The sequence below is a fragment of the Lampetra fluviatilis genome, chromosome 6, assembly GCF_964198595.1.
Source record: "Lampetra fluviatilis chromosome 6, kcLamFluv1.1, whole genome shotgun sequence".
Lineage (NCBI taxonomy): Eukaryota > Metazoa > Chordata > Hyperoartia > Petromyzontiformes > Petromyzontidae > Lampetra > Lampetra fluviatilis.
In genome coordinates, this window is record NC_136280.1 from 17,429,052 (window position 1) to 17,501,140 (window position 72,089).

At 48.3% G+C, this 72,089-nt stretch overlaps 2 long non-coding RNA genes across 2 annotated transcripts; both read right to left on the minus strand.

Annotated features, from left to right (window-relative positions):
- Positions 1–2,205: 2,205 nt before the first annotated feature.
- Positions 2,206–18,497, minus strand: LOC144932933 (uncharacterized). The gene is made up of 5 exons (XR_013636963.1): positions 18,326–18,497; positions 13,901–14,039; positions 11,386–11,428; positions 3,460–3,555; positions 2,206–2,515 (listed from the first exon to the last, which is right to left on the minus strand). It is a non-coding gene; the product is annotated as an uncharacterized LOC144932933 (long non-coding RNA).
- Positions 18,498–18,515: 18 nt separating this feature from the next.
- Positions 18,516–25,353, minus strand: LOC144932934 (uncharacterized). The gene is made up of 3 exons (XR_013636964.1): positions 25,282–25,353; positions 21,848–21,996; positions 18,516–18,560 (listed from the first exon to the last, which is right to left on the minus strand). It is a non-coding gene; the product is annotated as an uncharacterized LOC144932934 (long non-coding RNA).
- Positions 25,354–72,089: the final 46,736 nt, after the last annotated feature.

A 72,089-nucleotide genomic window follows, 5' to 3' on the forward strand; every position in this document is an offset into this window, starting at 1 on the left:
GATGTAAAATGTTAAAACTTAAATATCTTGGGAATAGTAGCCAATCAGTTGTTTTAATTGTTATATTTGAATTCAGAACATCAAAACCATAATAAACAGCACATTTCATCTCTGTAGCAGACGAAGTCTAAAAAATTGTAGACCAGTGTAATGTGGGAGCCAGATGACATCCCTGTTCCACCCTAAGGTGAACAAGGAATGGGGTTGTTTTTACCGGACAACACCAACACCACCATCACCAGCACAGCCACTACTATCACCATCAACAATAACAGCAATACAAACAACAGCCGTCATTCAAAACTAAGTGACAGTGATATCACCATGGTGCTTGTGCCAGGCCAGGTGCACTTTGAGGCTACGTAAAGTATCGAAGGCTCGCTGACAGGTCACAGGACAGACCGAGTTGCCATCGGTTGACTGACTGATATGATTGGCAGATGAAACAGCTGTGCCCCGTACTTTGTAAATTTGCTGTATTGTCACTCGTTGTTGTGAGCATCGCCCTCCGTTGTTGTTGGATATTTTGTCGTGAAAGAATCCAGAATACTAAGTAGATTTCAAAGAGGAAAAAAAACTCCAACATTGAAATGCATAACAAACTCTACGTAATGCACACGCAAAATTTTGGATCGATCGAAGGCATCCCGGCTCGCTTCCCTACCACGGTAGGGGTACCAATTGGGAGCAGTGCATTTATGAAGGAGATAATGGAAGAATGGAAGAAAGAAGAGGGGGGTGGGGGAGGACTGACCAGTACATTTTAATTGACAACTTGACTGGTATCTCGGTCAAGATTAACGTAATAGCTTTCGAACAAAACATTATGCAAATTTATATTTGTAAACCCCGCTTCATCCATAGATCCCAATGCACCGTGTTTGTAAAGCGGGAAACAAACTATCGAAAGCTCTTCATGCAGTAGCTTCCCATTACAGAGGGTGTTTGCCTCTACTCTAAAATAATATAGAATTTCCAGGTCACGGGAACCTACCAGCAACCCTTATGCTTGGAAACAGGAGCCACACTCGTGACCAAAAACTCACCACAGTCTCTCTACCCACCACCACCAAATTGATTCACATCTGATTACCTCATCCCAAGCTGTTCGAGATCCACCACACGAGTCCGAGGCCAGAATATTCCGCTTCTTTATCACCAAGAAATATTATTTGTTATGTATCTGACAGCTCTATAACACTGTAGATAGACACCTAAGCTGTGTTTCCTGGGCTGTCTGACAGTGGATGCTTCATAATTGATTTACAAAAAGGACTTTAAAGTCACGGATATAAATGCTCTGGCGACATGTGTCCCGTTATTTATATAACATGACTTCATTGATTTTATATAGCACGAAAGTGGAATGATTCAATAATGTCAATGCCTCTTTTCATTGAAGAGGCTTCGTACTAAGAATTTACAACTCAGAGATAAATCCCAGGCATATATATACAAGATTTGTATTTCTAGATTATATTTTCCTTTAAAATGTTCATGACAAAAACATTGATTTGAAGCTTTCGTGACTGCAGGAATCCATACTCTTTGGTTCTTTCGGAACCGTCACCAATATTACTGTATCAAGTGAGTAATTTTGCTGTGACGGTTCCACCTGAAGACGGAGGCTTGTGTTGCCTCCGAAATGTCGTGATTTAATTTATTTGTTTTCTTTTTTAACCTACGTGACTTTACCGAAAAAAACCAAAGAGTATGTATCCTTGCAGTTACGAAAGCCTCAAATCTAGAATCAGATTGTACATGTTGTGGCTTGGCTCTCCCACACACCGGTGTGCTGTACTAGTGACGAATTGGCATGTTCTGTTTACGTGACAACCCTTACTAGTTGGCTGTGTCGGGTGGTCGCGGGTTTTAAAGACACATTTATATATTTACGCGATCTAACACAAAAAACCTCTATTTTGAATAATTCTGTTCTTGAATGGCAGGAGCTAAATGGCATTGTCGAGGTCTGCGAGCCACAAGAGGCCTTCAATAGAGAGTTCGTGCAGCTTTGGTTTTCTTGAATTGAATGAGCGCAGACTAAAGTGGTGTTTACTGTATGGTCTATACTCTATAGTTTGCGTTGCATGCCCACAGTCGCCCTCTTGTGGCTTGTCTCTAAGTTTCCACTTATGACGCAAATGCGTGCATCGGTCTGTTAATTCTATCATGTGGTTGATGGTTACATCAGTTTAATCGAGGAATGTCAAAGCCAGGAGGTGTGATATTTGGTGCTTGACAACAATAATAAACAATTTTGCAAATGTCCAACGTACAGGGGTAGCGGAGAAGAATATGTGCCTACCACCAAGTAAAGTATTACTAAGGGGGCTTCTACAGATTAATGATGGGGGTCTCGAAGTTGGATTTAATCCCAGAATCTCTGTGGTGCCAGTTCATTGCCTCTGACATTGACAATTAATTCCCTCCTCCTGCCAGTAGATGCTTGTATCGTATTCTTGTCTTCCCGTTTCTAGGTTTCATTGTCATAGATACATGCTTCCTGAAAGTTCTGAAAGAAGTAGCAGAGAACAAAATTAATGCAGTCCAGATAATATTTTTTCACAAACTATACTAAACCTAAACAATTTTTCTTATTTTATCAAGGCCCACTGAGCTTTTTTTCAAAAGTGATCAAGCCACAAAGGAGAGCCCAATGAAGTGGTTTATCATGTGGACATTTATAGCAGACAAATACTCGAAAACGTATGTTTCAAACATCCCTTTTCCTTTCTGAGGGTTCAAATATCTTTGGCGGGCACCCCACACATTGACACATAATCTCAGTCAATTTTGGTCTGAAAGGAAATTGCTAAAGTTCCTGATGAGGGTGATTAGTTTAGAAACGCAGTTTGGAATGGCATTTGTAAAATACAGTTTATAATCTCCACATGCACTTCTGTGGCCGTCTGGAACGCTCTTCCTTTCGTTATTAGTAAGTTGCTGCAGCTTTGCACTTTTAAATAATCTAAATTGTAAAGCTATTTATTTAGGACTGTGTTTTGTGCTTGGTGTGTGGTCCTTCTCTCGCACCTCTGATTAGCACGGTTGGCTATGTATAGTGCCAAAGAAGTTCAAGACATATACATACTTATAAGAGGTAAAGATGCAGGCCCTGCAATTACTTGCTAGTTCCACTGCTAACATATTAGCGTGCATTGGTAGCCCTAGAGACTCCTTTAGAGGGTGTTTAAGAAAACTCTACCACACAAATAGTCTCCGTGTATGTGTTTTGTCTCTCTCTCAAATTTAGTTCTACCTGATGACGATTGTTGCAATCGAAACATCGCATTCTATTATTTAATTTATTTTCTTTCTATGTGACTTAACCGAAAAAAACAAAGAATAAGTCCTGCAGTCACGAAAGCTTCAAATCAAGTTTCTTACCATTACACTTCTTTTTTTTGCAGTGTGTACTTTATAACGTGTACGTGTGTGTGCTTGTTTTCGTCTGACCTGCTCGTCTGTCCGAATGACCACTGATTTGCTGGACTGCTGCGCAGATGCCATTCCAATTGTGCTTAATGAAGGTCGTCCATTGGTTGCACGCGGCTGAGATGAAAAATAAAGTTAAGTATTTTCATGAGAAGAAAATGCACACAGACACACGGAGACACACATATACACACAGGTACACAAAAAACACAAAACAAACAGAGACACATACGCATATAGACAACAACACCAACATACACAAATCGCCATCTCTGAAGCACCTTTTGAGGGCATATGAGTGGTGAGGGCTCGTTGGCGGGAGGGTGCAGGCAAGCCCAGGTTCTTCTTTTTCTTTTTGCATGGACATTATTTGAGTAGGAATTTTAATTCAATGTGCAAATTTGACGTTAATTTGATCACTTCAAGAGATAAAAAGTGCACACTAATGGTATCTTGCGATTGGCCAGCAGATTCAAATTTATAAAAGGTGGGGAGGATTTTAAACTGATAAGATAAAATATAAAAATTTCTGGATTGGGTGGTGTGGGGCCATTGAGGTTGTGAACACTTTCCATTTCCAAGACATCTGCAAGTCTCATGGTGTGGTGTCCCATTCACCGCTGAATCTTGCAACGTGCAAGTGGTTCACATTAATTTTATTTTAAGAGGAGTGGTAACGCAGTCATTGTAAAGACATTATTACTTTTGATTTGAAGCTTTCGATACTGCAGGAATCCATACTCTTTGGTTCTTTCGTTAAAGTCACGTAGGTAGAAACATTAGAATAGATCACGATGTTTCGATCGCAACACAAGCAACCGTCTTCAGGTGCACCGCATAGAACGGTAGGGACATGACCGTTGCATTATATGATAGCTAGCGCCAAACTGTGCCACAATGCCACGCGTGCTGTTATTTTATTTTAGTTTTTCTTCCAATTCCACTCCGATGACGTACGTGTACGGCATTCCAATGATGTACACATACGTCATCACAATGAGAAAGGGTGAAAGGGATGTGCAATGTGAGCTTGCAGGCCTTTTGTTCTGTCTTCGTGCGTGTGGCACGCGGCGTTCGCTGCATTCCTTCACTACGCCTCTTTAAAAGGACCTCAACTTGTAGAGTGCCAACCAGGTCCGGTGTGTGTCCAAGAATACCCCGATTCACGTCTCTCCCTTTTACGTCGTTTCGCAAAGACGTCGTCAATTTATTAATAGCGCAATCCGATTTGAGTCGCCTCAACCCATGCTCTTACATCGCTGACATCATTGTCCATACCTTTTCTCGTATCCGTCACCTCTCAGACTTCCCCTGCATATACTCACCTACCTACCCACCTACCCAGCTACCTACCCATCCACCAACTAACCACTTACATTCTCACCCACTCACCTACCCACATACCTATCTACCAACCTACCCACATACCCACCTACCTACCAACGAACCCAACTATCTACCAACTTAATTTTAGAACTTTCGTGACTGCAGGAATTATTATTTGTTTCTTTCGGTTAAGTCACGTCTAAAGGTAAAATAATAAATTAAATTAAATAATAGAATACGACGTTTCGATTGCAACACAAGCAATCATCATCAGGTATAATGAAATAGCGACATAAAATCTAACCAGAAAACTATAGACAGACATATTAGCAGATGATTGCTTGTGTTGCAATCGAAACGTCGTATTCTATTATTTTATTTAATTTATTATTTTATCTTTAGATGTGACTTAACCGAAAGAAACAAATAATAATTCCTGCAGTCACGAAAGTTCTAAAATTAAGATTGAACCACTTCTACGGGGAAGTTTTAAACTTATCTTCTTTTTTCTCTCTCTCTGACTACTTGTTCTCTCTGCCTGTGTCCTCTCTTTGGAATGTTCACACTTAAATTCTAACTTAGCAATCTTTGAAATACGTAATCAACCAGGCTATGCGTTAATTGTGTGTTGACCGACCCTCTGTGTTGTATTACATTACATTTCGATATTTTACTAGGTTATTTAATTTTAGTGTGTCCTCCTGATTTTCAGGCTTGCTTGCCGTGTCATCGCACTTGCAGCACCACGTTTTGTTGTCCACTCATTGATATGCTAATTTTTTCTCTAACCCCCCTCCCTCTCTCTGCGTCCGCCCTCCTCTGTCTATTTAAGGCCACCCCACAGAGACGACCACCTCTCTCTGTTACCTGTGTTGCTCTCTCTATGTATCTTGGTGATATCTGTCTGCTAATATGTCTGTCTATAGTTTTCTGGTTAGATTTTATGTCGCTATTTCATTATACCTGATGATGATTGCTTGTGTTGCAATCGAAACGTCGTATTCTATTATTTAATTTAATTTATTATTTTATCTTTAGACGTGACTTAACCGAAAGAAACAAATAATATCTACCAACTTACCCACCTACCTACATAGTCACTTACCTTACCACCCACCTACCCAACTACCTACCCACCAACCCACCTACCTACATACTTACCCAACTACCCAGCTACCTACCCACCTACCCACCTAATTACCAACCTCCCCACCTACCCATCTATGTCCAACTACCTACCCATAGATCAACCAACCAACCCACCAACCTACCCACCTACCTACCTAACCTCCTACCCACCTACCTACTCACTGACCCAACTAACCCAAATACCTACCCACCTACCCAACGACCTACTCATCCACCTACCCACTTACCCACCCACGTATCCACCCACCTACCTACCCAGCTACATAACCACCTAAATATGTACCCATCTCATCACCTACCCAAATACCTAACTACGTACCTCATCTACCTACTCACTAACCTACCCACCTACTCAACTACTTACCAACCTATGTATGCACCCACCTACCTATCCACCCCCCCCATATATTTACCTACCCACCCACCTACCCACGCACCAACTCACCCACCTACCAAACTACCCACCCACTTAACTTACCCACCGACCTACCCATCTATCTACCCACTTATCTACCTATATAAACAACTACTTATCCACCTACTTACCCATCTACTTATCCACCTACTTACCCACCTACTTACTTACCGACCGACTCACCCACGGACCTACCCACCTACCTACCAACTAAATTACCCACCCACGTACCAAACCACACACCCACTTAATCACCTACCCATCTACCTATCTACTTACATCCCCACCTAGCCACCAACCTACCTACCCAACTACCTACTCACCCACCTATCTATCTTCTCAACCACCTACCTACCCACCTACCTATTTACAAATCTACCCACATACCCACCTACCTACCAACCTACCCAGCTATCTAACTTCTTACCCACCAACCTACCTAGTCACCTACCTAACCACCACACCTACCTACCCACCTACCTACATACCCAAATATTCGGCTAACGACCCACCTACCTACACACCTACCTACATACCCATCTCCCCATCTACTCACCCACCTACCTATTCACATACCTACCTACCACCCTAACCACTTAACTACCCGCCTACCCAACTATCTACCTTCTTACCTACCCACCTACCCAACTACCCACCTACCTACTTTCACACCTCCCCACCTACCCGCCTACCTACCCTCCAATTACCTACACATCGATCTACCCACCTACCTAACCTTATACCCACCGACCTACCCACCTACCCAACTAATCCAGCTACCTACCCATTTATCCAACGACCTACTCATCCACCTACCCACCGACGTATCCACACAAACAGCTAACCACCTACCCACCTGCTTAACCACCTACATACTTACCCATCTCCTCACTGACCCAACTACCTACTTCATCTATCTACCTACCCACCCACCGACCTACTCAACTACTTACCAACCTACCTATGCACCCACAGTCCTCTGCACCCACCTACCCACCTATTTACTTACCTACCTACCCACCCACAAAGCCACCTAACAAACTACCCACCCACCTAACTTACACATCCACTGATCTACCCACCATCTATCTACTCACTTATCTACCTATCTCAACACCTACATACCCACCTACATACATACCCACCTACTTACCTACCTAACTACCTACCCACCTAACTTACCCACCCACGTCCCACCGAAACACACACGTACATATATCTACTTACCTCCTAGCTGCCAACCTACCCACCTACTTTCTCACCCACCCACCTACCTATTTATAAACCGACCCACGTATCCCACCTACCTACTAACCTACCCAAATATCTACCTACTTACCCACCCAGCTACCTAGTCACCTACATAACCATCAACCTACCTATCTACCTACCTACCTACCTACCCACCAACCCACCTATCTACATACCCACCTACCCACCTACATAACTTCTAACTACCAACTCATCAATCTACCCACCCACCTACGCTAATACCCAACTACCTACCCAACCTAACCACCTAGCCAACTACCCCAGTACCAACCCAACGACCTACTCACCCACCTACCAACGTATCCACCCACCTACCTACCCACCCACCTAGCCACATGATTAACCATCTACATATTTACCCATCTCTTCACATACCGAACTACCTACTCATCTACCTACTCACTCATCTACCTACTCACCCACTGACCTACCCACCTACCCTATGCACCCATCTACCTATGCACCCACCTACCGACTTACCTACCCACCCAACTACCCACCTACTCACCCACCTACCCACCCCTTCTCCACCTACCAACCCACCTAACTTACCCACCCACTGACCTACCCATCTACCTACCCACCTAACTATCCACCCACGTACCCACTCACACACCCACCTACAAACCCACCAACCCACATACCTATCTACTTACCTACCCACCTACACACCTAGCCACCAACCTATCTACTCACCTACCTATCCACCTATGTACCTACCCTCATACCCACCGTTTTACTTAACTACCCACCTACCCAAATACTGAACTACCTACACACGCACCTACCCACCTACTCACCCACCTACCCACCCACCTACCCACCTAAAAACCCACCCACATACCCAACGACCTACCTAGTCACCCATCTACCTACGTATCTACCCACCCATCAACCCACCTACCAACCTACACACCTACCTACCCATCTACTTACCTACCCATCTACTTACCTGCCCACCTACCTATCAACCTACCTACCCACCAACCTACCCACTTATTTACCTACCCACCTACTTACTTACCCACCTACCCAAATACCCAACAACCCACCTACCTACCCAATTACCCACCAAACTATCCATCTAGCTACCCACCAACATGTCTAACCACGCACCCTCATCCCTACCTACCCACCTACTTACCTATCTACCCATCCAACTTCCTATCTACCCACCTAACTTACCCACCCACTGACCTACACATTTACCTAGTGACCAAACTACCCACCCACGGACCCACCTACACACCCACCTACCTACCCACCTACGTATCTACTTACCTAACTACCTAGCCACCAACCTACCTACCCATCTATCTATCTATTTACTTACCCACCAACCAACCTACTTACCTACCCACCTACACAAATATCGACTCACCCACCTACCCAAGTACCTACTACCGACCCACATACTCAACGACCTAGCCACCTAGCCACCCATCTACCTACGAATCCACCCACCTATCGACCCACCTACCTACCCACCTATAAATCTACACACCTACCTACACACCTTTCCATCTAATTACCTAACCACCTACCTACCCATCTACCCATCAACCTATCTACCCACAAATCTACCCACTTATTTACCTACCGACCTACCTACCCATCTACTTACCTACCCACCTACCAAAATACAAACCGACCCATCTACCCAATTACCCACCAACCTACTCACCGAGCTACGCACCAACATACCTACCCACCCACCTCCCGACTCACCTACTTACAGTACCTAGCTACATACCTAATCAATTACCCACCTACCAACCCATGTATCCACCCACCTACTACCCACCCACCGACCAACCTATTTATTCACCTACCTATTTATCCATCTCCTCACCTACCCAACTACCTACTCAACTACTTACCCACCCACCGACCTACTCACCTACTTACCCACCGACCTACACACCCACCCACCTACCCACCTAACTTACCCACCCACCGACTTACTGACATAACTACCCACCAACGTACCCACCTACACACCCAACTACCCACCTACCTATATACTTACCTACCCATCTACACACCTAGCCACAAACCTACCTACAAACCATATCTATCTATTAACCTACCCACCTATTTACCTACCCACCTACGTACCTACCCTCCTACTCATCCACCTACCTATCCACCTACCTACCCACCTGCCTACCCTACCACAGACCCAACGAGTTACCCACCTAGCCACCTATCTACCTAGATATGCATCCACCCATCGACCCACCTACCTACCAACCTGCACACCTAACTACCAACCTACCTACTCATCTACTTACCTACCCACCTACCTACCAACCTACCCACGTATTTACCTACCTACCCACCTACCTACCTACTCACCGACCTAACCACCTACTTAACTATTTACCCACCTACCTACACACCAACACACCTACTCACCCACCTACTAACCCACTTACTTACCTAGCCACCAACATACCTACCCACCTACTTATCTACCTATGTACCTACCCACCTAATTACCTACCCACCTACGTATCTACCCAAATACCGACCTACCTACCCACTCACCTACTTACCTAGCTAACCACCTACCTATCCACCTACTTACCTACCCACCTCCCCAAATACCCACATACCTACCCACCTACCGAACTACTTAACCACCTACCTATTTATCCATCTCCTCACCTACCCAACTACCTACTCATCTACACCTACCCACCCACCGACCTACCCATCTACTCAATTACTTACCCACCTACCTATACACCCACCCACATACTCAATCACCTACCGACCCACATACCTAACCACCTACCCACCGAACTTACCCACCCACCGACCGACTCATCTAAATACCTACCCACCTACCCACATAGCCACCAACCTAACGACAAACCTCCATATCTACCTATTTACCTACCCACCTACTTACCTACCCACCTACCGACCTACCCACCTACCTACCCACCTACATACCCAACGACCTACCCACCTAACTACCTCCGTATCCACCATCCATCGACCCACCTACATACCCACCTTGCTTGTGTGTCTGTCTATATGTCTCCGTGTCCGTGTTTTGTCTCTCTCAAATTTAGCAATCTTTAGAATAACGTAATCAACCAGGTAGGGTGTTGACTGTTATGTTAGCCGACTCTCTGGGTTGTATTGCATTATATTTCTAAGTTTACTCTGTTTGTTTTCTCGTTCATTCTTACCTGATGATGGTTGCTTGTGTTGCAATCGAAACGTCGTATTCTATTATTATTAATTGTTATTTTACCAGGTAAGAGACACTGAGTTATATAGCTCTATTTCGGAAGCAACCGGCTGTTTCAAATGATAGCTCGACGAAGTAGCTTATCATGTGGAAATGAATAGCAGCCAAATACTCTTAAACACATCCTTCTAAATGTAGAGGGAAAAACCGGAGGACCCAGAGAAAAATCCGCTCAAGCTGTACCTAGCCTGGCACAAGCGCCGTGGTGACATCACCGCCACTTAAGAGTGAATTGCGGTTGTTGTTGGACCTAGTGGCATTGCAATAACCTCATGGCAAATTGGAGATGTTGTGCATCGGATATGTCTCTGTATGTTTCAATGTGTCAATTTTAATGTTTATCAGTGTGTGAATCTATTATGTGTGTCAGTGCTGGGTCTGTCTCGTGACCTCCTGCCAGAGGAGAGCCTTCGACACTTCACATGGCGTCAGAGTGCACCTTGACTGGCACAAGCGCCGTGCTGATGTCACCGCCACTTCGTGGCGAATGGTGGTTATTGCTGTTTTTGTGGAAACATACCTTGCTTGGTTGAAAATTTTCGTAGGGCCCCGTTGTTTGAACACTGCGCAAAATAAAACACAAAATTAGTGTTGGTAGTTGTGGTGGTAGTAATGGCAGTTAGCGCATTGCACTACAAACCCGGTGACCCGAGTTTGATTCCCACTCAAGGCCACCAACACCAGTGACGATTATCTGAACCGGTGCAGGGCATCCCCTAGGTCAAATCAGCCTCAAATGAGTACCTTATGCGGCATGTAAACGTCACCCAAAAGTCTGTTTGTCGTGATTACAATGATGATACAGTCGACCAAATCACCTCGACTCTGTCACATCTTGTCTGGTGACGAAAGCTAAGGCAGTGCCAAACCTATGGTTAGAGCTCGGATGGGAGACTGCCTGGGAATATTGACTGCATTTCAAAGTAGTTGTCCCTGAGCATGTGCACATTTGATTATCTGGTCCACAGGAGAAAGATGCTCTCTCCCACCCACGCCCCTTCTGACAGTAATTTTCATCGCATTACAGTTAAATCAATAGTAAATGTGCTAAATAAAGTGGAGAGCCAAATATAATTTGATGGGACATTTCAATCTGTTAATCACCAGGCTGAGCCCATTAAAGTCAGCTCTCTGAACTCTTGATCCACTTGGACGCATTAGCAAGCCTCATCTCAGTTCCCTGTAATAGCCTATTGCTAGACACAAAGCCATCGCTATCGATGCAACAAGCTTCCGCAAAGAGTACATTACATACTACACTATACTATACAATACTACTAAAGGGTGCCTTACATCATATTAAACTAAACTATTGAACTCTTTTTTTATTTTACCAGGTAAGGCCCACTGAGCTATGTAGTTATTTTTCAGAAGCAATCTGGCAACAAATGAAAGCTAAAAAAAGTGGCTTATCACGTGCAAAATTATTGCAGCAGCCAAATACTCGAAACGCATGTTTTTTAATGTGGAGGGAGAAACGGGAGGACCTGCAGAAAAATCTACGCGACCACGGGGAGGACATGTAAACTCCAAATATTTGCATCAGGATCGGGATCGAATCCACGACGTCCTGCATACCAGGTGAGGTAGTTAATATCACGCCACCGTGGCAGCCATTCCAACTTGATGCAGCGGCTGAGGCAAGAGGACGTCCCAGTGGCAACTACTTCATGTTTCTTTTCATGTTTAGTTTGTTGCCCTTTCCCGAACCTGGCTATGTACGGTGCGAACGAGGTTCAGCATACACACACACATTGATGATGCCTTGCAATAGGTGCATATTTGTTTTTTGAACATCTTATCAGCTCACCTTTTTTTCTTCAAGATGTACAATAACAATGATTACACTTTGGTTCTTTCGGTAAAGTCACGTATAAAGATAAAATAATAAATTAAATACTAGCATACGACGTTTCGATTGCAACACAAGCAATCATCATCAGGTATAAATGAAATAGAAACACAAATCTAGTATACTTAGAAATGTAATGTAACACAACAGAGAGTCGGATAACATAACAGTCAACACCCTACCTGGTTGATTACGTTCTTCCTGAGAATGCTAAATTTGAGAGAGAGATAAAACACAGAACCAGAGACATATAGACAGACATATAAGCAGACATATATCACAGAGATATATAGAGAGAGGACAAACATAGGCACACAGAGAAACCACGCCTCTGTGTCGTGGCCTTAAATAGAAAGCGGGGGCAGAGAGAGAGGGAGGGGTTAGAGAAATTAGCATGTCAATGAGTAGCACGGTGAGTGGTACGATGCGAAAGCTTGAAAAAATTAGGAGACAGGGAGAGAGACACACTAAATTAAATAACCTAGCAAAATTTCGAAATGTAATGTAATGCAACACAGAGAGTTGGTCAACACACAATTAACGCATAGCCTGGTTGATTACGTTTTTCAAAGATTGCTAAGTTAGAAGTTAAGTGTGAAAATGTAGTGTGTCTCTCTCCCTGTCTCCTAATTTTTTCAAGCTTTCGCACCGTACCACTCAACGTGCTACTCATTGACATGCTAACTTCTCTAACCCCTCCCTCTCTCTCTGCCCCCGCCCCCTCTCTCTATTTAAGGCCACGACACAGAGGCGTGGTTTCTCTGTGTGCCTATGTTTGTTCTCTCTCTCTATGTATCTCTGTGATATCTGTCTGCTTATATGTCTATCTATATGTCTCTGGTTCTGTGTTTTATCTCTCTCTCAAATTTAGCATTCTCAGGAAGAACGTAATCAACCAGGTAGGGTGTTGACTGTTATGTTATCCGACTCTCTGTTGTATTACATTACATTTCTAAGTATACTAGATTTGTGTTTCTATTTCATTTATACCTGATGATAATTGCTTGTGTTGCAATCGAAACGTCGTATGCTAGTATTTATTTTATTATTTTATCTTTATACGTGACTTTACTGAAAGAACCAAAGAGTAATTCCTGCAGTCACGAAAGCTCCAAATTAAGTTTGAACAATGATTACACTCGAGCAATATTACTGAGCTGCCCATTATGTGTGCGTGGTCCACCTCGCTCTGTTGATGAAGCGCTCCATTATCCGCTGCTGGTTCCTGTGGTAGCCCCACGCGGCGAGGACTACGAGGATGACAAAGAGGACCACGCTGCCAGCGATAAATGCCGCCATCTCCACCCATTCCAGCTGCGGGACTGTCATCACAAATACAGCAGAGACCGCTGTTAAACAGAACAAAGATCAACAAATCGATAAAAACATTCGTGTTTGGTGCTGCTGCCGTCAAGGAGCATGAACCATCATCAGGCGAACTCTGCTCATCCTCGCAGCAGTGACTTTTGGCTAACCATCGAACAAAGACGATGATGACAATGATGATGTAGATGATGACAACGATGATGATGGTGATTACTATGGCAATGATGTCAATCAGAATGATGATGAAGCTGATGACGATAGTAACGTGAATGATGGCAATGACATCGATAACGATAATGACGATAGCGATGATGACGTCGGTGATGACAATATGTCGATGGCATCGATAATGATGATGCCGATGATAACGTCGATAACGATAGTGAGAGTGGATGTTGTAGCTGCTGGTCTTTGCTTAGATTACGGCCAAACTTCATCCCATTTTGCAATCTCACTGAAAAAGCCTCTACACATGCGCGCACAGAGACAAACATCCCCCATGTAGCCTTAAGAGACTGTTTGGGTCAAGTGGTGTTCGCGAGATCTTATGAAGGCAAGTATGGCACATGAAGGGGTGGGTGGCCAGCACCATGCCCGGCCGCCTTTGTCTCTCCAGTGGTCATGTTTACACACAACCACAGCTACTCATTTGAGGCTGAGCTGACCTGGGGAAGGCCCAGGACCGGTTCAGATAATCGTCACCAGTGTTGGTGGCCGTGAGTGGGAACCGAAATCAGGTCGCCGGGACAACATCAACAACCACCATTTGACACTAAGTGGTGGTGACGTCACCACGAAGCTTGTGCCAGGCTTTGTGCACCTTGAGACCACATGTAGTGTCGAACGCCCGCTGGCAGGTCACGGGGCAGACCCAGATACCACAGGTCGACTGACTGAGACGACTGGCTGATGCACCACGTGTGCCCCCTACTGTGCCAACTTGCTGTGATTTACTCACCCGGCGCTCCGCTCGTTGTTGTGAGCGTCGCTCCTCCGCCCTCCGTTGTTGTTTGAGGGAGACTGCCTCCAACTGCCCAGTAGCGTCCTTCACGAGCCTCCTCCACAGAGGCCGATCTTGACACCGCTGGTACAAGTCATCGGCAAGTAAACTCAGCTCCACATCCTCCTATCCCACATCACTCTATCTCTTCTCTAGCCCGTGCCGCGCACGTTTAGCCCCCTCGTTCCGGCCGAACAAAAGCTGTTTAGGCATGTGGTGGCTGGGCATGCGGGCTACATGGCACAGCCAACGCAGCCTTGCCTGCCATCAGAGCTCACCGATGGGACCTTGTCCAGATCTTTTAAGGATTTGTGAGCTCCTCACACAAACCAGCCTGGTTAAACCCAGGAGGGATTGTAGGCAGGCCAGCCTAAATATTTCTAACCGGCGAAGATGTTTCATTACGGGCGTTTACGTTTCGCAAGCATAGAGAAGGGAGGGAATGACTGTGGCCGAGAAGACCTGAAGCTTCGTGCGGAGTAACAGACCAGGTAGCTTCCACACAGCATTATGCAACCGATGAAAATATAATGGCGCTCGACTGATTCGAAGTGAGACCTCTGCTCTTAAACCGGAGCCGGTCATGAGCACACTGCCCAGGTATTATAAACTCTCCACTCTCTCTACTACTGCCCTATCACCAATTGGGAGTTGTGGGGGTCGAGTGCCCGATGGTACAAAATACCCAGGCAGGTGCTTCGTTTTTGTGGGGCTGATGGTAAGGCCCCATCTCTTAGTGGCAAGCTCCAGCTTCAGCAGCAGCACCTCCAACTCCTCCTCTGAGTGAGCAGCTATTACCAGATCATCGGCATACATAACATGGTTGAACAAAGGGAGCCATCCCTTGACTGCACCCGGACATCGATCAGCCTCCCATTGTGTCTGTACCAGATGGAAATTATTCCGGTACAGCGATTGAAGGCTTCTCGAACTACGTGGTCGAAATAAATGTTAAGTAATGTGGGAGCCAGATGACATCCCTGTCGCACCCCAAGGTGTACAGGGAATGGCTCTGACTCCCGGCCACGTAGTTTTACCCAGGCCCGCTCACCATCATGAAGGTCCTTAATGATCGTGAGCAGAGGGTCAGGGACTCGGAAAGCACGAAGAACAACCCAGAGCCCAGGCCTACTGATGGTATCATAGGCCTTGACCAGGTCAATAAAGCAGAGATGTAGGTTTTGTTGGAATTCTCTACACCTCTGCTGTAGCAGACAGACAGAAAACATGGCATCTGTGCAGGACCGCCCATTTCTGAAACCGCATTGGGGCTCCGCAAGCCTCTCCTCAGCCTGCCTAGCAAGGTAATGTTGAATAATCCTTGCCAGGACCTTTCCCAGCACACTGAGGAGTGAGATGCCCCTGTAGTTGTTACAGTATATGCAGTCCCCCTTCTTAAAGAGGGGCACCACCACGAAATCCTTCCAATCCTGCGGAACCCGTCAAGTGGTCCAGACTGTTGTTATGATGTCATGTAGGGCAGTCTGTGCACAAACCCCACCCCTCCCTCAGCATTTCGCTTGGGAGATCATCTCTGCCCGGTGCCTTTCATGGTCTCTGACCCTGGATCGCCTTCAGTACTTCCTCAACAGATGGCACCTCAGCCAGCCACTCACAGGGGTTGACTTCTACAATATTCGAGGCACGGCAACCTTTTCAGGGTCATCCCCACTTTGTCCCACGTTGTTTTCCTGGCAGAGGGATTTCCCCTCCCCCAGGACCTCACAGAAATGCTCAGCAAATCAGCAAACCTCTTCCTGGGGGTCGAAGATTTTATCACCGTTCTTTCCCCGAATGATGGTAATAGGTGTGGCGCTGCAGGTTACTTTTTTGATGGAATTAAAAAGCAATTTGTGATCACGGGCCATTGAGGCGACTCCATCTCATCAGCAACTTATGACCACCACCCATCCTTGCAGCACCTCATGGCTCTCCGAACCTCTGAGCGAAGGCTGCGGTAAGCCTCCTCATTCTCCGACGTGGGATGCTGTAGCCGATGAGAGTGGGCCTGTCACTTTTTCTCAGCCAGCTTGAACACCTCCTCTGTCAGCCAGGGTCTCTGAGGAGGTCTGGACCGTGTACCCAAAGCAGCCATTGCAGCTGCATGAGCCACAGTCCTAAACCTCGCCCATTTCCCCTCGACATCAGGAGGAATGGGGAACGATGCCAACCCCTGCCGCAAGTGATGATGAAATTCTCGCTTGCAACTTTCGTCAGCTAACTGAGACCATGCCACTAAGGGTTTGAATGGGGTCCTGGGTGTACACCCACCACCGGAGTGGAAAAATGGCAGGCGCATCTTACAGATGACAAGTCGATGGTCAGTGGGCAGATCAGCTCCACGGTAGGTCCTGGGGTCAAGGACATGGGGCCGCATGTGCTGTACCGTTGTTATGTAGTCCAGCAGATGTTCTTGCCTGGATCCGGCATGCATCCATGATGTAGCGTGGATGCGCCGATGCCAGAACAGCATGTTGGTCATTACAGCCCATGGGCTGCACAAAAATCTAGCAGCCTCCTGCCATTGTTATTGAGCTTATCTGGCCCATGCCTTCCAATTACTCCAGACCAGGTGCCAGCATCCTGACCAACTCGGGCATTGAAGTCACCCAACAAGATGACTCTATCCCAAGGGGCTACTTGAGCTAGCACCTGTGACAGGAGGTCATAGAAGGCATTTTACTCATTGGCCTTGCCTGCATCCCTCCACGGATGTCCGTCTTGAGTGGGGGCATACATAACCACGACCACCACTCCTCGCCTCTGGTTGATGGGAAAGCGAGCCCAAAGTAGCCTGGGGCTTACAGCTTCCCACACCTCACCACCACGCTCCCACGCCCTTTTCATTATTTTATTCAGAAGAAGAGCCACACCCTGTTGTTTGGCAGTCTCCTACCCCGAGTAGAGGACTGTCCACCCCTCATAGTGGCAGAAAACCAAAGCCGGTCCAATGGACCTCCTGAATACCACAGAGATCCAGGCGGTGCCGGTCCAGCTCCCAACAGAGGAGTGGCAGCCTCTCCTCCGCAGTGAGCGTTAGAACATTCCGCATGGCCACACGTAATGGTTTTTTGTTGTTTTTGGAGGAGCCCCGAGGGTAAGGATTCAGTCTCTGGGCTCCGCCAAATGGGGTTTGGCCAGGAGACGTCATAGACGCCTGGCCTCCCGTGGCCTCCGGCACAAGCTTATTTATTAAATTTTGTCACCATGGTTTAGTCGTAATTAATTGAAGGTGGAGGGGTTACCAACCCCTCGCCAGGACACACACGCATATAAACGCACCTGTAGCAACCGTGGTACTGACTGGCAAGCTGGCCTCCCTGACGGTCACACAAATCTTCTTAGAGAATCGCAATTCCATCCCGACTTTGGCCTTGAGTTCGCACCAGTACACGCTCGCGCTGTCCACCTCACTCATGTTGAAGACCAGCGAACCATCCCCAGCACTTGGGTTGCCCACTAACGTTATTCCGGGAGGGGTATCCAGTTTTCCCATTGACTCCTCGTAGTATAAGAGCTAGAAGGGGTGGCACATACACATGCATACACGCATTTCTTGGGTTTGCGATGGCTATTGCATTTATTTAGCGAATGCTTTTACACCCGACCTTCGCCTGTACATTTGGAGTTTGCAAATATATGGGTGTGGTGTTGGCCACCCACCTGGGTCCTGCAGGTATTCCCTTCACATTTAGAAACATGCGCTTCGAGTATTTGGCTGCTTTAAGCCACCTGGTTTAGCTATCATTTGTGGTCAGGTCGCTTCTGAAAAAGATCTGTATAGCTCAGTGTGCCTTGCCTGGGATAATAAACATAGTTTAGCTTTATTTGTATGTTTTTAAGTGATTTGTTTCCCTTTCCTATACGTTGCACTCCTGTCATATTTTTGTATTGTTTGTCGTTACAATGTTCTGACCCGCATTTATTGGACAAATGTGAAAAAGAGCTCCATAGCTCATCGGCTTCCTCCAGTATAAATGACATTTTTTTATTTTGGTTTATTTAGCGAATGCTTTTTTTACATGTAACTTTCGCATAGTTAGAGCACCAGATACACAGGAAACACAAATGAAATACATGCATATGAATGTCGATGTAACACAAGTGGACATCAGCCTATGTGACAGCGTCCTCCAGCACGAACAGAGCAACCAGTCCATGTAGGTTAGACAGGTCGTGGATGATTTACAGTCATGCATAACGAACACAAAATTGTGCGAGGATTAAGGTGTGGCGGTCGCAGACTCCAGTTGTCTACTCATCTAAATAGCCTCGGCACCACACTCGACCTGAATATGGTAAGATCTCTACGGGAAAAAATATCTTACGGTCCTGCAATTTTCGTATCAGGTCTCTACGACACATTCGACCACTGTTGAGTCATGACATAGCCAACACGGTGACGTGTAGCATAGATTCGACAAGGCTCGATTATTGCAACTCACTACTCAACAAGGACGTATGACAAAAACGTTACTAAGCTGCAGCGTGTACAAAATTCTTTTGCACGTTTCGTGACGGGTAATGCAAGATCCGACCATGTCCCTCCAGTTCTCACCGAGATGCATTGGCATCCGGTTACCGAACAAATGCATTATAAGGTCGCACTCATTACAAATTAAACACAATATCTTGCTGATCTGGTCAAGGAGCATAAAGCATCTCATGAACTCCGGTCATCCTTGTAGCAGCTTTTGGATAGGTATCGAACAAAGATGGTCACTGCATCGCACATCTTTTAGATGTGATTCTGCGAACGTCTGGAACGCTCTTCCTTGCGATATTAGGAAGCCACTGGAGCTATGCACTTTTATATCATCTAGATTAAAAACTCATGTCTTTAGAACTGCTTTTTGTGTTTATTTTGTTGATTTTCCCACGCAGCTCCAATTAGCACGGCAGGCTAAGTACGGTGCGAAAGAAGTTCAATATACATATGTATGAAGTGACACAGCGCTGACAGCTGTACAGCAGCGGCAACTGTGGTGGACACTTAGCGTACACGCCATTGAGCAAATATATATGGGTGTGCCGGCAGGGTGGAGGAACTGGGGCAAGCGCCATTGGTAGACCTTATAGGGAGGCCTCTAGAACCCTCTAGTGGGTTTGAAAAGGGAGGCGCGGCGTGCTGTGTAGAATGTTTTGCCGATTCAGGGATGGGGGCCACCGTGCTGTGTAAAATGTCGCCAAATCACGGAAGCGGTCACCGTGCTAAGTAATGGGGTTGCCAATATGCGAGATCGGGTGCATCGCTTTGGGTTGAGTGTGAAGTTGGTGAGCAGGGGTACCGGAGTGGCAGCGAAGTGAGCTGTTGATTCGTGGGGGGCGCCGCGGTTGTAACGGGATTGTGGGAATTATTTTTTTCTTCTGCGTTGATGTTAGGGGTGTTTCTCGAGATTATGGGGTTGCTCTGCCTGTCCACCGGTTGCGGCTGCTGTTTTGGCAGCCGGGACGGCTGTTTTTGTTAACGGAGTGGGGAGTGATGTAGTGACACAGCGCCAACTGCTGTCCATTGAGCATATACACGGGTGTGCCGGCAGGGCAGAGAAACTGGGGCAAGGGTCAGGGTAGACCTTATAGGGAGGCCCCTGGAAATCTCAGGTGGGTTTGAGAAGTGAGGCACGGCTAGGGCGGAGCCAAGCCACGCTGAGTAGACTAAGCAGCGGAGAGCGAGAGCTCCAGGCTGCCGGTTCTCGGAGTGGACTCGTCTCATCATCACTGTTGTCGTCATCATCCCCTTCGTTACTGCCGCCTTCATCCGATCATTGCGCAGCCGGACAGTAGTTGGCTGTCTCAGTCGATGCCGTCGGTGCAACATGGACAAGGTCGTGTCTGGGCCGGGCTGTACGGCAGCGTGGTCGCGAGAGAGGAGGCCGAAGTTGGTGGTGTGAACATGATAATAAAGAGAGACAGTGCCTCCTGCAACTAGCTTGTCTCCGACTGAGTGTGTGTGCCACATGCCACACGCACACACACGCCTCGAGGAAGGAGGACACTACACAAATATTATAAGGGGAAATGCACGTAGTTATTGCTTAAGGATTATGGACAATTGAGATGCTCTCCCTGCCATGACTCGTATCTCGATGCTGTTCTGCCGCACCTCGTTCCCATATCATGAGAGACGAGCCAATCTGAGCGTGGGGCTGGCTCACAGCTTCGGGGGGTGCTTCCTGGAGAGGTTGGGAGGAAAGTGTCTTACACACCCCTGAGCCAGTATTTCTGTGTTTATGACATGAACTGTTTGTAAACACTAAACTATTTTTATTTAACCAGTTCAGGCACACTAAGCGGTGTAGTTTTTTTTCAGAAGCGACCTGGCCACACATGATAGCTCAACGAAGTGGCTTATCAACAGGCGGGCATGTATAACGGCCAAATACTCTAAACGCGTGATGCTGATTATACATGTTGAGGGAAAAACCGGAGGATCCTGAGAAAACCACACGTGACCACGGGACAACCATGCAAACTCCAAATATCCAGCAGGCGTTCAGGGTCGGGATCGAACCCACCACCTCCTGTATACCAGAAGAATGTTGTGTATTTTTTCCCCAGTAAACGTGTATGACAGTTTTGTGTTGGGTTGCGATTGTGGAGTAGAGTGGGATGGGTTCAATATGTGCTCTCTATTGAACCTCTATTACACCGTATGTAGCACAACCATGATAATCAGAGGTGCGGGGGAAAGGACAACTAACTAAATACCAAAATAAGTTGTAAATAAATTAATTGCTGTTGAAATAAATACCATCTAAATCTGAAATAAAAATTTGTGAAAAGCAACATCTCACAGCAACTCACGTTTATTGATTGTGTGTTGGGGGTTTTTTTCTTCCAGTGCACAGATTTCAAGTGACGCTCTTTGTGTTCAGGTGGCAGTGAACAATTCAGGAGCACGGATTCCCCGTAGTGCACACTCAGCGTTTCATTTGTCTTTTCATCGCACGCATCTGCAGTGAGAAAGTGATGTTATTATAGCTGGCATGATATATCAAAATCATAATTTGTATTTACGATGGAGGAATCCGATGAGCCCTAAAGCTCTTGTCCACATTACCAGTCGGGGCACAGGATCAGAACATTACAACAACAAACAATATAAAAACACAATATGATCCGACTACGTCGATTCGTTGACTGAACAATTAAATCAACTACGACTGTCGTCCACACCAACGTCCTTCCCCGAAGGCGGGAAACCACATAGAGTCAACGTCTATTGTGACATGGCAGATGATGATGCTGATGATGTTACAAAACCCCACTCATTTGCTCCTGTACAGTGACTCACATGGAAACACAGATAGTTTATTAGTCAATTAACTGAGTATTCGACGATAAATTCGTTTGAGGAACCGATTATGCAAGTAATCAGATAGCCCAGCTCCAGTTGTTATTCTTGAACTTACACTTACAGATCGTAGTGCAGATATGGGACTTTTTTTCCAGTATCAAGAATTATGAAAAATAAGGTTAGGTTTTAGCCTTTCTGGCAATAAAACTGGAGTTTGTAAGATATTCAAACAACAAATAGACATCACGTCTGCATTCACCGCACATACTTGTGGCAAATCATGCACGCAAACATGCTCGGATAATATATGCATTGTCTTTGAAACTGGTGAGACAAGGCCATATAGAAGGTTTTCTCTGGTGTAGGCCAATCAATTTCAAAGACAATGCATACATTATTATTAAAGCATGCTTGTTTGCATGATTTGGTGGTAGGAATCAGGCTTCAAGTAGGAATCTGTGTGGGTGGCCTTTCTGTAGACAAAATGTCCCAAAGAGCCATTGGGCCTCCTCTCAAACAGAATATCCAAGAAAGGTAGCTTGCCATCCTCCACTTCCATGGTGAATTTAATGGATGGGTGTATGGAGTTGATGTGGTCTAGAAATTGGTTCAATGCTGGGAGGCCATGTGGCCAAATGAAGAAAGTATCATCCACGTATCTCTTCCAGTGCACTCCCTCACCAACACGTACTTCACCTGGAATGGTACCTTCTACAAACAAAATGAGGGCACCCCTATGGGTTCCCGCTTGTCACCAGTGATAGCCAATGTTTTCATGGATAAATTTGAAACAGACGCCATCCATACATCCTTTCTGCGTCCTTCCCTGTGGAAAAGATACGTGGATGAAAAAGAAGTTGTCTGCGTAAAGTTCAGCACTACACCAGAAATAAATAACAGGTGATAACATAAGTCTCTATCGGCCTATTGTAATATATATGTATAATTTACGGATCCATACTCTGTGGTTCTTTCGGGAAAGTCACGTAGGTATAAAATAAAACTTCAAATTTAGGGATTTTTTGTTTTGCGTTAGCAGCTTGGTTTGCTGCACTGTACTTCTCACGAAAAGTAACTCGGGGAACATTGCGGTGTTGTGCGGTAGATGTCTGATAACGCCATCGAATGCATTTCCATGCAGCGATGCAGTTTTCACACTGCACGACTCGCACACGTGGATTTGCATTTATTTTCTTCGAAACCTCACACCTTGGAAATCATGAATAAACAAAACCAGCACTCGCATTCATGTTAATTATATTTTCTACCCGCTTTTACAAGCGCCTTTTATTCTTGAGCTAAATATTTACTATTTAAATTTTTTACCAGGTAAGGCCCACTGAGCTATATTCATATTGTTCAGAATAAAAATCAGAATATATATTTATACTGGATGAATCCGATGAGATAAAAGGATCTTTTTCACAGATGTCCAGAAGCAACTTAGGCAAACAAATGATAGCTCAATGAAGTGGCTTATCATCGTGTGGGAATTTATTGCAGTTGAATACTCTAAACGCGTGATGATCATTCTACATTTGGAGGGAAACCCCGGGAAGACTTGGAGAAAAATACACGCGAATAGGGGGAGAACCTGCAAACTCCAAATATATAGGCGATCCTGTATACATACGTAGTAAACTGTGTTAATCAGAGGTGTGGGTAAAGGACACCAAAATAAACACAAATAGCTGTTCTACAGAAACGAGTTTTCACTCTAAATTTAAAGTGCAGTACCCGTCACGACACGTGCCTGGATAGTCACTGGAACAAGAGTGTCCCGGATATAGTTTGAGAACCAATGATGATATTGTTTTTAATTGTATTCTTTTAAATACTATATGTGTTGTTTGTCTCTTAACTGTGATTCTAAAATATATTATTTTAGTTTTAATGTTAGGTTACAAACACTTAGTCTGTGTGCTCTCAGTTGCCAGGGTGAAAAGTGGGCTAAGTATTGCTCAATCCTGGCCAGCTTGCTCAACAAACTTAATAATCTAAACTAACATGAAGACCCACAGAGATACATAGAGACTCTTAGAGAAATAGAGAATGGATTACAAGTGGGCAAATTTTTGCCCAATCCTGACCAGCTAGTTCAATCAATATAATAACCTAAACTAACACGAGAGGGTGGCATGGTCATAAGAACTCCTGGACATCTTTGTCTCTCCAGTGCTGATGGTTAACACGACACACCAGGGATATACGTCGTCAGGATCAGTGGAGCTTGCTGAGGCCCAGGACTGGTTCAGTTATCACCCACCACTCGTGTTAGCCATGTCCCACGGTGGAGAGATGTTAGCTACCTCGCCTAGTAAACTAGAGGTTGTGGGTTTTATTCTGACCCTGACGTCTGTATATCTGGAGTTTGCATGTTCTCCCCGTGGTCGTGTGGATGTTTCTCCGGGTCCTCCAGGTTTTCCTTCCACAATTACAATCAACATGCGTTTAAAGTAGTAGTAGTAATAATAATAATGTGCATTCCATCCTAGGATCCTAATGCACAATGCATGTAAAGCAAGAAACAAAAACAGAACCAGGGCAACCGAACAAACTAAAGAGATGGGGTTTAAGAGCAGACAAATATATCTACCTACTCCGATTGCCTGATTTCAAGTGGCAAGGCGTTCCATAACCTGGATGCCACTATAACAAAAGGCCGATCACCAAAAGATAACAACCTAGATCTGGGAGTGCTGAGCAGTTGGATAGCAGAAGATCTTAAGGACTTTGATGGAATATATACATGTATTAGTTCTTGCAAGTAATGTGGAGTGAGCCCTTTTAAAGCCTTTTGGATTATTAGTAGTATCTTAAAGTCCACTCAGACTCTGACTGGTAGCCAATGAAGAAATAAGAGGACCGGTGTCATGTGCTCATGGATTGGTGTACGTGTAAAGACACACAAACACCACACACTCCTCTCTGTAGCTCTCACCCATCACTTTGACTCCTGCCGTTGCCATCACCACCATAATCATCATTGCAACGGTTGCCATGGTGATGCTCATTAAATGGTCCAGGCCGTGATCACGTGACTCCATCCACCTCCGTCTGTCAGGAATGAAGATGCCAACTCGGTTATATGATTAATCTGCCGATATGGTCAACGGTAAATCGGGAGATAGCAATTACGAACGTAAACTTTTCACCCTCCTTTAGTGGTTTTCAGCAATGCCACAGATTTTTAGTTACAATTCTATTAAATAACTGTTTCCTATCGAGCCTCTTCGTCAATCCACTGCTGGACGAGGGTCTCCCCCAACACCGTACAGTCCGTGGGAGTAATTTGAGCATTCTTCACGACTCTGTTGAGTGCGGATTGGTCAAGGCCATGTCCATTAGCCACGAGCAATGGACACGATAAAACATGTGTTGTTCTCAAGTTAAACCCAATTCCCTGGCTGCCCTTGTCACACGAACCCACTCCAACTTATGTCGGAGTGAATCTGGACCATACGCTAACCTTTCACAATCACCACAAAAAGGTAGCCACCAAGACCAAAGCAAGGGGTCTAACCTTGTGCCCATAAACGAGCAATCAGAAAGCTGAGGAGCATCAGCACCAGTGCTACGGATATTAACTATGGCCCTTGTTGTACTTTGTAGCCGAACATTGTCCACCAGAATAGACCAGAAGAAGTCACCACTCGACCTGGTGTTGTTCATCTGAACACTGCAATGCAGTGTATCACTGGAACCCTCAAGTCGATCCTAACACCCTGGCTGTCCGTGCTGTCACATATCTCTCCCCCACCTATCCGCCGTAACACTGCAACCCTCTGAAAAGTCCTGCGAATCCAGAAAAACAGTCGCCTTTCCATTCACCGAGACCTCGATAACGTTCATCATCGCTTGAAGTCACGCCAAGCCCTTTTGGACCCATGCGCTTAACCTGAAACAATGCGAATTCAACCCCGATGAAGCTTGGAGAGCTGAATTGAGTTCAAAAGAACTCACGAACAAACACCTTGTGAAAGACCAAACGCAGACGATTCCTGGGTTTGATCTTCCATGAAGCTCATGGACCACCCTACACCGCATCCACTGCACAAACCATAGGATATGCGGATACCTGATGCACAAATTGAAAATTAAAAACTCTCCAGTGTGCGACTGTGGTCATCCAGAACAGACCATACAACATATAACAACGCAATGCCTGATCCACAAATATGAAGGAGACATCACAGCAATGATACACTCCACTACTCCTGGCCTGCCAAATACTCCATTGGGATTACACGTGGAAGATCATTGTCCCCTATACTGTGTAAAATTGGCAGGAACCTCCTATAAATTAGTCGAGACTAGTGAGGCTTTCCTGGGTAAACAATAAAATAGTTAATTATAATTATAGCATGGGACAACAGGTCAGCCAGGCTCATGCAGCATTACACAAAGACAAAATCCACCGTATAGGCTTAACATACTGTTGAGGTAAGTGCTTTTCACGAGTAAGAGTACGTATGAAACTATGAAGGCCGGCATGACACACCAGGGGGTGGTTTGCCAGCACCCAAGTAGCAATGTTTACACAAGTACCAGTAACTCATTTGAGGCTGATTCAACCTAGGGGAGGCTCAGAACCGGTTCAGATATTCGCCACTTGTGTTGGCCTTAAGTGGGAATCGAACTCGGGGCGTCGGGTTTGTCACGCAGTGTACATAGAGACAACATACAAAGACACACAGCATCCAAACAGTGTTACTTACGCAGGCGATGTAAATATTAAAGTACTCGACTCAGAGTGAGATTTCCACTGCCAAACGGCAGCTGGCCATGAGCATACCGCCCACAAACAGGAACTTATCCATTTATTAATAAATTAACGCCTTAATATACCACACATTACTCATTAAGAGTTTTGGGGTGAGGTGGTTGATGACGCAAAGTAGCCAGGCATTTAATTTGCTGGTTCTGATGTAAAGGCCCTTCCTCTGGTTATTTACATATAGAATAGACGCAATTTTGCCAATTTTAATCTCTCTTCATTCTACAACATTATTACAACGTGCATCAGACAATTGATCTCGTGCCCTTCTAGATCACCATTAGAATTCACATCGCTCATTCAGCTCTACATCTCTAGTGGTTCGTTTGTTGTCCTCTCGCACCTCCGATTAGCACGGTTGGCTATATACGTTGCCGAAGAAGTTAAAAATACATATCCCTTCCTTAACAATTCCAGTAAAACTTCTTCATTAGCGGATTGTGTTGCTGCTCTGGAGACCGGGTTATTGATGATCGATCTTGATGGTATTCATCGTGATTTCTCACTTAAAAGTGGGCCACGTGAAGGCTGTCATCTTCTGCTCCATGGTTTGTGCGGTGGATGCAGTTTAGTATGAAAGGCCCAACGCAGAAGATCCCTGGGTTTGATCTTCCACGAAGCTAATTGTCTACCACAAAACGTATCCGCATAAACCATGGCAGTAATGCGCATACCTGATGCACACATGTTAAATTAAAAACTCAGTGTGTGACTATGGTCATCCAGAACAGACTGTAAAACGTTTCACGAGGCAATGCCCGATCCACAAATACCAAGGAGATGTCACAGCGATGCACTTCGCTGTTCCTGACGTGGTTATCAGGCTTGACCACTTGAATGTGCAATTGTAGTCGTTGCCTCTGCATCTACATCAACCCCTTACGAAATAAGAAGTTCCCAAATTTTTCTTTTGAGAAATTCGAGTACAGTATTCGCGATTTCTTGCTCGTATTCCAGTTCATCTGGGGGAGGGGTACTGTACTTGCGCAGTACAGTCGCGGTCTGTAGCCGGTGTGCCGCCATCCACATCCCGATTTTATTATTATTACACGATTTTTATTTAACTCATTCTGTCCGTTGTCGTATCCTCAAAAATGTATTGTAACTCAATTTTTACCCACTTCCCAATGTGCCATCGACTGCAAACTTGGTATACTTATGTCATACTGATAACAGGACTATATTCTATCATAAAAAAAATGAAAAATATATATTTTTAAACAATATTTTGTACGGGTCTAATTGTCCACGCTCAACTCACGTTGGCTATAAATCACCACGGCCCCTTACGTTATGGCAAAGTTTCGGGGAGCCACGCCGAGGGGCGGGGGATGTGGAAGGAAGGGGAGGGGCGATAGGGGAAGGGAGCACCGGGGGGGGGGGGGAGCACGGGGGGGGGGCTCCGGGGGGGGGGGCACCGGGGGGGGGGCAGCGGCAGCCCTTGTGTGCCGTGCCAGCCTTCATAGGTGTTCGCTAACAGCACTTGCCCCAACGATCGGTTAAAGTTATACGGGGGATCTTTGTCTTAGTCTTTGTGTCTAGCTGTGTGTGTGTATAGGGTAGCGGGAGTGTAGCGGTTAGCGCACTGCGCTAAGAACTCGGTATCCCGAGTTCGATTACCGCTCACTACCAACACGAGTGAGAATTATCTAAACCGGTCCTGGGCCTCCCCTATATTGACTCAGCCTCAAATGAGTACCGAGTGCGATGTGTAAACATTGCTACTCGGGAGAAAAAGATGGCCGGGCGTTGTGCTTGCCACCAACCCCCTTGTGTGCCGTTCCGACCTTGGTAGGTGCTCGCTAACAGCACTTGCCTCAACAGTTTGTGTGTGTAGATGTGTGTCTGTGTGTGTAGGTGTGTGTCTATTTGTGTGTAGGTGTATGTGGCCTTCGACGTGGTCTCAAAGTGCACCTGGCCTGGCACAGGCGCCGTGGTGACGTCACCGCCCCTTTGTGGCGAATGGCGGGTGTGTTGGTCTATAGATGTGTGTCTGTGTGGGGAGCGGTAGCGCAGCGGTTTGCACGCTGGGCTACTGAACCTGGCGACCCGAGTTCGACTCCCGCTCACGGTCAACATCAGTGGCGATTATCTGAACCGATCCTGGGCTTTCCCTAGGTCAAGTTAGCCTCAAATGAGAAACATCGCCACTCGGGAGACAAAGGTGGACGGGCGTGGAGTTGGCCACACCACCCCCTCGTGTGCCACAGTGCTGGCCTTCAAAGGTGCTTCTGGCTAATCACACTTGCCCCAAAAGTCTGTTAAGGGCTTTACGGGCGTGGGGTGGCTTTGTCTGTGTAGCTGATGGTTGCTCACGTCACGAGAATCTCATCCGACTTGTCAAGGAACAGCTTCTGTCAAGTATCTGGTGGCCGAGGGCTCGGCATTGCGGAGAGCTTGGATCTTTCACTTCCAGCGCCAGCGTTGTTTTAACTCTGTTAAGCTCTCAGTTCCTATCTTGACTTAAAGCTTTCGTGACTGTAGCGATTTATATTCTTTGGGCTTTCGGTAAAGTAGTCTTCCTGAAGAAAGTTGCTTGTTAAATTTCGATTTAAAGCTTTCGTGACTGCAGGGATTCATCTTCTTGATTCTTTCGGTAAAGTCACGTGACTTTACCGAAAGAACCAAGAAAAAGTTGCTTGTGTTGCGATCGAAACGTCGTGTTTATTTTTTACACGCTTTCTATCGAGTCACTGTTGTTGTATCCTCAAATCTTGTAACTAAATTTTAACCCACTACCAAATGTGGTATCGACTGCAAACTTGGTATACTTATGTCATACTGATGACAATACTATATTCTATCAAAACAACTTTTTTAAACAATATTTTTATATGTTATGTTTCGGCTTGGGTCTAATTGTCCACGCTCAACTGACGTTGGCTGTAAATCACCACGATCTCTTACGTTATGGCAAGCTTCGGGGCCACTTCCTGGAGTCGTGCAGTTCTTCCATTACTAGTAGGGTACATTTTATTAAAGCATGTTTAATTTTTTTTTTAATATTACCTATTTGTTTATTACACACTTTCTTTTAACTCACTCTGTCTGTTGTCGTCGTTGTTGTCGTTGTATCCTCAAATCTTGTAACTCAATTTTAACCCACTTCCCAATGTGGTATCGCCTGCAAACTTGGTATACTTATGTCATACTGATGACAATACTATATTCTATCACAAAAAAATATATATATTTTTAAACATTCTTTTTTATATGTTATGTTTCGGCTTGGGTCTAATTGTCCACGCTCAACTGACGTTGGCTGTAAATCACCACAATCTCTTACGTTATGTATCTCGGCCTCGCCGTGCGCTGCGTTGCACCGCTAGTCGAGTAGATAACCATGTGTTCAATAAACCCTCGGAGCCAGGATGACCGTCCAACTCCGATCGTCATTTATTGATTGTAACAGGTAAAACTGGTGAGAAAACACAGATACAGCATCTGTTATAATTCGGAAACACCCACACAATGAACACCACAGCATCAGAACATTGTCTCAGATAACAATAGATCCTGGAAGGACCAGGCCCCCACATTACCCCTGAACAACTAGACCAGGGGTCGGCAACCTACGGCTCCGGAGCCGCATGCGGCTCTTTACGGGCTGCTTCTTGACGATATGTACGTATGTACATAGATGCATTGCGGCTCTTGAAATACTGAATTTTGTACCGAGTTGGAAAGAAATGGCTCTTCTTGTTATTTTGGTTGCCGACCCCTGAACTAGACAAAGGCACAAGCTGGTGCGTTGCATACAGGCACATAGTGTATTCATCCCACTGCACCCCAAATGTACAGCATTACACTTAACACTAAACTGTGGATGAGATACTTCGTCATCACTCTCAGGATCGCAACATAGGCACAAGTCTGACTCGACCTACTAAATCACAAGTAACATCCACAATAAGGAAAGTCACAGGCTTCGTTACTAACTAGGCCTCGTATTTACTACAACAACTTAACGGCACCATAAAGGCATTTACATTGCTATAACAGTCATTCCAACATTACAACAGCATTTCCAATATTATAGGAATATAAACAACTTACAGATAATGCTTCTTAAGCTCCCACAATGGACAAGTGCGGCTGTGGTCTCACTGAGATGCGATGCGTGCCGCCATCTTGACTTATCTGTGTAATGGCTGACGCCCGCGTGGTACAGTGGAAATCTAACATCATCACTTCCTGGTCACGTGACCAACATTAGCATCAAAAAACAGGAACTTCCTGTGAATGTACGCTCCCCATCTGCCGTGAGGCAAGACACTCCCCATCTGGTATCTAGGAGATACCACCATTTATTTCCTATCTCATAAACAAGTGTATAACAACTTCAACGGGTCGACTTATTTGTCCATATCTTTGCGAGAGAGAAGTAGTACTATCTCGACTATGGGCCTGATGAAAGTTCTTGCGACTCCTTGCTTCTCAATCATAACCTCGACCTTTCGAACTTTTCCATCTGCACTTGGAATCGACTTGAGGATGCGGCCCATTGGCCACTCATTCCGTTTGGCTTGGTTGTCCTTCAGTAGGACGAGGTCGCCTTCTTGGATGTCTGGTCTATTAGACTGCCACTTGTTGCGCACTTGGAGTGTCGTAAGGTACTCGTTTTTCCAGCGACGCCAGAACGTGTTCGCGAAGCTCTGCACTTGTCTCCATTGACGTCTGTAGAGGTCTGCAGTGCTGGCCTCCTCGGTAGGTGCTGTGAGCACATCTGTCTTCTGGGTAAGAAGTGTAGCAGGAGTCAAGATGAATGGTGACTCCGGGTCGGTTGAGACGGGGATCAGGGGTCTTGAGTTAATTATGGCTGAGACCTCGGCCATGAGAGTGGTCAAGACCTCGTGAGAGAGCCGTGTGGACCCGACATCACATAGCATGGAGTCGAGAATGCGTCGAGCAATCCTGATCATGCGTTCCCAGGCTCCACCCATGTGCGAAGAGTGGGGAGGATTGAAGATCCATGTGCAGCCTTGGTCACTAAGGTATTTCCTGACAGAATCATCTTCGACATTCTCCATATTGATCTTAAGCTCTTTACATGCTCCTATGAAATTGGTTCCACAATCAGAACGGAGTTGCTTGGCTGGCCCTCTGATGGCGAAGAATCTCCGGAGTGCATTTATAAAGCTCGAAGAGTCCATGGACTCGATGACTTCGATGTGCACTGCTCGTGTACTCATACAGGTGAACAGCACTGCCCAACGTTTGCTGTTCGCGAGCCCTCCTCTGGTGCGGCGGGAGATGACTGTCCACGGTCCGAACACGTCAATCCCTACAGAGGTGAAGGGAGGTTCCACACTGAGTCGATCGGCTGAGAGATCTGCCATTTTCTGTTCTTCCTGTTTTCCACGTAGCTTGCGACACCGGATACACTTGCGGATTGTGCTGGCGATGCACCTCTTTGCTCCAACGATCCACAGCCCTGCAGATCGGATTACTCCTTCTGTGAAGTGCCGACCTTGGTGCTTGACCTTCTCGTGGTAGTGGCGCACGAGTAAGATTGCGATGTGGCTCTGGCTTGGGATTATGAGGGGGTTTCGTTCATTCTCATCTAATTTTGCATTCCCTAGCCGACCACCGATCCTGAGCAAGTCGTCTTTGTCCATCCCGGGGTTTAGCTTCCTGAGGGTGCTGACCCTAGGAAGGTCTTCTCCCTTGTTGATGGCCTTGATCTCACTTGCATAAGCTTCCTGTTGCACACAGCGGAAGATTGATTTCCTTGCTCTGGAAAGCTCGTCTTCAGTGCGTGGCACTGTGCAGTAATGCCATCCATTGCAGCTACCAGTGGTGCCTCTCATCGGGCGATGGAAGCAGTCTGCGATATGCGTTAAATGTGCTATCACTCGCACGAGCGTCGTCCATTTCGAGAAATGTTCAAAATGGTGTGGACTCAGTGGACTTCTTGGTCGCACATTTGTTACGAAAGTTGTCACTAGAGGACGAATCTCCTTGTCGGACTCGGGCTCTAAGAGTCCAAAGGTCTCCTTGGTAGTACATGGGCCAACGTCACGTCGTAACAGGAACGCTGGACCCGTCAGCCAGATGGTTTGATTCAGCAGAGATGCAGGGACGGACCTAGTTGCGAGATCTGCTGGATTCTGGTCAGTTGGAACGTAATTCCATTGCTCCGGCTGCGTCGATCTCCTGATGCGCTCCACCCGGTTGCTGATGTAGGTGTAGAACCTTTTGGTTTGGTTGTTAATGTAGCCTAGTACGACCTTACTGTCCGTGTAGAACTTGACCGCGTCCAGTTTGACGTCAAATTCGTCTAAGATCAGTTCCACCACCTCTGTAGCAAGAATGGCTCCACACAGCTCGAGCCTTGAGATGGTATGTTCCGGTTGTGGGGCCTTGCCGTGGAACTCCTTCCAGAATTCCCACTCGGACGATAGCTCCGAGTCGAGGAACGGAGAGGCCACGGTCACAGCGACCACCGCCACGACCACCAGCAGAGCGACGAGCAGCGGCTTCACCTTAGTCTTCTTCCCGTCAGTCAGGACTGGCTTGGAGAAACGTGGAGGAACAAACTCCAACGAAGACGGTGGATGCACAAGCGAAGTCATGGTGGTTTCTTCGTAAGTCTGCATGGTACAGCCTTGACTTCTCTCGCCGAGTTCCTCTTTCAGCGTGAAGTGGTTGGGGCACGGTTTGAAGAGCGACGTGCGTCCATTCGTGAGCACACTCGTTCTGAATGTGCTAATGTGGTCTGGTTTGTGGGTCCCATCGAGACAAACGTCACCCACGATGACCCATCCTAGATCGAGTCTCTGGGCGTAGGGAGCGTCGTGAGGTCCATTGCGTTGGTTACGAACCTTGTGGACTCTCAGCATGTCCCTGCCGAGCAGAAGTAAAATCTGTGCCGCGTGATCCAATGGCGGGATGAACTCTGCTATGGGTTTCAGGTGTGGGTGGTGACGTGCAACTTCGGGCGTGGGAATCTCACTCCTGTCATCCGGTATCTCGTTGCACTCTGTCACCATAGGAAGGGCTAGCTTCATGGTGCTATCTATGGTTTCCACCATGAGGCCGCTCGCTCTTCTTCCCGCTGTCTCCATCAGTCCTGAGCATGTTCTGAGCGTGTATGGAAAGGAATTCCCACCTACACTTAGCTGATCAAAGAACTCTGACCTTGCCAAAGACCTGTTGCTCTGGTCGTCCATTATGGCGTACATCCTTACTGCCCTTTCAGGATGTCCTTTGGGATAGACTCGGACGAGGCATATCTTTGAGCAAGATCTTCCTTTGAAGCCTTCTCCACAGACTTCTGTGCATTTGGTTGTGATTGACGAAGTGAGTGCGGCGGTCTCGCCTTGCTCCCCGCCGTGCTCTGCTTCGGGATCGGAAGCCTTAGTGCTACTGGGTTTCGAGTAAAATGTGTGCAGAGCAGTTGCGTGTTTGTCGCTGCCACATTCCTCGCACTTGATATCTGCCTTGCAATTCCTTGCAAGGTGGTTAGTAGAAGCACAGCATTTGAAGCACACTCCAAATTCTTTCAGCATGTTCTTCCGCTCTTCCAATGGCTTCCTCCTGAACTCACGGCATTTCTGGAGGGAGTCAGGTTTATCATGCAATGGGCATTGCTTCTCGGGATCCTCTATCTTTTTCTTTGTGGTGGTTGCCTGGACGGAGTTTGCGAATGTCGCAGGAGAGACCTCAGTCTTGTGTACGGAAATTGACCCTCTCGCTGTTCCTCGTTTCGCCGTTGTCCTTTCCATTTTTGGGAGATCTGGACTGGAAATCCCCGTGGTGCCAAACATGAAACTCGGGTCATTTCTAGTCTTAGCCAGGTTGCGGATAAACTTTGAGAAAAAAGAGAATGGGGGGAATGCAACCTGATGCTCTGACTTGTATCTTGAACCCGCTGTTCTCCATTTTTCCTGCACGTCAAATGGCAATTTCTCTACGATGGGGTTCACGCCATGGTAGGTATTCAAGAAAATGAGACCTGGTAAGTAGGGATCAGCCTGGGCTGATTCAAGCTCCATCAAAAGATCTCCAAGCTTCCGTAACCTTTTATTGTCTCGACCAGAGATTTTTGGAAAGTTCTGCAACTTCTTGAAGAGAGCCTTCTCAATGGTTTCTGGGCTACCATAGCACTCCTCGAGCCTCTCCCACACCGCATGCAGGCTTGAGGCGGGGTCGTCAATGTTTGCTGACCGGATCCTCTTTGCGTACTCTGCAGATTCATTTCCTAACCATTTCACCAACAGGTCGAGTTCTTCACTTGCAGAGATGTCTGCATTTCGGATTGCATTCCTGAAGGTAGATCTCCAGGCTCGATAGTTCTCAGAGTGGTCATCAAACTTAACGAGTCCTGTGTTGATTAGTTCGCGGTGAGCCAGGTACCTAGCAAAGTCTCCTAGTCCTGCTGATCCAGGGTGTGTCCATACTGGCGCTTGTGAGGCGGCATTATTGGCTGTATTGCCTAGCATGCCGTCATTTGCAATGGCGTTGGACTGTGGGCCCAAAGGGTTTCGATCACGTTGGTTGGATCCCCTTATGTGACTGTCTGGAATGTGGGTCTGACTTGGTGCATCCACGTCTGACCCCACGTGCGCGACGCTGAGTTGGCGACTAACTGCCAGAGCGGGATATGCATTTCCACCATTCCTGTAGACAGCATTCATGTTCATTCGGAGTGGAGATGGCAATGCCTGAACGTCCACCCTTTGTTCAGTATGGTTTGGTGGAGGAGTATTGATGCATTGTTCAGACCAGTCCAAAATATTTTTTCTGGTGAGTTGATCACGGTCCTTGACAGGTTTCTGAGTGCCAAACTCACTCCAATTCTCTTCCATATCCAGGTTGGCTGCTACCTCGAGCACCTCTGCCTGGGCCATTGCAGCAGCTGCTTCCCTTTTGAGTTGTAGGGTGCTTAACTTAGCATCCAGCTCAATTTTCTTCCGTGTGGCAGTAGCCACTGTAGCCACTAATGTACTCTCTGCTATGCTTGCTTCTTCTTGTATGCGAGCCTTTTCAATTAGCATGGCTTCCTCTTCAGCCATGTAGGCAATACGGGCGCTTGCTGCTTCTGCTGCTGCGCGTGCCTGAGCTGCTGCCATACTAGTAGATGATGTCTGTGAGTGCGCTGAGGCTTTAGATCTTGTGGTGGACCTGGATGAGACAGAGTGCTGAGATCGTGTCTCTCTTAAGCCCTCCACACGGTCCATTGCATCTTGTATCACTGCCTGCACATTATCATCGTGCAGTTCGAGGAAGTGCTCTTGTCTGCGCACTCCCTCAATGCCCTCATCTGTTTTCACCTTCATCAGGAGGGAGATGTATCTATTTGCCAGGAGCTTGTAGCTTGAGCTGCTCACATTCATTCGCTGGATGGCCCGCTGAATTGAGGCCACTGTGTCTGAGGCGTTTGAAGCTTCAGATAAATCTGCTTCAACCCGGTTCCATGCCCGTTGTATCCTGGCATCAAGGTCCTGTTTCTCAGCTTCATAGCTTTCCAAGGCCCGTTGCGTCAACCTGACCTCCCTCTGGGGCCTTGAACTCCCTTGGTCCTCTTGAGGCAGGATGGGAGATCCTGGATTGCTTGGTTCACCTTCTTCAGCATCTCTCCCTGCTGAACTGTGGCTTTCCATGCTGCGATGCTTGCAGCACGATTTTAATGTAGACTCGTTGCAGAGCTCCTTGCTTGTTGCAGGCTGACTGCAGGGCTGGCTGCAGAGCTGGCTGCAGAGCTGACTGCAGGGCTGGCTGCAGGGCTGGCTGCAGAGCTGGCTGCAGGGCTGGCTGCAGGGCTGCCTGCAGAGCTGGCTGCAGGGCTGGCTGCAGAGCTGACTGCAGAGCTGGCTGCAGAGCTGGTTGCAGGGCTGGCTGCAGGGCTGGTTGCAGGGCTGGCTGCAGAGCTGGCTGCAGGGCTGGCTGCAGAGCTGACTGCAGAGCTGGCTGCAGGACTTCTTGGGAACTTTAAGAAGAGTATCTTTTTACTTGGCTGCAGAGAGTTGGCTGCAGCACTGGTTGGGAGCTTCAAGAATAATATCTTTTTACTATCTCGGCCTCGCCGTGCGCTACGTTGCACCGCTAGTCGAGTAGATAAGCATGTGTTCAATAAACCCTCGGAGCCAGGATGACCGTCCAACTCCGATCGTCATTTATTGATTGTAACAGGTAAAACTGGTGAGAAAACACAGATACAGCATCTGTTATAATTCGGAAACACCCACACAATGAACACCACAGCATCAGAACATTGTCTCAGATAACAATAGATCCTGGAAGGACCAGGCCCCCACATTACCCCTGAACAACTAGACAAAGGCACAAGCTGGTGCGTTGCATACAGGCACATAGTGTATTCATCCCACTGCACCCCAAATGTACAGCATTACACTTAACACTAAACTGTGGATGAGATACTTCGTCATCACTCTCAGGATCGCAACATAGGCACAAGTCTGACTCGACCTACTAAATCACAAGTAACATCCACAATAAGGAAAGTCACAGGCTTCGTTACTAACTAGGCCTCATATTTACTACAACAACTTAACAGCACCATAAAGGCATTTACATTGCTATAACGGTCATTCCAACATTACAACAGCATTTCCAATATTATAGGAATATAAACAACTTACAGATAATGCTTCTTAAGCTCCCACAATGGACAAGTGCGGCTGTGGTCTCAATGAGATGTGATACGTGCCGCCATCTTGACTTATCTGTGTAATGGCTGACGCCCGCGTGGTACAGTGGAAATCTAACATCGTCACTTCCTGGTCACGTGACCAACATTGGCATCAAAAACAGGAACTTCCTGTGAACGTACGCTCCCCATCTGCCGTGAGGCAAGACATTATGGCAAGCTTCGGGGCCACTTCCTGGAGTCTTGGAGTTCTGCCATTACTAGTATATTTCATACAAGCGTGTTTAAAAAAACTTTTTTTGTAATGTTACGTATTACTCCTCAAGTGACTCTTGTGCTATTTTTGCCTAGCAATCTGTTCTCTTATAACGCGTTTTTTTTCCACAACGCGAATTAGATATAACGCGATGAATGTATCAGGGAATATATTTACATATATAACGCGGATGCGAATTGGATATAACGCAATGAAGTAAACGAAACCATGTTGCACGAGTATCAATAATTAGTTGTACCGCTGCCTCGGCGTAGCATCGCAACAAAGCGAGATGCTGCTGGATGCTTCTGGATGCTATCCACGCGCCTCAGTCTTTGTTCAGCCTGCGTACGCGGTCTCACGTTTACTCGCGGACTGTGCTTTAGCCTGTATTCTATATTATTTATTATAACGCTATTTTTACATCACGCGGTGTTCTTCAAAAACGCAACTACCGCGTTTTAGGAGAGCAGACTGTATCTGTGTTTTTTATGTTTCGATCGTGAGCTCTTAAGTGTCGAGCGAGTGGAGGAAGTGAGCGCAGGAGTAAAAGGCAGACAAAGGTGATCAGTTTAGCTCGAAGAGGAGAATTGTTGGATCGCCTTGCTTTGGGTGACAGTGTACCTGTGGTTGGCCACCATTAAAGTGTATATCGAACTAAGATATTCGTTTTCAATTTAGATTTGAAAGTGCATAGCTCCAGTGGCTTGCTAATAATAACGAAGGCTGGGAACGCATATTCATAGTACTAATGTTCTATTAAGTAATTCATTATACACAATTTCAGTATACAAAGCTACATGCAAGCATATTTGTATATTGAGATATTACCGTACAGGATTAATAGTGCCACATTTTCATTTTTCTCCCATTTATTCAGTCGGACAGGGAACCTTCTTACCCCCTCACCCATATAAACACAGTGCAGTCAGTACTGTACCTACAGAACCCAACCATCGCGGATGTGAAGGCCTTATCAGATTACAATTTGCATCAGTAATACGTTTTGCAGCCCTTTTGGAACATTGTTTGGAAAAAAATAATAAGTTGTTACTCTTTGGCAATCAAACCGGAGATGTTAAGATTTTGAAACACCGAATAGGTACCTTTTGCAAGACTATAAGTGCTCTAATACTTTCATTGTCTTTGAACTGTTAGCCTTTTGGCGTTCTCTGTCCTCACACTGGTGAGACAAGGCTATAAGGGAAGGCTGTTTCTGGTGGAGGCCAATCCGTTTCAAAGATAACGAATATATTATTATCAAAAGCATGTTTTTCCACAAGCACGTGTGGTTAATGCAGACTTGATGCTTTACAATAGGTATCTATGTCGTGTTTGAACATCTTAACACTTCCTGTTTTATTGCCGAAATAGGTGTTAAGATGTACACTGGGATTCCACTCCCACGTTTATGCTACCTGCTTTCATCCACCCAGAATTTTCTAGCGTGTTAAATTGTCAGATAACCGCCAAAGGCTCTCATGGCGTGGGGAGGCCTTCATGCAGCAGTGGATTGAAAAAATAACTGAACGTAGACATTGTAAAATAGAGTATTAAGAAACATTACCGAGTTGTCTCAAGTCACTTTATTTGATCTTTGCTGAAGCGTTCATGCTCGTTTTTAGGCTACATAATATCAATTAAACTCATTGTATATGACGTATATACATACACAAAGATGTAATTCTGCATTATCTTTGAAATTGAGACTCTAAAATGTGCTGGGTTTTTCTCTTAATTTGCTCTCACACAACATAAGTTCCACCACAAGGAAACTCGGCAAACATTTTAACTTTTCAACATCTGTGCTGTTTGTATAACCACAACCACACGTGGGAACGTATCGTATGTTATTTTTCGTCCAATTCAGCCAATTTTTTTTAAGGTTTGACCACGCATTGACATTTTTGAAATGGTAGAAGTGCCATTTCCTACCCTACATAGAAAGGTCTTGTGAAATAACAAAAATGAATGATTACAGAATAATAACATTTATTTCAGTGCTATTTATACATTATATATCACGCCTTGTCAAAGCAGGACTTGTTGTGCCAATCATTTGACCTCTTGCGACATGTGCATACACTGCTCTTCATAATAAAGGTTTTTGGGTGAGATTAAGCGGAAGTATAAATATGTCGAAACCCTCCACCCGACGCAGCCAATTAGTAAGGGCTTTGTCAAGTAAACAAAACACCATATAGTTATTACAGCCCTCCAGTGTGTTGGAGAGTAAATCCACAAAATTTACAATGTGAGTAGTACAACGTTTCGCTGGTAATTATGTAGTGAGTCCAACTGAGTCGCAGACGTTGTCTTGGGAGCAACACTATTTATTACATCAACTCAACACAACATAACGTAACCTACACTTGGGTGTTGAACGCCCAACGAACCACGCTACGGCAGAACTAGACACGATCCAGCTATCCCGGTCCGGACCACGAGCTGGGTCCCGGACTGCATGGCTTGAAGCTTCTTCAACCTGACGTGGATCTTATTCACCAACAACCCGAAAAACCCCGAGCCCCTCACGGGGCCCCCGTTATATCGGCCTGGGCTGGGGCTGGCTCCGCCCCTCGCCCCGCCCACCTAGATCTCTCGAGCTCTTCCCGAAGGCTCCCGAGAGCTCCTTTATACCACGTGACCACCCAGCGGCCCCCATCCACCGGTGGCCCCCCTCCAATATTGTCCGGTTACGTGTCGGCAGGTCAACCAGCGTATCATGCCCCAATGTAATCCTGGCTGACTGACACTCCCTCTCTCTCCCTCACCGGGAGCCCGCACCGCACACTGTACATGGTGCTTCCATGCTAACCAGCTCACCCAAGCCCCGCTAGGGCTGGTACTACGCCCAGTAACCGGTCAGAGCGGCCGCACGTCGCCACCACGCACCGACTCCCCCCGAAACCGTGTGCAACCCCGACGCAAATCAGACCCCCCCGATGGGTGAAGTGAACCCCGGGGCCGAGTGTGGGGTGCGCCACGACTCGCCTTAGGAAGCAGGGAGTCGTAGGAAGACGTGTCCCGGCAGGCCGCAGTTGTAGCAGGCGACCCGTCCACGGCTGAACTGGGATGATGCAGACCTCACTCACCGCCGGTCGTCCCGCCGCCAATCACCGTCACCCTGACGATCGCCGCTCCGCTGGTGCAGTGACCATGCAGGAGCAGGCTTCTCGTCCATGTGGGCTCTGGGCGCCGCGGAAGACGCAGCACATGCCACCAACACCCTGTCACGTTTCAGGGTCTTCTGCGCCTATATACACCTGGCGATCTTGAGTGAAGACACCTCACCATCCTCGGCGGGGAGCACGGTATGGAGGTCTTTGGCGAGACTCAACATCTTCTCGAGGACCAAGGCGTCAAGGTCGTCATGGTCCAATTTTTGGGAACGCGGCCTTCGCCAGCGCCAAGAGCGCACTTCGGTAGGCGAGAGCCGACTCACCATTCCCTTTTCGTCTTACAGCGAACTTCTGGTGGGTGTTCAGTGGAGGCCCGGAAACAGCGGCCATCTGGTCAAATGCCTGCGTGAGGGTGGACCTCTCGGACGGCGGAATGGCGAGGAACGCCACCAAGGCATCGTCATCGAGGGCGGCGGGCAGCGGTTTCAGCGCGTCCGCCTCCGACCATTCCGCCAAGTCGGTATTGGTGAGAAATCACCGCTTAAATGCCGCCCAGTCGCCGCTGGTGGAAACAAATTATTTAATGAAGGGCAGTTGACGGCGGAGCGATTGGATGACAATCGACGAGGACGTCCACGCTTCAAGCTTGGCGGGCTCAGCGCTGTTCCCGCCTTTTGTGAAATGGCGGCCGAATCGCCCCGTCCGGACAACTCCACCAATCCCTCCTTTGCCGTCGAGGGAGGGCAGGGACCGCATCTCGACGAGGATCGAGGACGCCGCTTGAAGGAGGTCAGCGAGATGGCTGTGCGCGTCCCTGACGTGTGCCTCCAACGAAGGCGAGGCGCCGCACGCCCCGACTGCGCTCTGCTCTGCCCGCAGCGCCTCCGCTCCTTCTTCGTCGGCCATAGACGGAATCAGCTCCTCGTCATCTTTGTCGTCCGACGCCAGTACACGAACTCTGCGATGTGTCGACATGACTTGTCTATTGCTAGCTACAGCTTAGCAAGTTGACCACTTCCGACACCAGTTGTAGTGAGTCCAACTGAGTCGCAGATGTCTTAGGATCAACACTATTTATTGAATCAACTCAGCACAACATAACGTAATCTACACTTGGATGTTGAATGCCCATCTAACCATGCTACGGCAGAACTAGACACGTCCTGCTATCCCGGTCTGGACCACAAGCTGGGTCCCGGACCGCGTGGCAAGAGGCTTCTTCAACCCGACGTGGGTCTTTCTTCACCAACAACCTGAAGAACCCCGAGCCCCTGGGCTGGGGCTGGCTCTGCCCCTCGCCCCGCCCACCTTCTAGATCTCTCGATCTCTTTCCCGAAGGCTCCCGAGAGCTCCATTATACCACGTGACCGGCCAGCGGCCCCCGTTTACTGGTGGCCCCCCTCCAATATCGTCCGGTCATGTGTCAGCAGGTCAACCAGAGCCTGCATCACACACTGTACATGGTGCTTCCATGCTAACCAGCGCTCACCCAAGCCCTGCTAGGGCTGGTACCACTCCCAGTAACCAGGCTGCACATAATGACAACATATTATCCACCGTGGCCTCGCAAGCCCGGCACCACACAGTTAGATTCACAGTGACTACAATTACATCCAGCATCATCGGGCAATTTTACAGAATAGTGAAGCAATCAACCTGCTTCCGGTCTAAAATAGAGCAGGACGACGTCATCACCTGAACTCAATCACGTGCAGAGATCAGAGAAGGGGGGGGTATTTTATTTGCATAATGTGTTAATAGTTAACCAGTATGTGTTTCCTCTATAAGAAATTATAATACGTACTAATCCTTTAGCTGTCAAGAGCGGTTACAATTATTTGTATTTAAATTTCAATGGATTCTCGAATTAGTCTTGGCCAGTATAATTAGTTTTACACAACACTTCAACGTTATCAACATCAAATGAGTGTCCTTGTTGGCAAGCAAACCCTGCAACTGACGACAGTTGTGTTTGAGAGTATTTAATATTTATTTGGTGTTCTTTTAATCTTACGCTAATGTACATCCCGTCTTTCCAATATAGTATCTGCCACATAAGAAATTAAAGCAATTAATCCGATACCTTCTGTTAATAATTTAGGCAATTCATATTTAGTACAAGTTACTCGTTTTTGGATTTTGTGTACCTTACCAAATCTTACTTTGATGTTTTGCTTTTGCGAAACTCGAGCTATTTGTCAGTTACTCCCGCGATATACGGTATTTTAATAGTTTTTTTAATTAAAATAGTTTTATTTAAAATAAATCACCTCTCCATAAAAAATAAGTGTTATTTAGACAATGGTCAGCTAGTTTTGGAATATATTTTAGTAAACCTGTCTTATTTACTAGTGTATCATGTAATTTAAGTGACTCGTTGACTGGAACCTTAATGAATAGAGAAATTACATAAAAACTCACCTTAATATCATTAGGGAGTTTAATATCTTTAATCACATTCACACGATGTTTTGAATTTCTTAAGAATGAAGATGTCCCACCGATGCAGGGCTGTATTTGTTTAGTTACATATTTTGCTAATTTATATGTGTCAGAGGTGATTTCTTTAAACAAAATGTAGAAGCAGCAACAGGCTCTCCTTTATCTCCTGCTATAGCAAATATCTACATGGAAAACTTTGAAGCAAGAGCACTTGCTTCAAGTACATTAATACCATCATTTTGGTTTAGATATGATGATGACACTTTGGTTGTCTGGCCACATGGTAAAGATACACTTAATGAATTTCTAAATCATCTCAATGCCACCCAGTTCACCATGGAAATGGAGGTGAATAACACACTCCCTTTCCTATATGTTTTGCTCAGACGCGGCCTGAATGATAAAATAACACAACGTTTACCGAAAGGGAACGCACACTGATGCCCATCTGAATGCAGATTCGCATCATTTCCCTGCACATAAATCCTCTGTCATCATATATTGGGCTAAACAGTGTCAGATGGTGAAAGTCTGAGGAGAGAGATTAAACGTGTAACAACATAAATGAGCCATTCTATCGTGACAGTGGGTGTACTATACATAATGGCTCACTAGAGGGCAGATTCCGGATGTCACGGAGGTCGGGTCAGGACATTACAGTCTGGGTGAACCCACGAGAGCACGTGACCAGATGAGAGGGCACGGGGTCCCCAGAAGGGGTTGAGCGGGCCACGTGATGTGGACCCAGAGCCTTCGCTAAGGATCGAGAAGGGGGCATGACCAGGGGTGGAGCCCGGTCACGCCACAAAAGATATAAGCCGAGTCCCGAGAGAGAGAGAGTGGCTGTTGAACCCGGGAAAGAAGTCGCCTTCTTCAATCCTCGCTCTTCAGTCTCCGCACACGTCGACCTGGCGGCGTGTCGGCTGTTCTGGTTCAACCATATCGTGATTCCGTTCAAGTGGTTAGGTGGTTAGGAACGGTGGCCACCACCTTACATAGTTAACCTGTAATGTACATAGTTTCTCGGAATGTACATATTTAACCTTGGAACGTTGAATAGTGTTGGTTTGTGTTAGTGAATAAAACGTGTTGCCTCCAAGTCTTGCTGTGCGCCTGATTAGAACTCACTACACATGTTAAAAAAGTGCTACGATTGAATGGCTACAATAATTATCAAATGAACAGAGCATTGAATGTCAAACCAAGATCGAACAGCAATACTGCTGAAAGCGATCAGATTTCTAAAAAAATTAAATACCATATATCGAGGGATTAACTGACAAATTAGGTCTAGTTTTGCAAAAGCAAAACATCAAAGTAAGATTTGGTAAGGTACACAACATCCAAAAACTAGTATCTTGTACTAAAGATGACTTGTCTAAATAATATTATCAACAGAAGGTGTATATCGGATTAATTGCTTATGTGGCAGATGCTATATTGGACAGACGGGATGTAACATTAGCGTAAGATTAAAAAAACACCAAATAAATATTAAATACCCTCAAATACAACTGTCGGCAGTTGCAGAACATGTTTGCCAACAAGAACACTCAATTGATTTTGATAACGTTGAAGTGTTGTGTAAAACTAATGATTACTGGCCAAGACTAATTTGAAAATCTATTGAAATTGAGAGACATGCAAATCATTTTAACCGCGCAAGCTTAGTGCCGTCTGGAAGCGTATTAAGTAATACATATTATAATGCCTTATAGAGGAGACACATACTAATTAAATAATTATTAACATTATATCATTGCAATCGCCCTCCTCTGATCTCTGCACCTGATTGGGTTCAAGTGATGACGTTGTCCTGCTCTATTTTAGACCGGAAGCAGGTGTAGTGCTTCACTATTCTGGCAAATCGCCGGATGATGCTAGATGTAATTACCAGCGAAATGTCATACTCAAATTGTAAATGTTGCGAATTTACTCTCCAACACATTGGTGGGCTGAAGTAGTAACTATTTGGCGTTTTGTTTACGTGACAAATCCTTAACGAATTGGTTGTCGGGTGGTGGAGAGTTTTGACACATTTATACTTACACGATCTAACCCAAAAACTTTTATTATGAATAATATTGGTCGCGAACGCCTACGTGTCAAAATAAAGTGCTCTGGCTGCCATACACCAGTATCTCGAGTGATTTGTTTGATCCACATATCGTGAGGGTGACCACGGGGGACAATACATTAATTCTTACCTGCCTGGAAGAAAGTGGAGATTTTTTTTGAATAATGTTTTAATTGTGACAAAAACACAGGCCCACAACAGCACGTTGTGTAGAAAAAACAAAGAGGTGACATCTTCCGCAAGGCAGACAAGCCCGACGCGACTAATTCATTTGAAGAAAGGGCAGGAAATGGTGTGGGGAGGGGGGGCGTATCGTCCCATTCATGTAGGCAGATCGCATGGGGAGGGGAACAATTATTTTTTTTAATGGGGGGAGGGGATGACTAGGAAAAGGGAGGGGGTAAGGGGTACATCCAACTCACGTAGTGGGATCCCAAGCATGCAGGGGAAAGGAAGTGGGAATAAAGGAGAGGGGAAAGCAGGGAATGGCCCTAAAATATAACAATATAAATGCGACTATTGTGCATTAGCACTTCTCCACTACTCCGAGTCACTACTTCCGCTAGGTCCCCCAGCCCCTAAGCAGGCAAATTCATGTGTGGGGCTCATGATTATTCCAGTTAACCAGAATAATCTTTCTGGCTATAATGTTAAAAAGGTGGAGCAGAGCATATTGGTGTTTCGATACCATGCCGGGTTTTACACCCCACAGTGTCTCCTCTTACCAATAGGAAGAAGTTCGTGCCATACAATGCATTGAAAAAGCTCATTACCTCATGTCAAAGTTTTCTTAACATCAGGGCAGAGCCAGAAAGCGTGGGGATTAGTTTTTATTGTGCCTAGTGGACATCAGGGCAATCTGGTGAGACTTCCATGACTTTTGCCCTGCTCTCATTCGTCAAGTAAGCTCCGTGAATGAATTAAAATTGAATGACCTTGAGTGGGGGAGTTCTTGGCCCAGCTTTAGGGACTCGCCAGATATGGCCCAGGTCTGCGGTGGAATCTCATGGCGCACGAACCTGTCCCACATTTTCTTAGTTGCTGGTCTGGTAGCATAAACCACCTCTCCCTAGAGCCGATAAGCCTCTATCAGTCTAGCTGTTTATAGGGGTTTCCATACAACCAATGATGGGGTGGGGTGGCACAACTATTTTTTTTGTTGGGGGCGACTTCGCCATGGCGTCTTTGATCTAGAGATACCTGAAGAATTGGGATTGGGGAATATTATTGATAGCTTAATCCCTTTCGAAGGATCGCACTCTCCCATCTGCCTTTTCAGTCCGGACTCCTTCCTGCTCTTCCATCTTATGACCTCTACCCCCGCCTTCAGTGACGGGTTTCCCGATAGCATTGATCCTCTGTGAAGAGGGGTCTGGAGGAGGGGCTCACAATCCTAGCAGAATGCCAGCATCGATATGACTATCCACAACGGCTGTAGCCCACGCAGAATGTTCTTGTTTATGGCCAGGGCAATCCCCTCTAGGGAATATGGTTTAACCGACGTTTCTTCCCAACTCTTGGAAATACCCTGTTTTGTTGGATTATGCCAGATTTTTTTTTACGTTATGCAGGCCCAGTGCCCTGTAGTATTTTCGTAATTCTAGGAGAGCCAAGGCTCCCTAGTCTGTCGGCAACGTAAGCGAACTTGTGATTCCAGATGAAGGAGGAGATACGGGAGTGCAGCGCCTGAAGAAACTTCTCGGGATCCGTGTGGACACCATCCGCAGTAAGTATAATATTTTGGGGAGGACAATACTTTTCATTATGTGACCCCTGTTTTGAAGTGAAAAGGGGACATCGTCCCAAACTGCCAATGACGTCATGGTTTTCTGGAGCACAGGGGTAAGGTTCTTCAAGAAGAGCGACTTAAGTGAAGGGGGAACTACTATCACCAGGTATTTAATGTGGGATGGGGACAATTTAAAAGGTATTAAGTCATCTCGAGGTTTGGGGGTTGTTAAAAGAGGCATTAACTCAGATTTCGCTACATTTAATTTGTACCCCGATGCCTTCCCATATTCGGACACCAGTGCCTCTAGCCGCTCTAGGAACTACTTAAGCAAGACCCGAAGTATCCGGTACTCCCGGATCTGCACCTCCTCCAGACTCATCCTCGGCCCGTTCTGGAATAAGTTAGGGGGTTTCCTTTCATCCAGGCATATGTGTGGATGGACACTCTAGGTAGAGAAGGGGATCGAGGGGGCAGCACACCATGTCTGGGATAAGAGCCGAGAGGGACAGGGAAGGCAACAAGGACCTGCATTAAACCATCTCCTCAAACGTTGGATTTTTGGGAAAATTGGCTGGTCATAGCCATTATTCTGGGTATAGGGAGTGACCCTGGATATAATCACACGTAACGGTGTAGTCTCTGTTTATGGGTAACGCGGAGTGGGAGAAAAAGGGACCAGGGGTGAAAGGGCAAAGATCAAAGGCAACGTGAGTGGGACACAAGGTACTTCCCTTTGTGCTTAACCTCCTGCCAGGCTTGCGCTGCGCAAACACCTCCGACACGGTCCTGTGATGACCCCTCCCGGCTACAGCTGACCAGGTCCCTCTCAACACCTCTCCAGTTAGCGCCAGCTCTCCTCTCCCTTCGGTTCTTGCCAAAAGTCCGTGTATCTCTATGCACTCCATTACCTCTCCCGGGGAGAGTAAGTCCAGTTGCCTTCCCCTACGTGGAGCTGGGAACGGATTCATTTTCGTCCCACCAGGTCCTTGTGCAGGGGCAGGAGGTTCCTTCTCTTGGTGTCCAGTAGAGTGAGGTCTGAGGTTATGAAGGGCCACTTCCCTTCCAAGAGAGTGGCCTTGGCTGCTCTCGCTGCCCTCAGCGCCTACGTGGCACTGTGCCATGTTGCAAATATGATCAAGATGAGGCAAGGTCTTGCGATGTTAGTCTCCATGGAGTCCTCCCTCCTCTCCTTTCCACTAGATAGGCCTACACAATCACTTCTGGTCTTATTGGCAGGGGATCTACAGACCCATGGGGGCTCCTGGAAGGTGCCTGCAGATTTACATTAGGGTCCCCTGAGAAGAGCTCCCTTCCACTCCCTCCAGGATGTAGTAGACCTTTAGTTGGTTCTCCCGACCCTTCACATTCAACCTGTTGAATGCTGCCTACAGTTCTGACAGCCTAGTTTCAGGACCTTTTACTATGCCATCTGCGTTTCCATGGCGGACAGGAGAAATTTGGTCACTTTCTCCTGCTTCTTGACCCTCCAGCAAAGTTCATTCATTCTCTCTTCTAATCTATGAAGGATGTTGGCGATCCCATCCACGCTTTCCAGCACGGTTTGTAGCATCTCTTTCAAGCCTTCCTCCATGGTCTCTGGCCAGATCTCGATAGGGGATTCCGGTGGGGATGATGCCTTGGCCTTCTTGCTGGGAGCTCTGGTCTCCATTCAATATGGGGAAACTCTTGCCTAGTAACGAGGCAGGCCATCTGGAGTGGTACCTAGGCCTGGGTCTCAGTGGACGAGGTGCTTGACCTTTCCTTCCTTGATACCGGAGGTTTGATCATCGGAAGGCCCTTTCTACGTTCACTGAGGAAAACAAGAGACTAGAAGACTAAAAATAAATCTGTTTGGGATGATTACGGGTAGAAGTGAATAGAGGTAGGAGCGATCCGTACCATGCTGCTCACTTGGTCATGTCAGTGGAGTAGGGAAAGGAGAGCAGAAGTGTGGAAATTATGAGGGAGGTTAAATATGATCTAGGCAGAGGCATTTTATATCTGTTATTAGAGGTGTGAAGGCATAAGCAGGAAGGCCGAGAAAAAGTTAATTGCACTAGTCAAGGTGTGAGAGAATGAACCAGGAGTTTAGCAACAGACAGTTAGATGAGGGGACAGATTTCGCGAATGTTGAAGAGGTGAGAGTCGCACGCATGAATCGTGGCAGAGATGTAGTTGGATTTTTCTACCCGATCTTACATTTACATGCAAATTCCATCACTAGCCCCACCCACATCGCTTATGACCCTTGGGCTACACCCCTCTCAAACCTTTAGAACATTCTCCCTCAGCAGCTCTCCCGCTATTTTTTACCTGATGACGATTGCTTGTGTTGTGATCGAAACGTCGTGATTTTTTTGTTATGTTTTCTACCTACGTGGCTTCACCGAAAGACCAAAAGAATGTGCTTGGAGAAGGAGGAGTTGAAGATGACGCTGAGGTTGCAAGCAGAGGACATGGGAGGAGTGAGGGGGAAGGGAGGCAATGATATGGTACCAGTGGCGGCTCCTGAAAAATCTCTCAGGGGGGGCAAATGTCTGGATAATTGATAAGGATAAGGTCCACCCATGCAATGGATAAATTAACAGCTTAAGCATGTAAAGGCAACTTCACTTCTTTAATATTAATGAAAAATAAAGTGACTCTTACAATACATCTTGTTTGTTTCTATACTCACTATTAAAACAAACCATTCAAGTTTCTTTTATTAAAGACTCCACTAGGTGGCGACAAATTATATTGTTGGATGAAACGTGCTTACGTATGATGACGTAAGCACGTATGATGACGTAAGCACGTTAGGGCGAGCCCTCCCGGAAGCCATAGAGAATGCATTGCAGCGCCCCCATTCGAAAAAAAACATCTTTGAATGTAAGTCTATGGGACCACTCGGGGCGATTCTCAGCTGGAGGGAAATCGCCCAAAAAGAGGCGGTACTCCACAGAACGTAGCATGACGCTGATTGGACTATATCCAGAGGCACAGTGATGGTTAGCGTGACTCTGTGGTTGAATGACATTGGTGGTGCGTCGCCCAATCGCCCTAATGAGAAACCGCCCCTGTATGGTACTACAGGGTGGAGGGGAGTGGGGAATAGGGAAGAAAGGAATTTGAGTTTTGGAAGAACTGATGTAGAGGTAGTGGCGTTACATCCAGGATTGGACATTTGTTAATCAATCAGGAATATGGTAGGACAAGTGATTGGTAAAGGAGGGAAAGAAAAATCTGGGTGTTGTCGGTGAAGAAATGATGGGGAAAGTAAAAAAAATTACAGCTTCCAGAGATGAGATACAGAAGTTGCCATGTACAGGGAAATGTAATTCACTGGGAGAATCTGTGGTGTAGAGTCAGGGCCATCTATAAGGGGGTGTGGGATCCGGGGTAAACCGCACTGTGGGCCCCCTGACCCCTCAAACTAAACGATAAGTATTACGTCCTGTATGTGTGTTGAACTTCTTTCACACTGTACGTAGCCAACCATGCTAATCGCAGGTGCGGGGAAGGACAACAAACTAAAGACAAAAATAAGTTCTAAAGAAGTTCATTTTCAATCTAGATGTAAAAGTGCATAGCTCCAGTGGCTTCCTAATATTGGAAGGTAGAGCGTTCCAGATGGCCGCAGAAGTGCATCAAAAAGCATGCAATGCGGTGACCATCTTCTTTCGATGGATAGCCAAAAGCCGCTGCTGTGAGGGTGACCGGAGTTTGCGTGATGATGGTTTGTGCTCCTTGACGAGATGAGCAAGGAATTGTGGTTCATTTGTGGCAAGTATATTCTTGGTTCTTTCGGTAAAGTCACGTAGAAGGGAAATAATACAATAATAAAAATTAAACATAATACAATTTTTTTATTATGTTTTATTTTAATTTTTGCTTTTTTATTATTTTATTATTTCCCTTCTACGTGACTTTACCGAAATAACCAAGAAGATGAATCCCTGCAGTCACGAACGCTTTAAATCGAAATTGTGGCAAGTACTTTGTGTGTAATGAGCGCAACCTTATAAACCTTGACCTTGAAGCACGGGCCCCCCCAAAGACTGGAGCCCGGGGTGGTTGCCCCGATTCACGTTACCTGTGCAGAGTAACTTATCTTTGTATTGATGACAGGTTGGACACTGAAGCACATGGCAGGTTTTCAGTACAGTATTTACTCATCGCCAAAGCGAAATACAGGAAAACACTTCTCTCAGCAACATTCTGCAAAATACAGGTGTGTGTGTGTGTGTGTTTGTTGATGTTAGCACCGAAATGCTGTTACTTGTGCATAAATAGTGTCGATATTAGCACCGGAGTGCTGTTACTTTAGCTTGAATAGTGTCAATGTTAGCAACAGAGTGCTGTTATTTGTGCATCAATAGTTCAAGTTTGTGTCTTTCAATGTAGACAACACCCACACGTTCGAGAACAACGCCACAATAGAAATGCCATCATCAGTCAGGTAGTTTACCTCTTTACAAACCAGATGATTATATTTCACAGGACAGCTGATTAAAATGAATAACAACACTTTCCCTAAACACGTCCCTTCTCTCGGTGTGAATGTTTACATTAATGTAGGCTATTAACACTGAGGAACATAACCATGCATATTATTAAGCGATACACCTTTTAAGTACATGCTTATTCAAGGCATCATATTGATTAACTGCGATTAACTCATCAGACAATATGCACTGCATATTTAACATAGCATAATCCATCTGATCTCGATCTCAACTGGAAATTATATCTATTATATATTATCTCTATGTGAGTCTATGGGACTCCGTGTGAGCCTATGGGTCTCTTTGTAAGTCGATGGTGACCACTGCACTTGAGAACCCAGTTTAATTACAGGCAGTGGTTGAACCCGGATTGAACCCCAGGGTTACGCACGCCAAATGGCAATCAAACCAGCACCATTGAGTTTCTGGTTCCATGTCTCTAACACCGTTGCACTCTTTAAAGAGACACCAAGACTCGAGGCTCAAACTACAAATCACTACTATTTCTGGTTTAGTGTTTGAGAGAGAGAGAGAGAACACACATAGTTAGAACCTCAGAAGTTGAAAAGAGGATATCAGACGCCCTTTATTTATATTATTGAAATGGAGCCCACGACAGTAGTTCGGTATATCCCAGAGGAAATCCATACAGAACGGTGGGAGAACACAAACTCCACACATTGCAGGAGTGTATAATATATTCGTTGTCTATAGTCACGTGTATACACAGCATTATATGCATATTCACTTCTAGCATGGTTCTTCATAAACACATTTTACCCTAGGATCTCTACTTGTAGCCACTATATACTCTAGGCATGAGTGCTATTAGTGAGCACCTGTTAAAGTAAGTTGATGTTTACACCCAGTACTAGGTACTAATTTACACCTGAGTCATTCTAGCAAAAACTAAATGCTCATATTACTTTGCAACCAAGAATCGAAATCATGTCTCTGGTTGTTGCTGCAGGGCGACTGCCTCCAACTGCCCAGTAGCGTCCTTTCCAAGCCTCCTCCATAGAGGCCGATCTTAACACTGCTTGTACCAGTCATCGGCAAGTCCACACAGCTCCCACATTCACCTGTGTCACATCAGTCCATGTCTTCTCTAGTCCATGCCGTGCCTGTTTAGTCCCCTCTATCTGGCCAAACAAGCGCTGTTTGGCATGCGTTGTGGGCGACACGACCCAGCCAATGCAGCCTTGCCCACCGGAGGAGTTCGCCAGTGGGGATGTTTCCAGATCTTTCAAGTAATTGTGAGAACAGCCCAGTGCCCTGTCCTGTTAAAATGATATTAGGCCTTGACAAGATCAATAAAGCAGAGATGTAAATCTTGTTGGAACCCCCTACACCTCTGCGATAGCAGACAGAGAGATAAAAAGGCATCTGTGCAGGACCACCCTGGTCTGAAACCAAATTGCCCAGCAAGGGGATGTTGAATAATCCTTACCAGGACCTTTCCCGGCACATTGAGAAAGGAGTTGCCTCTGTAGTTACAATTTGTGTGGTCTCCCTTTTTTAAAGAGGGGAACCACCAGGGTATCCTTCCAATCCTGCGGAACCTGTCCTGTGGTCCACAGTTGTAATGATGTCATATAGCGCATTCTGCACAGTCACAACTCTCTGTCCCTCACACCTAAACACACACACACACCTACATACACAAAGAAGACACACACAGTTACGTAATCAATGCAGACCCGTGCTGGTGAATGATAAGAGTGGCTCCTGCTTCATGCCTATCTCACCTGATCTTCCTCCTACATCTAATACAACTGGGTTAATTTCCTTTAGTTCGTATTCCCTGTTGAGAAATAAGTGTACATGTGTAGGGGTTATTACGGGAGAAACGGCGGACGAGAAACACAGGGGTGTCTGCACTCACACACACGGGTGGTCACACCGACGTCCGCATCCGTTATCCCCCACGCCCCCGGCCCTCTGAGGGGATCCCTATAAAAGGCGGGGAGCCAGAGGCCAGTTCGACACGAAGCTGACCAGTGAAGATCGAAGACTCGGAGATTAGGCCCTGGGACTCCCCTGTCTCGCTGCCCTTGTCAGGGCCGAGCTGGGTAAGCCAGCGGCGCGGACCAAGAGCTCCAGGACCTCTGCCCTTGTCAGGGCAAGGCGGCTTAGCTGGTGCCGAGATCTGTGCTTGCCAGGGCCAGATCAGTCAGCCTCCCGTAGCCCACTAGAGGAGGACTGGGGAACAGGACAGAGGGCTTAGTACTAGGGTGGGTTTCCCATAGTACGGGTGAAGGGGCCGATACCCCTTCAACGATTGTGCCTGTCACTGAGTTAATAAACAAAGTGTGCCTCAACTCCGACCTCGTCTCCTCGAACTTACTACATCTGGCGTCAGAAGTGGTCCAAGCATGGATACGAGACGGACGGCTCGTGCCCAACACCCAGGAGAGGATGACGACGAGGGAGAGGCGGTGCAAGACGTCGCCGCCGACGTACCTGCACAACCGCTGCCGGCTCCAACACCTGCGGGATCGTCGGAGAGGCTCGGGACGTCGGCTGACGAGTTGGCGTTAGCCCACTCGCGGCTGGCGGAGCTCCTATATGCAGCGGCCGCCATGCTGGAGCAGATAACTCGCCTGGGGCCGGGAGGAGCGACGCGGCAGGAAGATGCACAACGCCCGCCAGAAACTCCCGCCTTTGCGATGGGCAGGAGGCTTGAAATTCCCGCAACGGGGACAGTAGGGGCCGAGGGAGGGGCACCAGCTCGTCACGCGGGTGGCGGGGCCCAACCAGCGGGCGCCACGTCATCGGCGGGGGCGGGTCGCAGTGGCTGCATATCAGGGGTTGCCACGTCACCACCAGCGGACGCCAGCACCGACCAAGCTGAAACCAGCGCGTCACTGACGGCGCGACCTCCAGTAGGGGCCGCCATTGCTCATACTGTCCATGGACACGGTATGAGTGCTCCGAGAGGATCGGGGACGGAGCCGACATTTCAACAATGCCTGCCGGCCCTGCAGGTGTTCGTAGCAAGCGGCGGTGATTGGGGTGGGTTCCAGCGCCGGTTCCTCGCCCACCAAGAAATGGCTGGGTGGACAGACAACGAGGCGCTGTGTGCTCTCCCGGCGATGCTGGATGGCGACGCCCTGGGCACCCTCACCGCTGCACCCAAGTCGGCACGCTCCACGCTTCAGTCGGCGCTGCAGCTGCTGGCCACGGTTTATGGGCCGCCTTCCGATTGTCGCCAGCTCTTCTACGAGCGACAGAAGGGCGACAAGGAGTCACCACTTGCGTATCGCACGGCCCTGCTGTCATTGACGAAGGAGGCCTTCCCGCGTATGGACGAAGAGGGGATCGATGCGATGGTGGCCGAGAAAATTTTGCTGCTGGCCGATGACTTGGACTTCGTCATCCTAACACAGGATGATGCAGACATGTCGTCATTGCGGGCTGCAAGGCACATTCATGCCAATCTCATTTCCCAGCGGAGGAAGGCTAACAAGACAGCTGCGAGACACACCGTGGCGGCGACCACTTCCGAATCTGAGGGGGCCTTCGCTGCCGACTGTTCTGCGGGATGGCGATCTGCCGAGCGACCGGCTCGGGACTTACCGAGCCACCGAGAGCAGCCCAAGTCTTCGGGAGCACTCGTCGCGTGCTACAATTGTGGCCTCCGGGGCCACGTGGCGTCGGGATGCCGGGCTCCTCGACAGCGCGGAGCGAGACCTGGGGCGGCGGACGGTCCTCTTCACAAGCCTTCGCAACATCCTCGGGCAAGTCGTGGCACCCCACATGTTCGGCCTGCACGCACACCCACTTCCCTCTCACATGGTCCGACACACGAGTCTCGGGGTTTGGGTGCTGGTGCGTCGGTTCGCGGCTTGTCGGGGAGGGCGCTCCAACCGGGCCAATGGTACAAGTTGGCTCACCGGGTTGTAGCTGCGTCGGCGGGGTCGTCCCCACGCCCCCGGCCCTCTGAGGGGATCCCTATAAAAGGCGGGGAGCCAGAGGCCAGTTCGACACGAAGCTGACCAGTGAAGATCGAAGACTCGGAGATTAGGCCCTGGGACTCCCCTGTCTCGCTGCCCTTGTCAGGGCCGAGCTGGGTAAGCCAGCGGCGTGGACCAAGAGCTCCAGGACCTCTGCCCTTGTCAGGGCAAGGCGGCTTAGCTGGTGCCGAGATCTGTGCTTGCCAGGGCCAGATCAGTCAGCCTCCCGTAGCCCACTAGAGGAGGACTGGGGAACAGGACAGAGGGCTTAGTACTAGGGTGGGTTTCCCATAGTACGGGTGAAGGGGCCGATACCCCTTCAACGATTGTGCCTGTCACTGAGTTAATAAACAGAGTGTGCCTCAACTCCGACCTCGTCTCCTCGAACTTACTACATCTGGCGTCAGAAGTGGTCCAAGCATGGATACGAGACGGACGGCTCGTGCCCAACACCCAGGAGAGGATGACGACGAGGGAGAGGCGGTGCAAGACGTCGCCGCCGACGTACCTGCACAACCGCTGCCGGCTCCAACACCTGCGGGATCGTCGGAGAGGCTCGGGACGTCGGCTGACGAGTTGGCGTTAGCCCACTCGCGGCTGGCGGAGCTCCTATATGCAGCGGCCGCCATGCTGGAGCAGATAACTCGCCTGGGGCCGGGAGGAGCGACGCAGCAGGAAGATGCACAACGCCCGCCAGAAACTCCCGCCTTTGCGATGGGCAGGAGGCTTGAAATTCCAGCCACGGGGACAGTAGGGGCCGAGGGAGAGGCCCCAGCTCGTCATGCGGGTGGCGGGGCCCAACTAGCGGGCGCCACGTCATCGGCGGGGGTGGGTCGCAGTTGCTGCATATCAGGGGTTGCCACGTCACCACCAGCGGACGCCAGCACCGACCAAGCTGAAACCAGCGCGTCACTGACGGCGCGACCTCCAGTAGGGGCCGCCATTGCTCATACTGTCCATGGACACGGTATGAGTGCTCCGAGAGGATCGGGGACGGAGCCGACATTTCAACAATGCCTGCCGGCCCTGCAGGTGTTCGTAGCAAGCGGCGGTGATTGGGGTGGGTTCCAGCGCCGGTTCCTCGCCCACCAAGAAATGGCTGGGTGGACAGACAACGAGGCGCTGTGTGCTCTCCCGGCGATGCTGGATGGCGACGCCCTGGGCACCCTCACCGCTGCACCCAAGTCGGCACGCTCCACGCTTCAGTCGGCGCTGCAGCTGCTGGCCACAGTTTATGGGCCGCCTTCCGATTGTCGCCAGCTCTTCTACGAGCGACAGAAGGGCGACAAGGAGTCACCACTTGCGTATCGCACGGCCCTGTTGTCATTGACGAAGGAGGCCTTCCCGCGTATGGACGAAGAGGGGATCGATGCGATGGTGGCCGAGAAAATTTTGCTGCTGGCCGATGACTTGGACTTCGTCATCCTAGCACAGGATGATGCAGACATGTCGTCATTGCGGGCTGCAAGGCACATTCATGCCAATCTCATTTCCCAGCGGAGGAAGGCTAACAAGACAGCTGCGAGACACACCGTGGCGGCGACCACTTCCGAATCTGAGGGGGCCTTTGCTGCCGACTGTTCTGCGGGATGGCGATCTGCCGAGCGACCGGCTCGGGACTTACCGAGCCACCGAGAGCAGCCCAAGTCTTCGGGAGCGCTCGTCGCGTGCTACAATTGTGGCCTCCGGGGCCACGTGGCGTCGGGATGCCGGGCTCCTCGACAGCGCGGAGCGAGACCTGGGGCTGCGGACGGTCCTCTTCACAAGCCTTCGCAACATCCTCGGGCAAGTCGTGGCACCCCACATGTTCGGCCTGCACGCACACCCACTTCCCTCTCACATGGTCCGACACACGAGTCTCGGGGTTTGGGTGCTGGTGCGTCGGTTCGCGGCTTGTCGGGGAGGGCGCTCCAACCGGGCCAATGGTACGAGTTGGCTCACCGGGTTGTAGCTGCGTCGGCGGGGTTGTCCGTTGTCACGGGGCATATTGACGGGGTGGAGGTACGGGTACTGGTCGATACGGGAGCTTCGGCGACTATCATTTCGGATTTGATTTATAATATCCTGCCCGTTCAGAGTCGCCCATTGCTCCCTGTCGACATACCGTTTTACGCTGCGAACGGGGGCTCGTTAGGTATTATCGGCCAAATTCGAGCGCAAATTTCTATCAGGGACATTAAACTATCTGGCCCGGTGTTCGTCTCCTCCTCGCTGGCAATTCCGTGCCTGTTGGGGACGGACTTTTTGGCCAAATTGCCCATCAAAATTTAGATTGACCAGCGATGCATCGAGCTTCCATCGGGCCGACGTATAACGTTCCTGCCTTCCACCCCTGCCTTGCATACTGCCTGTGCAACGGTACAGGCGCTCGTTGCTCGAACGGTGCGCGTACCCCCGGGGGCACAGATGCTGGTGCCCCTGCGGTTGCATCGACCATTCGCTAAAGGGGTCTCAGACCAGGGCATTATGCTGGGCCCGTCTAGGGCCGGGGTGAATGGGCCAGATTTGGTGACGGCCCAGACTATTGTTAAAGGGGATGCGGACCCGTTTATCGCGGTCCTAAATGTCGGAACACGGACGGCGGTGGTTTCGCAGGGAACCGTGTTCGCACATGCAGTTCCAGTACCTGCGGAGATGCCGATCATTGGCCAGGTGGCCACCGATTCTCAGTCGCGGCTGCCCTCAGACATTGACGAGGGTTGGCTCGAGGCGCTGTGTGCTGAGTCACCTGACCTGTCCGACTCACAACGTGCTAAATTGCGCACCCTTTTGCGGGAATTTTCCGACGTCTTTAGTAAACATAAATACGATATCGGATGTACCAATTTGCTGCGCCACCATATTGACACCGGTGACAACGCTCCTATCCGACAAAATCCTTTTCGATTAAGTCCCGCCGAAAAGGATCATGTCAAATCGTCTGTAGATGACATGTTGACTTCTGACATCATTTCTCCCTCGACCAGCCCCTGGGGTGCACCCATAGTGTTGGTTAAAAAGCACGACGGGTCCCTAAGGTTCTGCGTTGATTTCCGGCGGTTAAATAAGATCTCGGTGGCCGATGCTTACCCGCTTCCTCGAATGGACGAATCGCTGGATGCCCTCGCGGGATCGCGATTCTTCTCCACTTTGGATTTACTCTCAGGATTTTGGCAACTTCCCTTGGACGACGAATCTAAGCCCAAAACAGCTTTCAGAACGCCGCACGGCCTCTTCCAATTCAATCGGTTACCCATGGGGCTCCACTCCGCTCCCGCGACGTTCCAGCGCCTGATGGAATTGGTTCTCGCTGGCTTGCAATGGGAGGTGTGTTTGATTTACCTGGACGACGTTATCGTATTCAGTAAGACGTTCGAGGAACATCTTGATAGGCTTCGGGCCGTCTTTCTCAAAATGCGCGCAGCTAATTTGAAATTCAAGCCACAAAAGTGCCATTTGCTGCGCGAATCTGTAAAATATTTGGGTCACATCGTCGGCCGGTCAGGCATCTCAACCGATACCGCCAAAACGCGTTGTGTCAGCTCCTGGCCAACTCCCACCTCGGTGGGGGAGGTTAGAAGCTTCATCGGATTTGCTTCATATTACCGCCGGTTTGTCGCGGAGTTCGCTTTCATCGCTAAGCCATTACATGCCTTAACGGCCAAAGGGGTCAAATTTCATTGGGGACCGGAGGAGGAGGCCGCTTTTAACTCTCTTCGGGACGCCCTGGTGGGGGCCCCGCCGTTAAGCTACCCCGATTTTTCTATACCCTTCGTGCTCGACACGGACGCGAGCAACACCGGGATTGGAGGCGTGCTGTCACAAATTGTGGGTGGCGTGGAGCGCGTTGTGGCTTATGGTAGTAGAGTATTGTCTCCGGCAGCAGCGATACTGCGTCACCCGCCGCGAACTGTTGGCTATTGTTTTCTTTATCCAACAGTACCGGCCATATCTGTACGGCCGGCGTTTCACCGTCCGTACAGATCATGCGGCGTTGCAGTATGCCCTGCGTATTCACCAGCCATTGGGGCAGTTGTCCCGATGGCTGGAGATAATTCAGGATTTCGATTTCGAAACAACTTACCGTAAGGGGATTCGCCACACCAATGCCGATGCCCTGTCACGCCTGCCGGTCGCTTCTGATTGCACCTGTTTCTTGGGCTCGGGGCGTTGCAAATCGGCAAACGACGGCCACAATCCGGTCCTAGCGGCCGCCGTTGAGGCCCCTTCGGACATTGACCCTATTGCGGTGGGAGGGAAGGATTCCCTATTGGGCTTGTCATGTGCGGAGTGGGGGCGCCTCCAAATGGAGGATGCTTCCCTCCTGGCGCTACGGCGTCGCGCGGAAGGATCCGCTCAGGGAAAGTCGGGCGTTGACTCATGGGGGTTGTGCCAGGGCCTCCTCATGCATTGGGATGGTACGATCCGCCGCCACAGGCTGGTGGTGCCTTCCGCGTTGAGGGGTAGGGCTGTATGGGCCGCTCACGAGCGGCTCCTGCACCTGGGCACCCTCAAAACCCTTGCCATGCTTCAGCTTAATTTCTTTTGGCCGGGCATGGCAAGGGATGTGGACGATCTCTTGCAATCTTGTACCCAGTGTGCTCAACGGAAACCGCCGGCGAGGGGAGCCTGCCCACCGCTCCAGTCTATTTCGGTCACCCGGGTTAATGAGCTTGTCGTCCTCGATATTTTGGGGCCGTTTCCCTCCACGCCGAGGGGTAATAAGTACCTGCTGGTTGGCGTCGAGAATTTCACGCGATGGCCTATGGCTTGGCCCCTCGCCAACCAGTCAGCAGCGGCCGTTGCGGAGGCTTTTGTTCACGGCTATGTCCTTGACAAGGGCGCTCCGGAACGGTTGTTAACCGATCAGGGAAAGAATTTCACTAGTGCCCTTTTACACGAGGTGTGTGAGCTTCTGGGTACGAAGAAAATTCGTACTTCGCCTTACCACCCACAAACGGAGGGGATGGTAGAACGCCTGCATAGGACTATTACGTCCATGCTATCCCACCAGGTATCTGAGTCCCAAACCGACTGGGACCTTCAGATCCCTGGAGTCCTAGCAGCATACAGAATGGCTCCTCACGCGGCGACCGGATTCTCGCCGTTTTTTTTAATGTATGGCCGCGAAGTTGACCCGCCTGTCGCGACTCAGCTGACGTGTACCGCGCCGCACGCTAAATCTAAGTTGGCGGACCATGTTAAGTTTAACGTCCTCCGGTTGGCTGAGGCACGGGAGGCGGCCATGCAAAACTCTGCCTCGCGCCAGAAGCAAAATGAAAAGTTGCGATCGCGCCGGTCACACACGCACGAATGGCACCCGGGTGACAGAGCGTGGCTGCACTGCCCCCAGGTGCCATTGGCCACCTCGTCTAAGTTGTTGAGGCCATGGAGGGGCCCCGTGGAAATTGTGCAGGTTATGCGGCCGCAATGTGTTCGCATTAAATGGGGGAAACGTCGGTGGTTTGTCCACCCTTCACAGTTGAAGCAGTTCTTTGCTTCACATGCTTCCTCTCATGACTATGGCCGAACATGTGGGGGGTCCACTGACTTCGGGAGGGCGGGGTCGCTGTCTGCCTCTGATCCGCTGCTAACTGTTCCATCTTCAGGGGTCCGAGGACTGATGCCCTCTCTGCCGCCAGCCTCCTCAGAGGAGGTCGACGCTGGCTCGTCCAGGATGCCGGTGCGCCGCGCACCTGTACATTCACCACCTGCCGCCGACCCTACCGGGTCGGGCCTTTGTGACGGGCCCGCTGCACGGACATGCGCCAGGACGCGCCGGTTATTGTAAAGTGCTTTCCGCGCGCGTTCCGCTGCTGGTGGGCTCACTCACCTGTTTTTTTTTCCCTGTTGTGTGCATGGGGATGGGGAACCACGTTCGGTATATGTTGCATTTTGGGGAAGTGGGTACGTATAGGGGACCGTCGGTTGTTGTTGTTACACTTGTTCTTGTTATTGTTACGGTTACGAGGCACACGCGTGTTGACTGGGGTTAATCTTTATTCTTGGGGGTTGAGGGATTGTTGCAGCCGGGACGGCTGCGAGCTGTACAGGGGGGGGTGATGTAGGGGTTATTATGGGAGAAACGGCGGACGAGAAACACAGGGGTGTCTGCACTCACACACACGGGTGGTCACACCGATGTCCGCATCCGTTATCCCCCACTCCCCCGGCCCTCTGAAGGGATCCCTATAAAAGGCGGGGAGCCAGAGAGCTCGAGGCCAGTTCGACACGAAGCTGACCAGTGAAGATTGAAGACTCGGAGATTAGGCCATGGGACTCCCCTGTCTCGCTGCCCTTGTAATGGCCGAGCTGGGTAAGCCAGCGGCGTGGACCAAGAGCTCCCGGACCTCTGCCCTTGTCAGGGCAAGGCCGGCTTAGCTGGTGCCGAGATCTGTGCTTGCCAGGGCCAGATCAGTCAGCCTCCCATAGCCCACTAGAGGTGGACTGGGGAACAGGACAGAGGGCTTAGTACTAGGGTGGGTTTCCCATAGTACGGGTGAAGGGGCCGATACCCCTTCAACGATTGTGCCTGTCACTGAGTTAATAAACAGAGTGTGCCTCAACTCCGACCTCGTCTCCTCGAACTTACTACACATGCGTCAATCGCACATCCCCACCCTCGCCCACGTGCAGCATGTGTGATGCCGCCGTCACGAAGCCGTTCGGCAGGCGCTCCATCCCCGACCTCGCCACCAGCAAGCAATGGAGCCAACCCCTCGTCCCCCTCACCTCACCTCACATGAACACACCTGCACGCATCCCCCCCCCCCCCATAGAGCTGGAAGGGGAGCTCACCTGATCGACCGGTTTTTATCCAAGAAACCCTTATCGGGATTAACTCTTCCGGTTTCCGGCGATCAGGGAATTGGACGGCCTCCCCCGACGCTACTTTGCACCGCGGCGCTGCGACCGGCCTTAAGATGGTATGGCCGCGGCGAGGGGCAGTTGGCCACCGCAGTTGAAGCGCATCCCCCACACACACCACCCACGTGACGACGGGGCAAGCAGGGGAGGGACGGGACAGCATGAGTAGCGGGACCGCAGGGGCTCTTGCGCATAGTCACGGATGGTTGGGATAATTACGCTTGAGCGCGCAGGCACCATTGTTAGGGAGGGAAAGGGATTAATTAGAATTTACGCCGCGCAATGCCGCACATTGATTAGCATATCACAGGCGCCCGGAACCGCGGTGCGCGTGCTAGAGGGTGCGAGCCCATTGTTAAGGAAAAGCTGAGGGCCGCCATCCCGCGCGGAGCCGCATCCCTTTGATGTAGGGAGGATAAAAAGGGGGGCAAAGGAGAGATCGGGCTCTCTCACTCCAGTGCCAGGCGACAGGACGCTCTGCAGTCCAGCGACCCGAACGTCCGTGAGACGCATCGAGGTACGCTGCGAGGACGGGATCAACGAACCGCCGTGGGCACCTAACAGTGAGTAAGAAGGTGAAGTAGGATAATAGCCGATAAATAGAGAATAGATTCAGGGGTGGTAGAATAGGCCAGCCTCGTCGACTCATACTGATTTAGCATCAATTCGCAGGTAGCAAATAATAAATCATTAATAGCTGACCGGGTCTACGTGTGATCTCGCTGAGAGGTGGGAACGCGTGTGGTGCGGTGTACACAGCGGCTCGCCGCGTGAGAGCGTTGCGTAGAGCGGCGCACGAGTGGGTGTCGCGTGTGTGCAGGTGTGTGTGCTTGTGGGGGAAGGGGTCGGTGCGTCCGCAGGTCCCCGCTCCATCTATCGCTGCAGGGACTCGCGCAGTGTGAGGGCAGCGTCATTCGCCTCCGACCCCTGACCCCCGTTTAATAGCGCGTGATTTATGGAGAGACAACGCAGCGTTTGCAGGTGAACGAGAGCGTGCGGCGAGCTATGCCTCTCACACGAGCTCGCGGAGGGACGGACCAGGGAGGGGAGTCGTCGGGCGATGAGCCCAGCGACGGCAACAGCTGCTCGCAGAGTAGCGAGGGGTCGACGAACGGCAGAGCCCCTGCCATAGGTACGGAGCAGGGAGGGACTTCGGGGACCAGCGGCCCCAACACATGTGTCATTGGCATGGTTGGGAGTCTAACCCAGGCACACACCTGCCTGTCAACCGCCTAGAACTATTGACCATAACAATCAATGACCCTTATTTGGCGGACATCCTTTATTTAACCACGTTAGAACCCATTGATAGGAGATGATGCATCAAGCATCCTCTATGATTAGCACAGTCTTACATCACCACCCCCACTCACATGAAACATCTGTCACTACCAATTTCCACGACTGAGAGTCTAACTCAGGGGTTTCAACTGCCAGGAGCTTAGGCAGGCTCCACTGAGCACAGCTCAATCATGGGCAGGCGGTGAGCTGGAGTCAAACGCAGGCCCTTGGAGAGGGCATGCTCAGGGTAAGTGACATGGCCATTATGAGCCGTGTTCTATCACTCACTGTGAAGTTTTGGTGCAGGTGCGGTCGGTACTCACAGGGCTTCTGTTTCCCTTGGATGACATGGTCTCTTGTTCCAGTAGAAAAAAAAAACACTCCAGCAACCGCAACCAGAGCAGCAATGACTCCAAGGGCGATCCAAACTACATGTGATAAAGCTGGAGCTTGAGTTGGCATGGGAGTTGTATCTGTTGGTTCTATTAAACACACATGACACAGAAAGACGTGAATACCCAACAGATGCACACAGTTTACATCTCCTTCCTCTTCCTGCTATTTCCTCCTCATCTTGTGTGGTCTTTGCCTTCCTGCTCTGCTCATTGCTGTCTTGGGCCACCTCCGTGTCCACTCCCCAGTCTCTTGAATCCGCGTTCACTACTTCTACTCCCTTGCTCTTGGACTGCCCCTGGTGCCTCCACCACAAACTCATGTGCGAAGACAGCCCCAGCCGTGTGAGCCGTGCACACAAATAAAGTCAACATTTTCATTCCGGCATTTTCCCCAATCATTTGATCTCTGTATTATCTGTGCACCTCCTTCTCCGCTAATTCCTGTCTTGAGCTATCTCCATATCCACTGCACATGCTTGATCAGCAATTAAATTATAACAATAACGTTTAGTTTTATACAGCGTTGCCATTAATCACGCATCTCAGAATCGCCGAGGACTCACAGAAGAGCTGGAATGTAGCCAGGCGGTGAGCCAACGCTAACCCTTGGCCAAGCCCTGCAGTGCTCTATATATTAAGATGTTTTCAGCCAATTCACAAGTGTTTGTACATGACATGATCGTACAAGCAATCTCTAAAATGTGAAGAAGGAGTCTAGGTGTATACACTATAGGATGTGACATCTGTGAGGAACAACAGAGCCTGTAGCACAGGGTGGATGACAATCAGTGGTTGTGAAGTTCTGGGTCTTAGGAATTGAATGAATTTGAATTATAGCTTTGGGTTATGGGGAGAATGATGAAGTAGTGGATGTTAACTAGATCCAAGGAGGACATAATGCAAGCCTGGTCCATTGTGAACGTTCAGCTGCAGATACCCAATGTCTTCCATGCTTGGCTTGTCGTATCGATAAACCGTGATCTCCCAGCGATATCGTCCAACGTCATGGGTCTGGATGTTGCTGATGGTGATGGAGGCGTTACACTTGAACTCATCACCCACCCACGTCACTTGCAATGGTCTATGGCTTTTCTTTCTGTTTATAATCTTATACACCATGTGGTCGACAATGGTGATAACGCACACAGATAAATGATGCGATTCGAGGGTGGAAATGTGTGTACTCATAATACATAGTTTAACACGTAGGCTTTCCCGACTAATATTATCCATAACAAACGTTGTTTACTCTCCAACACACCGGTGTGCTGAACTAGTGACAAACCTTACTAATTGGCTATGTCGGGTGGTGGGTTAACGTCAAATTTATAATTACGCAATCTAAGCCAAAACACCTTTATTATGAATAATATTGGTTATCATTTAAATAGCTGTCATTATTTTAAACATTATTTAAATAGTTGACATTATACATCACTAACGCTGCATTCTAACATAAAAAGATGAGCCAATATTTTGGACAATGGCTCTTGTTCGGATGAGAGATAGAGCAGAGAACTGGATATAATTATAGTTGGATACTATTACACTGGTGTCTGAAAAAAAACATGTCATCATCTTTCTAAGCAGAGGGCGTAGATAAGACTGTGCAAGTGTGATCGTGACACACCTCATAGTGTCCGTCTTTGGTCCTGAACCACTCGACCAGCATGTGTCTAATTTCCGTGATCTTGCAGGTGTAAGAGTAGGACAGAAGAACCATGCTGCTGACGGGTCTCCTTTGATTGGGTGACAACGGCGAGGTCTGTGGAAAAACTCACGATGGTTACATGAGCAGTGGGAATGAACCTCTGGAAGAGGTGCTGTGCTCACATCTATTTGAAGTACAATGCTTCATGTTAGAGAACAATTTGCAGATGCAAATATCACAGAGCTACCTAAGCGTCCATTCAAGTAACGTCTGGTCCACAAAAAAAATCTCCACACACTCATCCGCAACACTGTGCCCTAAAAAATAAACGCATAGCCGTGACGTTTCAGGCAATAACCCTTCCTCAGAGCTCATTAAATAGAGAGGCCAGAGAGATGGTGTGATTCGCGGTTTGAGACTGCACTTCACACCATGGTGCCTGATGATAATTCAAACTTGGAAATATTTTGTGATGACCGTTTAACTTAAAAAAGAAACAGATCTTCAAATGCTCATGGAAACTAAGTGCAGCTCCCAGCTGTCTATCTCTCTCAGACCTCTGCGTATGTGCTTCCAAGAAAGGCCACGATCCATAATGTCACCGATTATTGTTTAAAACCTCAGTGTCATGGACAAAAGTGTTGAATATTTATTTGTTAAGTCTGATCTTGATTTGTTAAATCTGCTTGTGCACCACTGCCAATGCACCATACAATCTGGACCAGACAGTAACGCCTTCATAGACTGTACCGTGTTTCCACACAGAGCAATGTTGAATGATTGACAGTGAAACAGACATATTTTAAATGTTTAAATCTTGAATATATTTATTTACGCTGGTTTACCCTGGAAATGCTGAACGAGTCTCAGCACTCTTTTGTCAGGAGGGTGCTGCCAAGTGGTCTCAGTAAAGGACGATATTGCATCTGCTTGTGGAAGCAATGCCAACGGCTGTTCCCCTCGTGGCACTCGTAGCCACCACAGCGGCCAATGGTGGCTCTGGACGGGTGATTGGGGTGAGAGGGGCTGGTGACCCCTCCACCTTCAATTAAATATCAAACTAAGCTTGTGCCAGATGCCTCGGGAGGGGACAGGCACCTATGACAGCTCTTGGTCAAGCCCCATTTTGCGGAACCAGGAGACTGAACACGCACCCTTAGAGTTCCTCCAGAAATGGCAAAAAGCCACTGCGAGTGGCCATGTAGAATATTAAAATGCTCACTATGAAGTAGAGGATGCCATTCTTCTGTCGGGAGCTATACCGGTATCGCCTGGATCTCTGTGCTATTCAGGAGGTGCTGTGGACTAGTTCTGGCTCCATTCAATTTGAGGGGTGAACAGTCCTCTATTTGGGGCAGAAAGAAGCCAAACCACAGGGAGTGGCTCTTCTTCTGAACAGTTTAATGAAGGGGGCGATGGAGTTTTGGGGGACGGTGTGGGAAGCTGTAAGTCCCAGGCTTACACCCCCCACCGAAGATGAACATCAGTTGGAGGGATGCAGGCAAGGCCGATGAGTCAGAAGCTTTTTATGACCTCCTGTTCCAGGTGCCTGCAATGGTCCTTCTGGATAGTCATCCTTTTGGGTAACTTTAATTCCAGAGTTGGTCATGACGCAGGCACCTGGGCTGGAGTGATTCGAAGGCATGGGCCTGATAAGTTCAATAACGGTAGGAGGCTGCTCGACTGCTGTGCAGCCCATGGGTTTGTAATCACCAACAGGCGTTTCCTGCATTGACACATTCACACAGCTTCATGGATGCACGCCGGGTACAAATAGGAACATCTGCTGGTTTTTTAGTGATGGAACAGTGGATGCAGGTGAATATCCTTGCCACCAGGACCTACCGTGAATATGATCTGCTCACTGATCATCGTCTTGTAATCAGTAAAATATGCCTACCATTTTTTCACTCTGGTGGTGGGTGTCCATTTAGACCCCATTCAAAACCCAATTGCATGGTCACAGCTAACTTGTGAAACTTGCAAGCAAGAATATTATCATCGTCCACCCTCCTCTTGATGCGGAGTGAACATTGGTGAGGTTCAAGACTGTGGCTCATACAGCTGCAATAGCTGCTTTGGGTATGCGGTCCAGACCTCCCCAGAGTCTCTGACTAACAGAGGAAGTGTTCCGGCTGGCTGATAAAAAGTTACAGGCCCACACCAATCATCTACAGCATCCCACATCGGAAAATGCGGAGGCTTACCGCAGCCATTGTTCAGAGTGGTGGTGACGAGTTGCTAAGAAGATGGTATCTGCGTCAGTAGCTCGTGATCACAAGCCATTCTTAAATTCCTTCAAAACGATTACTTGCAGAACCACACCTATCACAATCCTTAGGAAAAAAGAACTGTGATTTGATCTCCGACCCTCAGGGACTGGTTTGCAGGTTTAATAAGCTCTGGTGCTCCCGATATTTAAGAAGAGGGATCACACAGACTGTAACAAATAGAGAGGTATCTTCCTCCTCAGTGTACTGGGAAATGTCCTAGCAAAAATTATTCAACATTGTTTTGCAAGGAACGCTGAGGATAGGCTTGCAGAGCCCCAATGTGGTGAAACGCCAGGGTGGACCTGCATTATTCTATGTTCGTTTGCTACAGGAGAAATTTAAGGAATTTTAACAGGATCTACATCACTGCTTTATTGACCTGGTCAAGGGCTATGATACCATCAATAGGACAGGGCTCTGGGTTTTCTTCGTGCTTTGGGAGTCCCTGATTCCCTGCTCACATTCATTAGGGATCTTCATGATGGTGAGCAGGCTCAGGTAAAGATTTGTGGCCGGGAGTCACAGCCATTCACTGTTTACCTTAAGGTGCGACATGGATGTCCTCTGGCGCCTAAATTATTTAACATCTTATTTGATCACGTTGTTCGAGAAGTTTTCCATGACTCTGTAATGCGAGCGTAAATGGGCAGGTCGGATGTGACGATCCGAGAGGGAGGAGTCAGGGTCACGTGGGAGAGGGATGAGTCAGGGTCACGTGGGGGAGAAGTTAGAGCGAGGAGACAGGAAGAGATCTGGGGCAGTCGAGGGAGTGAAGAGGGGAGACCACGTTGGGTGGTCGCCGTGCCTCAGCCTGGTGGCTGAGGGGCTCATGACGGCGCCAGCCAGCGGGGTGAGGAGAGAGCAGAGTGCGCGGGGCGCACAGGGCATGCAGGGGTTGCACGGAGCAGCCGAGTAGCTGTAGACTAGCGGAGGCTAGCACAGGGCGTGCGAGGTTGCACGGAGCAGCCGAGTAGCTGCAGACTAGCGGAGGCTAGCAGAGGGTGCGAGGTTGCACAGGGCAGCAGAGTAGCTGCATAGAGAGTAAGCGGGGCGCAAGGAGAGACAACGCTGGACTGAGGAGGAGGCCAGCGGGGTGAGCGGAAGACGAACACAAATAAAAGACCGACGGAGATCAACATCGTGTGACGGAGTCCTTTATTACAACTCTACCAGAGGAACTTCCATCTGGTACAGATACAATGGGAGGCTGAGCAATGCCTGGGGGCAGTCAAGGGATTGCTTCCTATTGGTCAATTATATATATGCTGATGAGCTGGTAATTGTTGGTCACTGAGAGCAGGAGTTGGAGGCACTGCTGCTGAACCTGCAGCGTGCCACTTAAGAGGCGGGGCCTTACCATCAACTCCACCAAAACTAAGCACTTTCATGGCTCTTTTAAGTAATCAAACATTCCACCCTCAACTCCCCATTGGTGACAGGGCAGTTGTGAAGAGTATGGAGAGGTTTTCATACCTGGGCAATGTGCTTATGACCAGCTCCCGTTTGATACCAGAGGTATCACTCCAAATAAGTTGAGCGGCATTAGATTTTTATCGGCTGTGTAACACTATATGGAAGTTACCTGGACTGTTACCTGGTGCCACACGAAGCATGCGTGTGTTCTCGACCGGTCATGCCATCCATTCTCTGTTTGCGACATGTTAATTTCCCCTAATGGAACATCTAAACTGGTTGAAAACCTTTAGGCTGGCCTGCCTATGATCCATCCTGGGTGTAACCAGGCTGGATTGTGTGAGGAGCTGAAAAATCCTTGAAAGGTCTGGACACAGTCCCATTGATGAGCTCTGGCAGCCAAAGCTGCGTTGGCAGGGGCATGTAGCCTGCATGCCCAGTCATTGCATGCCCAAACACATTTTGTTTGGCCGTAGTGGGGGCTTAACGGGCTCAGTACTGGCTAAAGAAAAGATTTACTGATTTGGTATGGGATGATGTGGAGCTGAGTGGACTTGCTGATAACTGGTACCAGCTGATAACTGGTACCAGCGAGGTCAAGTTCCGCCTCTATGGAGGATGCTAGTGAAGGATGCTACTGGGCAATTGGAGGCAATCACTCTCCAACAACAGTGGGGGCAGAGTAGTGATGCTCACAACAATGAGCGGAGCGCCGGGCAGATGAAACACAGCAAGTTGGCACAGTAGGGGTCACAAGAGGTGCATCTGCCAGTCATCTCAACCGATGGCACCTGGTTCTGTCCCGTGCCCTTCTGCACATCGACGTCACTATCAATTGTATGTATGTTGAACTTCATACTAATCGGAGGTGCAGGGGAAGGACAAACACAAAAAGCAGCTCTAAACAAATTAGTTTTGAACCTAAGTTAAAAAGTGCATAGCTCCACCGGCTTTCTAACATTGGGAGGAATAGTGCTCCAGGTGGCTACAGAAGTGCATCTGAAAGTTTACGATACAGTGACCGTATTTGTTCAATGGTTAGCCAAAAGTGGTCTGTGTGATGGTTTATGTTCCTTGACAAGATCAGCAAGGTATCGTGGTTCATTTGCGGCAAGCACTTTGTATGTACTGAGTGCAACCTTTTACTGTATTTGTAGTGAGTCCAACTGAGTCGCAGACGTTGTTCCTTTTAGAGGCAACACATTTATTTGTAACACCGTAACATAAAGGGGTTACTGCCACTTTACCAGATACAACCTAGGGTGGTGACCACCCAGCTAACTACACTATACAGAGGAGTTATTGCTACGAAGGGTTGGACCCTCACTCGGGTCTACGACCACGTGATTGCCTCGTAAGACAAATAGCTTGAGACGTAGAGCTTCCCGCTTGTAGGTGTTGACCTTCCAGCTTGTAGAATGTAGCGACCCCGGTCCCTATCAGGGACCGGGGTCTTATATCCCCCTATGATCAGGGCCGCTCCGCCCTTGGCCCCGCCCGCCTTCTCGAGCATTCTCGTTCCCTCTCGATTCTTCTCAAGAGCTCTCCCCGGACACGTGATCACCCACTAGCCCCCCCCCCCACCTGGGGCCCCCTGTGTGGACACTCCGGATCACGTGTCTATGGGGTCAACCAGAGTGTCATGGACCGGGGTAACCCTGCACCTGGGCTGACACTCACCCACTCCCCCTCGTGGGAGCCCCCACCACACGCTGTGTGTGGTGCCCGCACTATCCCAGTGTTCACCAAGCCCCGCTAGGGCTGATATTACACACAGCCACCAACATGGTGCTGTCCATAATGTAGGAGCATCGAACGGCACGGCCCTTCTGGTCCGGCGCCATACAGTGCCATCCCCGATGTCACTACACATTCATTCAGCAACCGGAAGTCAATGCAGCTCAGCGAGTACTGGAAGGAAATTATAGCATCTCACGACATGTGCCAAAGGATGTTATACTTGCTGCAGCTTGGTAGAGTAGTGAGTTGCAATAACCGAGCCTTGTCGATATTATGATACATGCCACTGGTTTGGCTATGTCATGACTCAATAGTGGTCGGATGTGTCATAGAGCCCTGATATGAACCTTGGAGGACCTGACTATATTTTGCACGTGGTGATCAAACGACATATTCTGGTCAAGTATGGTGCCGAGGCTATTTAAATGAGTAGAAAACTGAATCCTGGAGTCTGCGACGGCCACACCTGATTCTTGCACAATGTATCTCCGCTGATCCTGAGTCCCAACTAGCAGAACGCCCAATGTTACTGAATTAAGGAGAATTTCGTTTCATGCAAACCACACGTGTACCGCTCACATACAATCTTCGAGGTTACTGAGGATCTCCATATCAAACGTTTACTTCTCTGCAGTGTACAATTGGGTATCATCAGCTTGTTGATGGAACTTGATGTCATACGATGAGAT